This window comes from Microtus oregoni, unplaced genomic scaffold (genome assembly GCF_018167655.1).
Source record: "Microtus oregoni isolate MIOR12 unplaced genomic scaffold, Mior012 000056F_ref0000123, whole genome shotgun sequence".
NCBI classification, from domain to species: Eukaryota; Metazoa; Chordata; class Mammalia; order Rodentia; family Cricetidae; genus Microtus; species Microtus oregoni.
Genome location: NW_024543832.1, coordinates 2,891,403 through 2,963,491, shown reverse-complemented (window position 1 = coordinate 2,963,491; position 72,089 = coordinate 2,891,403). Strand labels below are relative to the sequence as shown.

The window sequence follows — 72,089 nt, the reverse complement described above, 5'->3', positions numbered from 1 at the left end:
TAAGTCTCCCATATTTGCTTTCTCTGTTTTCTTTAAGTGGGCACTTAGTGCTATGAACTTTTCCTTTAGCACTGCTTTCATTGTGTCCCATAGGTTTGAGTATGTTTCTCTTTATTTTCTTTAATTTCACGGAAGACTTTAATTTCTTTCTTAATTTTTTTCCTTGAACCAGTTCTTTATCAGTAGTTGACTGTTCGGTTTCCATGAGTTTGTCGGCTTTCTTGGGGTACCATTGTTTTTGCCTTCTAAATTTAATCCATGGTGATCTGATAAGACACAGGTGGACACTGATTTTTTTTTTTATCTGTGGAGGTTTCCTTTGATACAGAGTATGTGGTCAATTTTCGAGAAGGTTACATGAGCTGCAGAGAAGAAGGTATATTCTTTCCTATTTGGGTGGAGTATTCTATAGATGTCTGTTAGGTCCATTTGCTTAATTACCTCCAATAATTCTCTTAGTTCTCTGTTAGGTTTCTGTCTGATTGACCTGTCCATTGGTGAGAGAGGTGTGTTGAAGTCTCCTCCTACTAGTGTGTGTGTGGTTTGATATCTGCCTTGAATTCTAGTAATATTTCTTTTATATAAGTGGGTGCTTTTATATTAGGGGCATAGATATTCAGGATTGAGACTTCATCCTGATGAATTGTTCCTGTTATGAGTATAAAATGTCTTTCTCGATCTCTTCTGATTGATTTTAGTTTGAAGTTACTTTTGTTAGTAATTAGTATGGCCACATCTGATAGCACAGTGAAATAAAGAACTGCTGAGAATTCTGATGAGTGAAAGCGAGCCCAGCAGAGAAGTATGAAAAATCCCTACAGTAGAGTGTGAGTGAGAATGCCAGACATCAATGTGTGCATGTATTTTAAGGAAACCTTTGCCCAGCTCAACACACATTGCTGCAGCTCAGCCTGTATTGTGATCCTCACATTTGTTTAACTTAGGGAAAAAAAAAACTTATGTCATAGTTTTATGATGTCACTGTGTCTAGACTTTAGTGTATGAATCCAGTGATGAGAGGAAAATATCTTTGTAAATCCACATTCCCCAATCAGTCAAAATTCCGGTAAAATCACACTCCTGATAGCCACTAGCATCCCATGATACTGGACTATGAATCACACCATCTTGCACTTTACCCAGGAGAGCAGAGATGCTGAAATCCAAGGGGAGCACCACCACCTCTGGCACCCTGGATTGTAGGGATAACTGTTCCTCTATATGAAAAGAAAATCTTGTCCATGGGTGTTTCTCAGTGTTTTACAGTCCAGAGGGCATCATATAAATTCTGACTTGTGATTGAAAAGAAGTCATGTAATGGACTGGTCCCAGTTTCCTCTTTCCTGCAATACTAGGTCCATATTATTTCTGATCCTGAAATTAGAGCAAAACATATGTGAATAGCCTCACTTTTTATAGCAAATCTTTTGTTTTATTCTGCAAAACTCCATTTCTGACATTTCACCATACATGCACACAAAATCTTACATAATGCTGTTAGCTTCTCTCATTCCTGGGAACACAATCCAAAACAGTCTTCATCAGTGAAAACATTCAGCTTTTAAAAATCTTTACTAACACATTCTCTGCCAGATATTGTCCAACCAGATCTACTTCTTCATACCTGAAATACCAGGTCGAGATATTGGCCATATCTGGTATTTGAACTGCTGACCATAACTGAGTTAAGATAGAATGGAAGCATACTTATGAGCCCGGTCAAAAGTGCAGCATGTTAAACAGATTGAGTCATGGTATACAATCTGTGAGTGTCCTCTTATTCATCTTGGTTTGTTGTCTAACAGGCCTTGAGGACAAAGGGGAAGAAGTGTTGAAAGAAAGCTGTGTATGTGGCTTTTAACAGGAATGGAGACTGCCTTATGGAGGAATTTTTTGATGAAAAAACTCAACTTTATCCCAGAGTATGGGAATATGGAGAATTGGGTTGTCAGGGAAGATATCATAATTTGCATTAAGTTGCAAGTTTCTATCATACAGTTAAGTTAGTAGAAGCATGGCCCTATCAAAATTTCTAGAGCACTTGCCTAATTACTATGTGGGTCATCAAAGGAAGGAGACTTGCAGGAGATGTGTTAAGGGTAACCCTTGAGATAAGTCAGAAATCCTGTACCTTGAGACATCTCCCAGATAAGCTTAAGTAGAAAGCAGGAAACTTTTGCTGTGTGCAGGGAAACCTCCATGTTGCCCAACGTTGAGAATGCTCCCAGGCTATGGTAGACTGTAACATCTGATCAGCCAGCAATGTCTTTCAACACATTCACTAGATTTCTACTTCCTTCTTCCTTTATTTTTCTGAAGTTGTTAATGGATCTATAGGTACTACAGAGGTGCCTCCTGTTCTATTGGCTCCTGTGTCTGGAAACAGGTGGGAGCATGAACTAAGCTCAAGACTGTGTGGTTCTCTGACTTCAGGTGTTCTGCTCCAGGTATAGATACTGAAGGCAGCCAAGATTCTGCTCTTTCCTGTGGTCACCATGTTACAAGGGGGAATTGCTAGAGTTGGATACATAGACCTGTCACCAGGATGAAACCTAGTTTTGAGAGGGACATTGATAATTATATAGGCATAGCATAAAATCAATTTCTGAAATACCTATTCAGCATCTCCAGGTTAATCAAAATCCATTTAAATATGCAGCTGAACTCTGTATTTAATGCCTATTTACAAATTAAAATAGACTGCAATTTCAGTGCAAGCCATGACAAATCAACTTGCAAAGGAGCAAAGGACCAGCAGGGGGCACAATGAAGCTAAGGTTCCCCATTATAGAGATAGGGTGAATGTGGAGGGGATTCTGTATTCTTTGTGGTTTCCTTTCTTAAACTCTGTTAACTGACCTGCACCAGCTGTGATTGACATATGATGTTTCCATGGTCATACACAGTAAAGATACCTTGTCAAACTGCTCACCAGTTTGTATATTTTTTTAAAATATCATTCAGTCTTATTTACTTTATCCAGTTTTTTTAAAAAAATGTACAATACATTCTGATTACTGAATCTCCTCCCCAATTTCACGCCTTCTCCTTCTCTCTGTAGAAAGCAAACAGACTAAAAAGAAAAATTAAAATAAAATACATTTATGTAAGAATTAAAAACAGGAACTTTCACACACATACACACACATATGTATATATCCAATAACAACACTCAAAATGAAGTTATGTTATATTGGTAAAAGTTGAGTAAGACTTAAGAAATAATGCACAATGTGAAATCAGAGAAAATATCTGTAAAATATTGCATTTATTCTGTTTTAGCCATCTACTGCTGGAATTGTGTGCAGTCCTGAGTGAAGTAAGTATACCCAATAATCCCAATAATACTTCAACAGAGAAAACAAACATTTCCTTTGCAAGGAAGTATCAATTATAGAATTTCTTGGTTAAGGAATGAAAGCCTGTGTCCATGTTCTTCTCCCAACATTGAGATCCCATTAGGATCAAATCTGTGCAGACTCAGCACACTTTCCAGTCTCTGTGACTTCATATGTGCATCAGTCCTGTGGTGTCTGGAAGACTCTTTCTTTAGAGTTATGCACCACTCCTAGTTCTTAAGATTTATTCATATTTTAAATTCTTTCTCACAAACAAGGTCTAACTATTGAGGTAATGTAAACAAATAAGGACTTTGGCAATACCCCATACTGTTCTCAACACCTGTGGAACCTCCCTGATTATTAAATCATAGACAGCTGTCTTGTGCCCATACAGAGGTGTTCATTAATAACTCATGGTTTCTGGGAGCAGAACAGTTCACCCATGCAGCTATGTGTGTTCAAATACTCATTAGTTCATTAGAAACCAACTTTATACTAAACATAAAATTCTCCCTGCTGGGTAATTTTTCTTCTGTAGCATGGAGCTAGGCAGCCTGAATGGAGAGAAAAGACATCAAGAATCTTATACAGTAGCTACAAATCTCATTCATGAGCTGTCTAACCCATTTCTGGAAGCCTCTTATCTCTTATATCCATAGGACATGATCAGAAAAACTGAAGGGGCAATGCTAATAACTAAATGTAAAGTTTATTTAAATCTCACTAGTTTTCATGCAATTTTCTTTAAATATTATTTTTGATAATAATACTGTATCACTAGATCCATAAAACCACATCTAAATCTGAACACAAATTCATTCAGTCAACACATTGAAATTCTCAAATGTAAAATGAGGCTCCTAGGAAATCTTCCTCATTTCCCGAAATTTTGTTATAGAAATAACTTTATAATTTACATTTCTCTTATTCCACAGTCTACTTGTCTTTACTTTCATATTTTTGCTTTGTTATGTCATGCAAACGCGTTTTATATCCTTTACATTTATATGTTTACTTATGTTTCATGATCCTCATTGTAATATGTTTTCTTACAACTTAAATTGTGTTTCTCGTACACCAACACTTAATGTCTCCATTTTGCAAATGATTTCATGTTTCAAATTCTTTCTCCTGTGTTTTCCTGATCTCCTTTCATTTTATCTATATTTTAGTATATCCTTGACCTTAATTCCTCAAACCCCAATGGCCAATTTTAAGTCTCTTGGTTTATATAAATTAAACACAGAAACATAATATTCACATCTTTCAATCACATATAAGTGAGAATATGTAGTATTTGTCTTTATGGTCTAGTATGACCTCACTCAGCATATTTTTTTCAGTTCCATCCACTTATCTATAGATTTCTTAGCTCATATTTTACTTCTGCTGATTATTCCTTTGTTTATACAACCAACATTTTCATTATATATTTGTTCTTTGTTGGAAATATATGTTTGTTCCATCTTCCAGTCGCTGTTAATAGAACACTAATAAACTTAGACACAGAACTGACTATTTAATAAGATATAGAGTCATTGACCACATGCTTGGGATGGATATGGCTGGGATACAGCATAGTTTTATTGTTTAATATTTGTAAAATTCTAAAAACTGATTTCCCATGTAACTACACTAATTTATTCTTACATCAACCTGTAAAGTATCTTTCCCCAGCTTTTGCTTGCATTTACTGTACTTTTTTTTTGTTTATAATTATTCTCAGGTAAAAAGAGAACAACAAAGGTGATTCAATCTACATTTCACTATGAGTTGAGGACTTTAGTTGTAGGGCATAGAAAAACCAACCTTGAACTGAACAGGACATTCTTCCCACTTGTTAAGTTTTCTTTATTTTTTATTAAAAATTTCCACCACCCTTCACTCCCCCTCCCCCTCCTTCTCTAGTCCAAAGAGCAGTCAGGGTTCCCTACCTTATGGGAAGTCCAAGTTCCTCCCCTGCCCAGGACCAAGAAGGGGAGCATCCAAACAGATTAGGCTCCTACAAAGCCCGTCCATGCAGTAGAATCAAAACCAAGTGCCATTGTCCTTGGCTTCTCTGTCAGCCTCCACCATCAGCCACATTGAGAGAGTCCGGTTTGCTCACATGCTCCATCCGTCCCATTCCAACGGGCCTTGGTGATCTCCCATTAGATCAGTCCCACCGTCACAGTGGATGGACACACCCCTCCCGGTCCTGACTTCCTTGCTCATGTTATCCCTCCTTCTGCTCCTCATTTGGACCTTGGGAGCTCAGTCCAGTGCTCCATTGTGGGTCTCTGTCTCTATCTCCATCCATCATCAGATGATATACAAGATATTCATCAGTGTGGCTATAGGATAAGGCCAGTTCAGGCATCCTCTCCTATGCTGCCCAAGGAACAAGCTGGGGACATTTCCTTGGACACCTGGGAACCCCTCTAAAGTCAAGGTTCTTGCCAACCCTAAAATGGCTTCCTTAATTAAGATATATACTTTCCTGCACCCACATCCACCCTTCCTCCATCCCACCCATCCCATTCCCCAAGCTCTCCACATCCTCCCCTTCTCCCTTCTCTCTCCCCATCTCTGCTTACCCCCACACTTCCTCCACCCCCATGCTCCCAAACCCTGCCAAGCAATCTATTCTACTTCCAATACCCAGGAGGATAACGATATGTTTTTCTTTGGGTTCACATTCTTATTTACTTTAGCTAGGATCATGAATTATAGGCTCAATGTTTTTTTTTTATTTATGGCTAGAATCCACTTATGAGTGAGTACATACCATATTCATCTTATTGGGTCTGGGTTATCTCACTCAGTACAGTATTTTCTATTTCCATCCATTTGCATGCAAAATTCAAGATGTCATTGTTTTTTACCGCTGAGTAAAACTCTGAAGTGTATATGTGCCATACCTTCCTTATCCATTCTTCTATTGAGCGGCACCTAGGTTGTTTCCAGATTCTGGCTACTATAAATAGTGCTACTATGAACATAGTTGAACAAATGCTTTTGTAGTATGGTTGGGCATCTCTTGGGTATATTCCCCAGAGTGGAATTGCTACATCCTGAGGTAGGTTGACTCCTAGTTTCCTGAGAAACCACCACAATAATTTCCAAGGTGGTTGCACAAGTTTGCATTCCCACCAGCAATGGATGAGTGTACCCCTTTCTCCACACCCTCTCCAACAAAGGCTATCATTTTTGTTTTTGATTTTAGCCATTCTGACATGTGTAAGATGGTATCTTAAAGTTGTCTTGATTTGTATTTCCCTGATCGCTAAGGAAGTTGAGCATGATCTTAAGTGTCTTTTGTCCATTTGAACTTCTTCTGTTGAGAATTCTCTGTTCAGCTCAGTGCCCCATTTTATAATTGGATTGATTAGCCTTTTACGGTCTAGTTTCTTGAGTTCTTTATATATTTTGGAGATCAGACCTTTGTCAGTTGTGGGGTTGGTGAAGATCTTCTCCCAGTAAGTGGGTTGCCTTTTTGTCTTAGTGACAATGTCCTTTGCTTTACAGAAGCTTCTCAGTCTCAAGAGGTCCCATTTATTCAATGTTGCCCTTACTGTCTGTGCTGCTGGGGTTATTCGTAAGAAGTGAGGAGGAACGGGGAACACCGAGAATGTGGCTGGGCGTCGTCTGTCCCAGGCGGGGAGGAATGGTGAATACCAAGAAAGACACCCTGTCTGCCCTAGATAAGAGCCAAGGCAGCCCATATCTGAATTCTCGGGAACTAGGGGCCTTGTCCCGACCTGAACTCGGCCACATTCAAACTAACCAATAAAAACCCTGTAACTACGCTTCTCGCTTCTGTACCGCGCTTTTTGCTCCCCAAAACATATATAAACCCATTACCCCGACCTGGAGGCGCACAAGTCCTCTGAGAGACTTTGTCGCCCCAGGTACCTGTGTATCTGAATAAACCTCTTGCTGTTTGCATCCGTACAAGTGGTCTCGCTGTTCCTTGGGAAGGGTCTCCCCAGAGGAAAGACACTCTTGGAGGGTCTTTCATAATATGTATATATTCCACACTTTCTTCATCCATTCTTCCATTTAAGGGCATCTAGATTGTTTCCAGGTTCTGGCTATTACAAATAATGCTGCTATGAATATAGAAGAACAAATGCTTTTGTAATATGATAGGGCATCTCTTGGGTTTATTCCCAAGAGTGGTATTGCTGGGTTTTGGGGTAGGTTGATCCCGAATTTCCTGAGAAATCACCACATTGATTTCCAAAAGTGGTTGCCCAAGTTTGCATTCCCACCATCAATGGATGAGTCTACCCCTTTCTCCACAACTTCTCCAGCAAAGGCTATCATTGGTGTTTTTGATTTTAGCCATTCTGAGATGTATAAGATGATATCTCAAAGTTGTTTTGATTTGCATTTCCCTGATCAATAAGGAGGTTAATCATGACTTTAAGTGTCTTTTGGGCCTTTGAACTTCTTCTGTTGAGAATTATGTTCAGTTCAGTGCCCCATTTTTTAATTGGGTTAATTAGAGTTTTAATGTCTAGTTTCTTGAGTTCTCTATATATTTTGGAGACCAGACCTTTGTCTGATGCAGGGTTGGTGAAGATCTTTTCCCATTCAGTAAGTTGCCTTTTTGTCTTAATGACTACTAGTAACTGTTAATCTTTTGTCACAAGGGAAACAATTGTTTCTGACTGAAGTCTCTTTGTAAATTGAGAGTTTATGTGTTGATGTTACGTCCACACATCTGCACAAGGATTGGGGGTATAGTATGGGTTTCATTTCTTCAGACAAGCTTAGAACTGGACTTTAGCATCCTGCTGCCAACCCAAGGTCCCCTACCTCTTTCTTTAAAGCTGTATTAGTACCTTATTAAAGAGGTATACTGTTCATAAATATACAAATTACATGAGTCTATTGAGGTAAATATAGAGATGTCCACACCCCAGAACAAGATATGATCAGTGTCCTCTACACAGTCACTGAGCACACAGGTCTTTACCATGGAGTAGAGCTGGATCACTCTCTTCATCATGTCACTACCTACAGGTAAAAAGGCATTCCAGTTTCAAATCTGAAGAGGAAACAGGACAGTGGTGACAATGACTCCTAAACTGTCTTTTCTCTACAGGTGTCCACTCCCAGGTACAGCTGCAGCAGTCTGGGCCTGAGCTTGTGAGGCCTGGGACCTCAGTGAAATTGTCCTGCAGGGCCTCTGATGATATCACTTATCACTATATTCAATGGGTGAAGCAGAGTCCTAGACAGGGCCTGGAGTGGATTGCCAGGATTCATTCTGAAGGTGATAATACTAAATACAATCAGAAGTTCAAAGGCAAGGCCATACTGACTACAGACACATTTTCAAGCACAGCCTACATGGAGCTCAGAAGCCTGACTTCTGAAGACTCTGCAGTCTATTACTGTGCAATGCACAGTGTTGCACATACATCCTGACCGTATCAGACCCCAAAGGAGCTGGAAGCTGCCCTGGGACTGAAATGACAGTGAAGACTACTCTGAAGATTTACACAGAAATAATCTTTCTGAGTGTCTGTTTTTCTGCATCTTTCTCTATAAATAAAATGATGCTAATTCACCTCCATTTACATGTTTCTCTGTAATAAAACACTAAGGAAGGGAAAACTGTGTTAATGCATAGACAGAATTATCTCTGGATTCGAAGAGACTTGAACTGTTTGGGGTAGCTTTGAATAATGTATAATATGAATTTTACCAGTAAAGTTCATATAAACAGCATCTGACCAAACTAAAACTCCTTTCACAGTCTTAAGTAGCTTGAATGTGTGTTTTAAAATTCTACCTGTGTTGTGCAGCAGAATTTCAGTTTCTCAAAATGGAAGATATATCTACATCATAATGTACTACCACATAAGTGTAAATCTTACAAGTTAACAAAAATACAATTAAATTACTTTTCATAGAACTGATTTTTTTACCCAGTGTGTATGCATGTCAGTTAAGAATAGGTTTGAGGTCATTCATATTAATCTGATCTTATGTTTACTGTCTTTCCAGAACCAATACCCTACCTACATTCTCAGGCTTTTACAGACACTGACTTTCTCTGACATGCCATCATCCTTCATGTTCCTCTGGATATGATGAAGTCACTCTTGTTCTATAGAGTGATTGGGTTTGGATACCTGGGCCAATAACAAGCAACATGGAATCCCGTGGTACTTGATAATCTCAAGGGGTTGATTCAGTAAGAAATCTCTGTAGTGTAGAGGGATAGTTTGGCATGCTCCTATAACCAACATAAATCACCAACATATGAATGCTATGTACTGAATATCTGACATAATCTTCATATGTTGTGGTAGGCAGGAATCCCATTGTCCTATTCAATGGTAGAGACATTTAAACCTCTGTTGAATTTAAAATACTGTCTTCATAAAGCACTCTCTTGTCACCACCAACAGAAAAGCATTAATGATAAGCTGGCAAGGGAATCTCCCGATCCTGTCCTCTGAATTGAACAAAGCTCAACAATGTAAGGCATCAGTCAAGTGACTGTAAGACCTTGATTCTGGCAGTTGACTGTTGCATGCTGCAGAGCCATTTTGAAGTGTCCAAACCCTTTATACTGAAAACTTAAACACTTTATACTCCCCACTCTGTACAACCACTGTGGAATCAGTGTGACTACCCTAGCATCCAGCTATACCACTCTGGAGCATATACCCAAATGACTCTACATCCTACTAGAGACACTTACTCAATGTTCACTGCTACTCTACAGATAATAGCCAGAAACTGGAAAGAGCCTCTTTGCTCCTGTTATCATCCATTCCAGGATACTTGTTTTTCTACTCCCTGTATTTGATGAGGACATTTATTATGATCTTTGGCATTATCATAGAAATAATGTCAGGTACAATCTTATTTCAATATATATATATATATATATATATATATATATATATATATATATATATAATTTAATCATGAATGAAAAGTCATTGTGATATTGAAATGCCCTGAAATATGAACCAAGTGTAGGTGCAGGTTTTATTGCCCATCCTTCCATGAGGGTTCAGTGCCTCAGCTGCCTCTCAGCATTGAGGGTTTGGTTTCTTTATACAGTGTTACTATAACTTTGTGGTACGTGCAAACTCATGGTTTAGACACATCTTGATGTCTTTATATTTTAAACATTTAAATAAGAAGATAGTTTATTCCTAAAAATAAGTTGATCATTTTCGACATAGATTTATTTATAAGAAATAAGTTTACTCAATTTTTTTCCTACGTTTTCAGTCATATTCATATCACAAAGACACTGTGAATGGTGTTCAAAGTTAGGCAAATCATTGGCTCCCTTAACTCTAAAACATCCATTGTAGTAAGAAAGAGACTGCATTGTGTTTTAGCATCACAGTTCCAGTGAATAAAATCCTAGGCCCTGTGTGGTGACTTTCAGTGTCTTCTGTCCTTCTGGTCCTCTTTCAGTATGCTCGAGGTCTGAGAGAAGTGGGCTAACTAATCATGTCTTTGCCTATAGTTTATGTTTTCTGTTGGTGCTATTTTTAATCAGAGGGCAGTATAAAGATGAAGTTACTGATATTGAATAAATAGAAATCTCAAATACACGAGGCAGGAAATTATCAGATCAGTAATCAATGAAATATCACTTTCTTCTATGCAAATATAGACTGCATAGCTGCCAGCCTGCAAGGTCACCTACTCTTCCATGCTGCATTCAAACAGTACTCATCAGATGTGTTGTATACTGAAGGCCTGCTCTACCAGGTCGGCTACTTTCTTTGGGGTACAAGTGAACTCCTGTGAGGGCTTCTGTGCCTCCCCTCACAGACTGGCTTCTCCTGAGTTCTAAAACTTAAGTCCTTCATCAAAGACAGTGCCTGCATGGAATGCAAGTCTCTCCTGGCTCCACCCAACCCTGGGTTTAAAAGCCAAAGCTGGGTCTGGATACTCACTGGTGTGCAGCCATGGACAGACTTCTTTCTTCATTCCTTCTGCTGATTTGCCCTGCATGTGAGTGTCAAGGCTCACTAAGGGGCAGACTTGTATATTATCACCTATTCCAGTCTTATCCTCTGCTTTCCTTTGTCCACGTTGTCCTGCCCCAGGTTATGATGAAGGAAACTGGCCCTGGGCTGTTGCAGCTCTCCCAGGATCTCATACTGACCTGCTCTTTCTCTGGGATTTCACTGAGCACTTTGGTATAGGTGTGGGTTGAATCCATCAGCCCTCAGGAAAGGGTTTGGAGTGGGTTGCAATCATTTGGTGGGATGATACTAAGTTTTACAACACACCCCTGAAAAGCTGGCTCACAGTCTCCAAGGACACCAACAACCAGGTATTCCTCAAGATCACCAGTGTGTATTCTGCAGAAACTGCTACACACTAGTGTGAACAGAGAGCACATTGACACAGCCTCAGCTGACAGCAGTACAATAGTCCAGGCTGCTTCTCAGCTCTTTGCCTTCCTCCTACAATTTAGGGGTTTGGGAGTGGACACAGTTTTCCTGCTAGCACACCATCATACACATTACCCAGGAGAGCAGAAATCCAAGGGGAGCCCCACCACCTCCTGTAGTACCCTGGATTGTAGGGATAACTGCTCCTCTCCATAAAAAGAAAATCTTGTCCTCAGGGTGTTTCTCAGTGTTCTGACACCGAGAGGACATCAGATATATATTCTGACTTGTGATTGAAGACAAGCCATGCATTGGACTGGTCCCAGATTCCTCTATCCTGCAATATTATGTCCACATGATTTGTGATCCTGAAGTTAGAGCAAAACATATGTGAATAGCCTCACTTTATATAGCCACACATTTCTGTTAAAGTCCATTTCTGATATTTAATCATATATGCATGTAAAAACATATATATTGCTGTTTGCTTATCTCATTTTGGGGGCACATTCCAAAACATTTTTCATCAGTGAAAACATTCATCTCCTAAAAAGCTTTACTGACACATTCTCTGCCAGATATGGTCCAACCAGGTCTACTTTTTAGTACCTGAAATACCAGGTCTGAATATTATTCATATCTGGTATTTGAACTGTTGATTATAACTGAATCAAGGTAGAATGGAACCATACTTATGAGCCCTGTCAAAACTGCAGCTTGTTAAACAGACTGAGTCATGGTATACATTCTGTGAGTGTCCTCTTATCCATCTTGGTCTGTTATCTAACAGGCCTTGAGGACAAAGATGAAGAAGTGTAGAAAAGAAGCTGTGTAAGTGACCTTAAAGAAGAATGGAGACAGCCTTCTGGGAAACTGCTTTAGATGAAAAAGCTCAACGTTATTCCAGGGTATGGGAATATGTAGAATTGGGTTGTCTGGGAAGATATAATAATTTGCATTATGTTGCAAGCTTTTATCATACAGTTAAATTAGTAGAAGTATGACCTTATCAAAATGTCTAGAGCACTTGCCTAATTACTATATGGGTCATCAAGGGAATAATATTTGCAGATGTGTTAAGGGTAACCCTTGAGAGAACTACCAATACAATCACTATATTTTTACGTCCTTCTTAATATATTTTTCTGAAGTTGTTATCTGATCTATAGGTACCACATTGGTGCCTCCTGTTCTGTTGGCTCTTGTGTCTGTAAAGAGGTGGTAGCAATGAACTAAACCCAAAAGTGTGTGATTCTTTGACTTCAGGTGCTTTGCCTCAGGTATGGAATAATGAGGGCAGACAATATTCTGTTCTTTTCTGTGGTCACCATGTTACAAGGGGAAATTGCTAGAGTTGTATACATACAACTGTCACCAGGGTGAAACCTAGACTTGAGAGGGACATTGATAATTATATAGGCATAATCTAAAATCAATTTCTGAAACATCTATTCAGCATTTCCAGCTTAATCAAAAGCCATTTACATATGCAGCTGAACACTGTTTTTAATGCCTAGGTTCCAAATTAAACCAGACTGTGTAACTTCAGTATAAGCCATGACATATCAACATGCAATGCAGCAAAGGACCAGCAGGGGGCACAAAGAAGCTAAACATCCCCATTAGAGAGATGGGATGAAGTGTGGAGGGGTATCTTTATCCTCTGTGGTTTCCTTTCTTAAAGTTTGTTAACTGACCTGCACCAGCTGTGACTGACATATGATGTTTCCATGTTCATACATAATAGCTTCCTTGTCAAACTCCACACGGGTTTGTATATTCTTTTAAAATTTTATTCAGTTTTATTTACTTTATACAGTTTTTGGGAAAAAAATGTACAGTATATTCTGATTACTGAATCTCCTCCCCAAATTCACATTCTCTCCTTTTCTCTGTAGAAAGCAAACAGTGAAAGAAGAAAAACTAAAATAAAAAGCATTTATGTAAGAATAAAAACAGGAACTTAGATACATATAACCCATAGCAGCACTCAAAATGAAAAAATGTTATATAGGTAAAAGTTGAGTAAGACTGAAGAAATAATGTACAATCTGAAATCAGAGAAAATATTTGTAAAATATTGCATTTATTCTGTTTTAGCCATCTACTGAAAGACTTGTGTCCAGTCCTGAGTGAAGTAAGTACACCCAATAATACTTCAACAGAGAAAACAAACATTTTCTTTGCAAGGAAGTATCAATTATAGAACTTCTTGGTTAAGGAATGAAAGCCTGTATCCATGTTCTTCTCCCTACATTGGGACCCCATTAGGATCTACTCTGAAGACTCAGCATGCTTTCCAGTCTCTGTGACTTCATATGTGCATCAGTCCTGTAGTGTCTGGAAGACACTCTTTCCTTGGAGTTATGTACCACTTCTAGCTCTTAAGATTTATTCATTTTTTAAATTCTTTCTCACAAACAAAGTCTAACTATTGAGCTAATTTAAACAAATAAAGACATTGGCAATACCTCATACTGTTTTCAACACATGTGGGGCCTCGCTGATTATTAAATCATAGAGAGCTGTCTTGTGCCCATACTGAGGTGTTCATTAATATATCTTTGGTTCTTGGAGCAGAACAGTTCACTTATGCAGCTATGTGTGTTCAAATACTCATTATTTCATTAGAAACCAACTTTGTACTAAACAGGAAATTCTCCCTGCTGGGTAATTTTTCTTGTGTAGCAAGGAGCTAGGCAGCCTAAAGGGAGAGAAAAGACATCAAGGATCTTATTCAGTAGCAGACATCATGGTCTACAAATTTCATTCATGAGCTGTGTAACTCATATTTTTGGAAGCATCTTATCTCTTATATCCACAGAACATGATCAGGAAAACCACAGGAGCAATGCTAATAACTGAATGACAAGTTTATCTACATAGCACTAGATTTCATGCAATTTTCTTTACAATATAATTTTTGATAACAATACTGTATCAACAGGTCTTAAAACCACACCAAATCTGAACACAAATTCATTCATGTAACTACAATGATTTATTCTTACATCAACCTGTAAACAATCTTTCTTCAGCTCATGCCTGCTTTTGCTGTACTTTGTGTTATTATTTATAATCATTCTCAGGTAAAAAGAGAACAGCAAAATTGATTCAACCTATATTTTACTATGAGTTGAGGACTTTAGTTGTAGGGCATAGAGAAATCAACATTGAACTGAACAGGAAATTCTCCCTGCTTGGTAAGTTTTCTAGTGCAGAAATGTGCTAACAGCCTGAAGGGAGAGAAAAGGCATCAATAATCTTACACAGTAGCAAACCTCATAATCTACAATATCAGACTTCAGCTAAAATGTATCCACTAGTGCCTAGTAGTTATGTAATAATGAACTACTTTCTACTTGGATTTGTGGTCAGATTCATAGGAAAGTATTCATTCTTGGTAAACATGTTAAAAAATACTCATGACTGGAGATGACATACTACTTACCTAGTAGATCCTACTTGTATCGCTAATGGCTATATTGTCAAACTGTCTTAAAAATATCTATGTCTATTCCCAATGAGTTGATGCTTCTCTCAGCCTTGATCCCGAATTTCTTCTGTGCTGAGTTTCATGATTATGCAGACATTCATGACTACTCAGAGTGCTGAAAATGAATGTTTGAGTACACAATCTCAGATGAGTCATTTAACCTCCCACCTAAAGCACAAAGAGGTACTGGAAAGAATGTAAGATCCAGAATATAGGGCAGGAACTAATGGAATTAATATGTTAATACTTGACTTGACCATTGCACGTACGAACTAACACTCACTATAGTTTCCAGCATAAGACATGGACAAATCCAGCCATACACGAAGACAGACTGAGAGGCTGTGAAACTGCTGAGCATGTAAAGGTGTCTACTGGCTGTCTTGACTATACTATTTTGATTGCTTGCAACCACATTGTAGAATACAAAAATTTAATTTCTTAAATTGCCCCAGGGGCAAATGTATCAACCTGCATGCATGTGTGCACTGCTCTCATCATTAAATAAAACGCAATAATATTTTAAAATATTGCAACATGATGGAGAGGGACTCATGAAGGCCCACACAAACGTGTTTGCTTTTCAAGACTGATGAGGAAAATATAATCACTTTTCTTTGTACGGGTTGTGTAGGTTCTCTATGTACTTCTGAATGACCCCACCTCTATATGTTCATACAGCACTGATTGGACTCACTGTGTTAATGAAGAAAAGAGGTCAGAAATTTAGGAAAGAGATTAACTGGAAGGTCCCAAGTGGAGCCAGAGGGACATATTTGTGGTAGATTTGATCATAATATGGATCATATATCAATAAACTTAAAGAATAAGCAAATTCATCTTGAAAACCGAAACTATTTTAATATATTTTTAGAATTTTCACTCAAATTGATATTGTAGACTGTGTAAATTTCCTGAAAATCTCTACTCTTTTATTTCTTAACCCACCTCTTTTTCCACTAAAAGTTTCTTTTAACATTGTTATGTATTGGTATATATAATTGTTTTGTCACAAAATCTAAAAACTAATAATGAAATAATCTTATAATGTCTACATTTCTAAGGTGGTCTTTAACTAATATAGCTATCTATAGTTGCATTGAATTTCCTGAGAGGGATGCCATTTCCCTTTAGATAAAATATTTGTATTGTATTGCATATATAAACACATTTTCTTGCTGGAATCATCTGTTTACAATTATATTTGTTTCCATAATTCAGTTATTAGAGAAAATGATGTAATAAACTTTGATGTATAAATGTTTCTATGGTATGTTCCCTTATGGTCATTTATGTCAGTTTTTATGTAACAAGCTGCAAAGGCAAATATAAATTGCATGTTTCTGAAAGGAAGCTACAAATTCTGAAAAATTTATCAGGTTTTGGAAATACTAATGGTCATCATCTTCATAATCACAGTCAGCTCTTAAAAATCAATCTAAAGCCGGCGATGGTGGCGCACGCCTTTAATCCCAGCACTCGGGAGGCTGAGGCAGGTGGATCTCTGTGAGTTCGAGACCAGCCTGGTCTACAGAGCTAGTTCCAGGGTAGGCTCCAAAGCCACAGAGAAACCCTGTCTCGAAAAAGCAAAAAAAAAAAAAAAAAAAAAAATCAATCTAATAACCTTTTCTCAAGGCGAAGTAACTGTTTGAGGCCTGAAATCAATTGAGATCTTAAGCCCTGATGTTATTTACAGAGGGTCTGCACAGTGCTCAGGGAAGAAGTATGAGATCATTTCCCCAGAAAGAATACTATTTGAACCTCAACATCTTGCTACCTGACCAAGGTGCCCTCTACCTCCTTATTCTCCAACTGTACTAGGGCCTTATCTTAGAATTCCCTGCTCATGAATATGCAAATTATATGAGCATAAGGTAGTTAGTTAATACAGGGATGCGCACACCATAACATCATATGATTTGTGTCCTCTTCACAGTCACTGAGCACACAAAGTCCTCACCATGGGATGGAGCTATATTGTCCTCTTCCTATTGGCAGCAGTTACAGGTAACACTCTCCCTAAATACAGATTTTCACACTCTCAGGTGACAATGGCATCCACTCTGCCTTTCTCTCTGCAGGTGTGAACTCAGAGATCCAGCTGCTACAGTCTGAGGCTGAGCTGGTGAGGCCTGGGGCTTCAGTGAAGATGTCTTGCAAGGCTTCAGGATACACCTTCACTAGCTACTATATGCAATGGGTGAAGCAGAAGCCTGGGCAGGGACTGGAGTGGATTGGAAGGATTGATCCGTCAGATGGTGAAACTAAATATGCTCAGAAGTTCCAGGGCAAGGCCACACTGACTGCAGACAAATCCTCCAGCACAGCCTACTTGGAGCTCAGAAGCCTGACATCTGAGGATTCAGCAGTCTATTACTGTGCAAGACACAGTGTTGCAACCACATCCTGAGTGTGTCAGAAACCCTGGAGAAGCAGGAAACTGCCCTGAGTCTGAGATGACAGAGAGATTAGCCTGGAGACTTGCTGAGAAATAATCACTAGGAGAGTCCCTTTGTCTGTCAAATCAGGGTCTTTGTCATCTTTTCAAAAGAACTTCTGGAAAGGAAGTCATGCTGATTCAGGATGACTCAGAGCTGCCCATACTAGACCAGATTTTACCTGTGACCATTATAAACAAAATAGGACAAGCTGTAGCAATACATTCTGATATAAATATCTCTTAAATCTTTAGGACTGGAACTGTTGCTGGAGTAGATGGGAATAAGCTACAATCATGTCAGTAAAACACAAATCAACAGCATTTGGTCAAACTAAAGCACCTTTCATAGTTCAGTTTGATTTCCTACAAACAAGCAACGGCAGTTTGTTGGAAGGTGGTCCCTATAGATGTTGGGTTAAGTTCTTAAACCTCTCCTATGAAATCAAATAGTATGTCTTTAGTTATTGATACATTGTGGTCATGAATTGCCTTTGGCAGTAGCAATCAAACCTCTTACTCTTTTAGGATTAAGAATAGTTCTGAGTGTCAGGCTGTGGAATCCTGAGGGTATAGAATCTGCTATTTTGGCAACAAACTGGGCTTCTCCACAGATAGCATTGGAGGCAGAGCAGTGGGATCCAACCTGGGACTATAAGAGGCCTGGTCCTGTTCATCAGCAGCCCTGGTTGCTCATTTGCTTGCTTCCTGAAATTGGATTATCTTTGTCACTGCATCTAGATTGACACTGACTGGATCAGTGAAATTGCATTTCACATTTTGCAGGTATATTAGAGGAAGGTTTACTACCCTGGGCTGATTGTTTTCGTTTGTATTATTTTTGAGAATGTTTATTTCCCCCACATTTGAAACATAAGGAAGCCACAAGGAAACTGCAGGAACCTGACCTTTTCATTCTTCTGTGCCATCATTTTGGCATGCTTGTATAAAACCAAGATAGTAGGAGAGGTATTAGCAACTACACCATGAACCTTTGTTCAGAAAATTTGCATTTTAATAAACAGAATAAAAAGTGAGGTAGGAGAAGCTTCTTTATTATCAATGTGCTGCTCTATAGCTTGTTGTAGATGACCTACAAAGTAATAAAAGGATCTGTAGCTTTTGTCTATAGTGGGAAAGATGTTTTGGGAGTACTAATATCAAGAACTTTATTCCAAGTTCTTATAGCAGCTTGGCTACTTTGAGTGTTAACTGCATAAGGGCAGGCAAGCTGTTGAACAGCTGTTTAGAAATTACCTTGTCTGATAAACTGATGATAAGATTATTGTTTTAAAGGTAATAATGTTTTTGATATAAGAAGCAGTGGACAGGCAACCATCCATCTGTTACTAAAGTCATAGTCTAAACTGAGGGGTGATGAGAATTGTTTTCATATGGACTTGTCAGGCTAAGAGTATCCTTTCATACATATTTGCCATAATCTTTATTTCTACAGAGAAATGACTCTCAAACCATCTCACTATAACATTTTTTGATATTAAAAATGATTTACTTATTTTTTAAAAGCCATTTTTTCTCATTTTACATACCATTCCCAGTACCACTCCTTCCCCTCCACCGGCTCCTTCTAGCTACTTTCTCCTTTATTCCACTCCCATTTATTCCTCAGAGAGGGTAAGGCTTCACATGGGGAATCAATGAAGAATCAATGATTGGAGGCAGGACTAACTCCCTCCCCATAAAAACCCTTCTCCCCTCTACACACACTTCCAATTTTCTCAGAATATCAGGTCTACTTCCCCTTCTCAGGGTAGTCTATATATGTTTCTCTTAGTATTCCCTTTGTAACCTAACTTCTCTAGGGTCATGAATTACAGGCTCATTATTCTTCACTTTACAACTCCTATCCACTTATGAGTGAGTACCTTCCATGTTCATTTTTTGAATCTGGTTTACCTCACTCAGGATGTTTTCTTCCACTTCTGTCCATTTGTTCTATTCTGCCCTGCCATGGACTGAAGTAACCTCTTTATTAACAAATGGTAATGAAACACAGTCACAGCATACAGAGGGGAATCTTGCATCATCTCCCCTTTTCTGACTAAATAAAAAAGGTGTTATCTTTAACATAATAAAATTACATAGACAAAGAGATATCAAGCCAAGATTTACAGTTGAAATATTTCTTTGTGAGTCTCAAGTTTCATATCTAACTTATCTTCAATTCTATGAAAGATCATTACAGTAGAATACAATATTACCTAAGTAAACAGGAAGTACTTTGTAAGCAACTTCCAAAGCTCTAGAATTGACAGAGACAGCTTGATGCCTAATCAGTCACCTAATGTTCTTCTGTAACATTGGGGCATCCATTTTCAGCCTGCATACTTTCACTATTCATTGAGATTAATATTAATTCTCTTAAAACTATAAAATGTGCAATTTTCATTTTAAAACTTCATATGAATTTACTTGTAAGATATGTAGTAAATGGTGAACATGCAAAGAAAGTAAAATAAAATAAATTAGTGAAGTTTTATTACAAATGAAATATGAATAAAATTTTAATAAAATAATGCTCACTTTGCTACTGCATTTTCTTTCAGACATTTGCACAAGTAACCTGCCTCAAAGGCTCACAGGTCAGAGCACAAGATATGCAGGAAGATATGCAAATATGCCCTTCCTCTGCTTGTGAAAACCAGCTCTGCCCTGACCCTGCAGGTCACACACAGGACTCCAGCCCTGTCTTCCCATTGGAAGGTCAACACTGAAAACATTACAATCAACATGGGATTAGGGTTGAACTGGATTTTCTTGGTTGTCATTTTGAAAGGTAGATAACAAGGGATACCGAGTGCAAGAGTAGGTGTGAGTGATAGAGTCAGTAGATGTGTGACAGTTTCTTGATCATTGTTGTCTCTGTTTGTAGGTATACGTTGTGAGGTGCAGCTGGTTGAGTCTGGTGGAGGACTGGTCCAGCCCAAGGAGTCATTGAAGCTCTCCTGTGCAGCCTCTGGATTCACCTTCACTAGCTATGCCATGTTCTGGGTCCGCCAAGCTCCAGGGAAAGGTCTGGAATGGGTTGCTGCCATAGGAGTTAAAAGTAATAATTATGTAACCTATTATGCTGCTTCGGGGAAAGACAGATTCACCATCTCCAGAGATGATTCCCAAAGCAAGGTCTTCCTTCAAATGAACAACCTGAGAACTGAGGACACAGCCATGTATTACTGTACAAGGGACACAGTGAGGACCCTTGTGTGAGAGCCCAGCCAAAAACCTCTCTGCTATGACTTGTGACCAGCAGGGGGCGATCAGCACACATGAAGCATAGAAGTAGGCATAATTGAGAGTTTTTCGTGTTATCTGGGAGCCCTATCTATCTGATGGTTTTCTTGTGATCCTTTCTGCAATTAAATACTCTAAAAATTGTTCCTGTCTTTGAAAATAAGCAAGTCCTTCTTTGGTTGATTTTCTTAAAACAAATATGACATCTAATCCTAACTCAACTACATGCAGAAAAGTCTATGAGACCAAGAATGGTCCCCAGGATCAGCTGCAGGGAAGCTCAGGAAACTCTAATAGACTTTTCACTCAGACAGCGGGTAGTAAAGACTCTTGACTGGAGCAATGTTAGTAATTCAAGGGGAGCCAAGTGGAAGGAGGGGCCAGGCTCATTCACAGTTAAACATTATGTTGTCCAATCCCCGCTCCTCTTCTTAAGGACTGTATTATAAGGCTAAGACGTGATGGAAATGAAATTTTAATAAATGATTTTCCTAACTGCCTTTCTTCATTGTATCCTCTGTTTCTCTGCTGAATTGCAAAATTACAGTTCTGACTGTTGTGCACCTAATTCAGAGCTCAGTCCCTCATCTGGAGTTAAGTGATAGCTTAATGTGTCTTCTGGGAAGTATGCATCCTGTGTGTTTTTAATGTGGATTCCCAGCTCCTGATCTGGCTGACTTCAGTTATGAATTCTTTCTCACTGTATTCATAAATTTCCTGGTAAATCTGCCTCTAAGACTCAAAGAGTGAGCAGCTTTAAACTGACAACAAAGATCCAAATGTCCTCATGTTGGTGATAATGTGAACATATGCTTCTCCCAATACTGAATCAATATTTTGATGAAATATATTTCATCATTTATAAATTCTGATAGCCACTCACAAATGACAAATTAGTTTTCTCGGAGGGAATTTCACGGGGAAACAGACCACTCTCAATGATAGTCCCAGCAGTAGGTGCCAAACACGAGATCAACTTGTTACATCTTTTGTGGTTCTTTGTCTATCACAGGGCGTTGCATTTGTTTTTCTGCTTTATTTTACCACACAGACCCCTGTATATATTATGGCCTCATGGGATTCTTGAGTGTGTGAATGTGTGTGTGTGTGTGCACGTGTGCGTGCCCATATCTATATCTCTTTCTTGTGCTCCTTCATTACCACATTTTCACATTTGTTTGTTTTGTCTTCTTTCCATTTTACCCTTTGTCTTTATCTTAGACTCTTTTTCTATTAACCCATAGGAGCCTCTTTGTTTTTTGAGAGATAGGGTGATTGTGGCAGTGGATATGAGGAGAGGTGGGGAGAAACTAGGAGGAGTAGGGGAAAGAAACCTGTAATCAGAATATATTGTATGGGACAATTTATTATAACAAGAAGAAAATGAAAAAAATCTGAAAGAAATAATTTCTAAATATAATTTCTGTTGGACCACTGACTTTCTCTGCCATTTCCATGTCACCTAATTTATTTGAAGAACCAGTTCATGTTAGTGGCAGAATTAAAAGGAAGTTTGGAATTTTACAGTTAAAACTTGCCCCCATTTTCACAGCCTTCTCCTATCTTGATACCCTGTCTACAGTACAAGTCTGTCACAGAAAAGAGTCATGCACTGACACACCATCACCTTCCAAAGTACAGGTACTACAAAGTCAGCCTACTTCTGTAGAGCACTTGCTTTTGAATAAAGTGAGGCACCATAACCAGGATGGGACCTGACACTATGGAAATTTCCATGGATTAACATCATTAGGATGTCTCTTTACTAAACAGTTACTATTTAGGTCCTTCTAGGTGTCAGTCTCTCCATAGACAAATGTGATGCTCTGTGACTAATATGGAGAATACCATGCTAAGAATGGCTTTTGGTGAATGTAAGTGCCCTTGGTTAAGCATATATATGTTAGAAATTTTGCAATCCTAAGTAAAATAAAATTTCCTCCTTGAACTCATTTCACATTTGGTCTGCCTCCTCTTATATAGATGAATACTTCCATGCCATAGATGATTTGATATTACTGCCAATAAATTTCTTTTTTTCAATTTTGAAATATTTATTAGGAAGTTTTATAAATATATGTAAAGAACTTTAGTTACTTTCACTCTTTCTCATCTTTTCCCTTTCTTGCTTCACATCATTCTCTTAGTTCTTTGTCTTCCTTTATATGTGACCAATTGCATTTAAGTTGAATTTCTTCACTGAGTGGGGGAAGGAGTGCTGTCAAGTAGATATACTGGGAGTGTTACCAGAAGATGTATGACTGAAGAAATGGCAGTACATTTTGCAACATCCATTTTGTCAACAGACATTCAAATTAGGGAGAAGCCTTGGATTCTCTGCCACTGTCCACGATGAACCTGTGAGGTCCCAATCTTTTGCAGGAGTCATACGTAGGACCATAGCTACTTCTTGAATAAATAGCTATGGCATGTATAAGAAACATCTCTGATGCACATATATTCTCATTCATTTAATCTACTTGTTTTCTGCCCCCTATTCTCCAGTGCACTCTGAGACATAGACGAGTTGATAGAGCTGTTTCATTAGGGTCAAACACTCCAATATAACATATTCTCAGCATTTATAGATTTCTGTATTTTAATTATAGATTTCTTTATTAATTTAATGCTAGAAGAAACTTCTCTTTGAATGCTGAGCACAATGCTAGTGTCTGACAAACTCTCAACAAAGGTAGCCAATAGATATGTGAATATAGTTTTCAATATTTTGAAGTGTTTTTTATCTTGTTATTTTTGAATAGTATAATTAAACTCATGTTCTTATGCATGTGATGTTAATCAGGAATGAGCATAAAGAGTGTTTCTAATTATCTTTTAAAATAATTTTAAACATTAAATTATAGAAATAAAAGTAAATATGTTGAAATAAAATTGAGGTATGTAGACACAAATATACAGCCATAGAATTCATAACAGAGGTCATTTCTGTTACCACCCATGGCACTGCAGGACAATATTTATATGCAGAAAGAGAAAATCCCCTCTTATCATTTGATCACAAAATATCTACTCAAGAACAGCAGTTAGAGAATGAAAGAGAGAAGGAGGAGTCATTATAAGAAAACTGTGTTTTGAATTCTCAGTATTCCTCATTGTCCGCTATGTTCAGCTAGTCCGGATTTATCCCATGCTTTTTCAGATCAACCAAAAACTGAAGTAACACAATCTTGACTCCTAGGGCCAATAAAAACTTCATAAAAACTATAGAATTCATCTGCGTTGTATAAAATTATACAGAATGCATAAATTCTGATCTCTATAGATATATAGGCATTCCTAAGTCATGTGAAAATATACTGGAATAATTCTCTCATCCTGAAAAAATAAACTGCTTCTACTGAGAAACGAATAGTATTGCTACAAAGTCAAATGTTTTTCAGTACCAGAAAGAAAAATAATAATAATTTGCTTCCCAAAGGAAAAAAAAGAAAGAAAACTGTGTTTTACACTATAGACAAACTTACAGACGCAGGAACGGGTCAGTGTAGACCCACCAATCCATAAGGAGTAAATGGCAGCAAAAGTAGAACAGGAAGTTGTACATTGAGATTTCAATAGACCCTGGTTTCCATTGTCAATTTCATTACACTCAGAGCTTATGGTGTAGTTGACATGTGAGATATCCATGCTATAACACCAGAGAGGTTCTTTGTTAAATAGAACCCATATGTTAACCCAACAAAGGCCACATTACATTCCTATTGCCTCTGTATAAGCATGAATCACTTATTAGCATAGATTAAGGTTGTATGGGTCTCACAACTCTGAGAAACATTTTGGGAAAAAGTGTCCCAAGACTTCTCAGCTGATACCATAGGTATCCATAGTCCTGCTGATCACTGGTGTTGTCATGGACAGCAGTCTCCAATGTTATGTGCTAGTGTCTTATTAGACCATGATAATCTCAATGGACCTTCTCACATCACATTTAATTGCTGACCCTAAGGAGATTCAGGTGTCCCTTGAACCATTAAAGTGTATATCATCTTACACCTGTCATAATGGCTAAAGTAAAAAACACCAACGATAACCTTTGCTGGAGAGGTTGTGGAGGAAGTGGTACCCTCATCCATTGATGGTGGGAATGCAATCTTGTGCAACCACTATGCAAGTCAGTGTTTCGGTTTCTTAGGAAATTCGGGATCAACCTACCCCTGGACCCAGCAATACCACTCTTGGGAATATACCCAAGAGATGCCCTATGACAAAAGCATTTGTTCAAATATGTTCATAGCAGTATTATTTGTAATAGCCAGAACCTGGAAACAACCTAGATGCCCTTCAATGGAAGAATGGATGAAGAAAGTATGGAATATATACACGCTAGAGTACTACGCTGCGGTAAAAAACAATGACTTCTCGAATTTTGCATGCAAATGGATGGAAATAGAAAACACTATCCTGAGTGAGGTATCCCAGACCCAAAAAGATGAACATGGGATGTACTCACTCATAATTGGTTTCTAACCATAAATAAGGGTCACGGAGTCTACAATAGGTGAATCTAAAGAAGCTAAGTAAGAAGGGGAACCCAAGGAAAAACATATAGTTATCCTCTTGGCTAAGGGAAGTAGACAAAATTGCCGGGGAGAAAATTGGGATCTTGGGGTGGGGTGGGGTGGGGGTAAGGGGAGATGGGGAGAGAAAAGTTAGAAGGGAAGGAGGTCGGGCCTTGGGAAAGCAGGAGGATTGGGATAAAGGAAGGTTGGACAGGGGAGCACGGAACCACAATTCTTAGTTAAGGGAACCACTTTAGGGTTGGCAAGAGACCTGACCCTAGAGGGGCTCCCAGGTGCCCAAGCTGAGGTCCCCAGTTAATTCCTTGGGCAGTTGAGAATAGGGAACCTGAAATGACCCTATCCTTGAGCAATACTGACGAATATCTTGCGTATCATCATAGAACCTTCATCTGGTGATGGATGGAGATAGAGACAGAGACCCACACTGGAGCACTGGACTGAGCTCCCAAAGTCCCAATGAGGAGCAGAAGGAGGGAGAACATGAGCAAAGAAGTCGGGACCACGAGGGATGCACCCACCCACTGAGACAGTGGAGCTGATCTATTGAGAGCTCACCAAGACCAGCTGGACTGTGACTGAAAAAGCATGGGATAAAACTGGACTCTCTGAACATGGCGAACAATGAAGGCTGATGAGACGCCAAGGACAATGGCACGGGGTTTTGATCCTACGTAATGTGATGGCTTTGTGGGAGCCCAGCCAGTTTGGATGTTCACCTTCCTAGATATGGACGGAGGTGGGAGGTCCTAGGTCTTACCACATGGCAGAAAACCCTGACTGCTCTTTGGACTGGAGAGGGAGGGGGAAAGGAGTGGGGGGAGGGGGAGAAGGGTGGGAGGAGGGAGCGTAGGGGGAGAGGAGGGGGAGGGAAATGGGAGGCTGGGAAGAGGTAGAAACTTGTTTTTTTTTTCTCCTTTTAACAATAAAAAAAGAAAAAAAAAGGGTTATTCACATTAATGTATTGATGAACTGATTCTCAGTGGGATGGACGAGCTCTGTGTGCACAAGGACAAGGATGGAGCAAAGAATGTATTTCCTTAGACAGATTTGAGGCTGATATCTCACCACGTTGCTGCCTAAAACAGAATATTCTTTGGGCTTTGTATCAAACAGGATCAATTGTTGATCTAACAAATACCCTCCTTCATGAATCTATAAATTAGAGAGGTTCTGGTTGAAAATACTAGAGTTTCTGGGTGTATATAAAAGGATTTCCATAAGCTCTACAGCAGCACATTATTACACTTTTGTTCCTAGTCCCTGAGCACACATGGTTTCAACATGGATTGGCACTGGATCATGTTCAGCCTAGTGGCAGCAGCTACAGGTAAGTGTATCTTTAGTCTTAGGCCTGAGAGGGAAAATGAGGGTAAAGTGACTGTAATAGCCACTATTTCCTCTCCCCAAGAGTCAATTCTTAGGATCATCTGCAGAAGTCTGTGTCTGAATTGAGGGGTGCTGGAGCTTCAGAAATGGTGTCCTGCAAGGATTTTGACTCATGTCTTCCCCATTTCCAATATAACTAAGGTGAGTCAGAGGCTAGCATGTGGACTTGAATGGATTGGAAACATACTCCCAAAGACTGGTAAAATACACTATGGACAAAAAGTTTGAGGACAGAGCCACAGTGTACGTATACACCATGTTCAACACAGCATACAAGGTGTACAACGTCCTGACACTTGTGGACTCTGTTATCTATTACTGTGCAAGACACAGTCTCAGCACACATCTGAGGCATGTCAGAAACTCTGAAGGAGCAATAAGCTGCCTTGCTGCTGAGAGGACAGAGAAGAGTAACATGAAGACTTGCTCAAAATTGTGGTGAACTGTTGAGGAAAGTAATACAGGACTAAGAATGAATTCTATTGCATAGGAATTTTCCTAGTGACACTTCATAAAAGGTTCAGAGAGGAGGAAGCTTCATTTTACTAAAGTCGATACATATCCCCATGTTGATATTAATATCAGCACAGGTTACTACCATAAATGGGTCAATAGCTTGGAGCAGAAGTCTTTGATCACCTAGTAAACCAGAGTCTATTTCTCAGGAGATGTCCAAAATTATTTTTCAATTAGTATTAAAAATGATTTCATCATTCCAGTTTTTATTCATGAGATGTGAGAGGTAGGTTCAGAGATTAACCACTGATCACAGGTTCCACACTCATACTCTTCCCAAGTCCCAATATCTGCCTTCTACTTATAGCATATTGCATTGAACCACAGAGACACTATAAACTGTTCTACCATTTGGGGGATACATACTCAGTTAGAAGGAATATCTAAGCAAGGATAAACATGGAGACACATGACATCTGTGATCTCTGGGTCTTGTCATTGAGAAGTGACCTGTTCTGCTTGTTCTTCCACCACAGATTTCCTCTCCATGAAAAATCTGAATGCTGTGAAAATATGTTTTCATCCTAATAATACCTGTTAGCAAGTGTGAATATTCTTCTACAATTCTAAGTTAGAACTTTGCAACTGGGTGCTGAATTAAAATTATCCTACACTCATTGACTGTTGTCTAATTGTTCTGAGAGAGGCATCATCCATCACAATATGGAAACAGATGCACTGAGAATTCCCCAGAAGAGGTGGAGAAACAATAGTAGGAGCCAGGGGGTCAAGAACACAACAAGAAAACTCGGAGAATCAGATAACCTGGGATCATAGGGATTCACAGAACCTGAACTAGTAATGAGACAGCCTGCAGAGAATGGCTAGGTCCACTGCATGTATGTTAGAATTGGGTATCTTTGTCTTCTTCTGGTATTCCTAACAGTGGGGACAGGGAATATCTAAAACTCTTTTACTGACTTTGGGAACCTACTTGTCATACTATGTCTCCTTGCTCAGTCAAAATACATGGGAGGTGATTAATCTTACTGTAACTTGATAAGCTGCATTTTGTTGATACTCATGGGATACCTGTCCTCTACTCAACAGAAATAATGAGGAGTGGAACAGAGGAATGTGTGTGGGAAGGACTAGGAAGAGAGAAGGAAGCAGGAAACTGTCCAGGATGTAAAATAAGCAAATTTATATAAAACTTAAAATAAGAAATAATGCTTAAAATATCAGGGAGTTACCAAAGCACACTACTACTTTCCTCCAACTGTAACATGTGGATTGACTAATGTGTAGAAAAATTTTGATCATTCTAATTCAGAAGTGAATAGATTCTGCAAGCACAATGAGTATAGCATCTAAAATAGCTACAAGCCTTTAACTGAAGGTCCAATTACATTGCTGCTTTACAATTCTGCTAGAAAGGCCACAACATCTTATATTGCATGGAAGAGACCTCAGGCTTCTGAGATGATAATGATTGTTGGGTCCATAGCAATAAATTTGTGAGTAGCTGACACATGTCATTACTACTTAGGACTTCTCATAACACCTGTGTGTGTGTGTGTGTGTGTGTGTGTGTGTGTGTATCTTTTTGTGTTTCCCTTCTATGATGACAGTTGCTTTTCTAGAACACTTACTCTCTGGCATTTTAGAACAGAGTTCACTTTCAGTGAAGAAATGTATGGTTACTTCTTACTTGATGAATCTTTGAATTCTGTCATGTCCGTTTTGCAAATCTTATGCCTCACATGCTCAAAGCATATAATGTCTTCTCTGACTCAAGTTGCTTGTCAATACATAGGAAATATCCATATTCTATTAGTGACTCTATGTTTCCTTAGAACCCCAAAGATTCATATGCATTTCATTAAATTTTTCCAGATGCCAATCAATGTGTCACATCTTTCTCATGAGTATTCTCATATGATTACACACTGGAGGCCTGTAATTGCTTTATATGCTTTTCAGTGATCTAATTGTGTCATCAGGTGTCCCATCCATAAGAAGTATTGGGTCCACATTTAATAAACCTTCACAGACATTCTCCTTGTTTTGTACAGTCTAGGTGTTCTGTCAGTAGTAATTACAGATACTGATTCATGATGTTCCAGAGAAGGGGACTGTAGATGTTATCTCTAACCTCCTCCATAGGTAAATTATGTAGCAGACAGTCTAGACAGCTGCAGAAACACATCTAAGTTGGTTCTTGCTTCAGCTGAGATATCTGACCACCGAGGAAACCATGGAGATTCCATATGTGAGTGAAACAGAGTGAGAAGGTATTATCCAGGTTTCAGATGCAAAGCTATCTGCAAAGAGACTCAGGAATAGTGTAAGTAGTGCTCAGGCCTTTCAGTGGTGAAGATGCATCAAACATAGAAACAATAACACAAACAACTACTGTGCATTTATGGTTAATTAAACCAGGCCCCAGATAGATGTGAATTGGGAAATAAGCCACAAGTAAAAGGTGGATGAAAATGCTAGAATCCAATGTGTTCACATATTTTTGGAAAAGTCTTACATAGTTCCACAGACATTGCATCAGATCAGCATATGCTGCAATACTCACATTGTTTACCTTAGGGGCAGACTCTCACACCATCTCTCAACAATTTCAGGGCCCAGAATTGTGTGAATACATTTCATTCTATGAGGAGGATGTCTCTGTGAAGACATATGGATTAAGAAGGCAAAGACTCCTGTACATTGTCACACATGATAGAGGTCAGCATCCCACCAAACTAGACTATGAGGTGAAGACTTTTGGACACCACTCTGACAAGAACAGAACTAGAAATGTCAACTTAAGTCCACTCAGCATCCTAAACTGCACAGAGAACTGTTCCCTTATAATGAGATGTTGCCCTTAGGGTGCTGCCCTATGAACTGAATGACCCAATAACATGATACCAATTATGGTCAGCAATAGTAGAGAAACCATGCAACTGATTGGTTCAAGCTGCTTTTCTCCTTCAATATTAGGCACAGATGATTCATGGTCCTGAAGTTAGAACAAAAACATATGTGAGTAGCTTGGCTTTCTGTAGCATGAATTTTTGTGTTAATATTTGTAGTTACACTTCAGAAATTTAAACAAGCATATTGAAAAAATACGGTGTATTCTTGGATTCTCTCATTCCTGGAAGTACCTTTTAAACTCATCCTTCCTTGTGAAAATATTCAACTCCTGTAAATCTTTACTTAATACATTGTATGTCCAAGAATAATAGGATCCTGAATTCAGAGTTGTGGACAGAGAGAGAGATAAAACTTTCTAAAGATACGTACTCTGTACACATGAGCACCATCATCAAATGATCTTCTCTCCCATTTCATTCCCTTAAATACATGCAAATGCATTGTGGTAAATATATTGGGTTACATTTGAAATTCGCTTGACATATTTCTCCCCAATGTGAAAGTATTTTTATTGAATTTTACCTTGTCTGTGAGTGCCAAAGTTGTGCCTCCTCCTTCTTTTGACTCTTGTATCTGAGCGTTTCAGGAATTCATACATGAACACCTGGGGGAATACAGCTGCTCTCAAGATCCTCTGTGCTTCTCTGAGTTCAGTTGCTCATCCCCAGATGTAACAAGATGAAAGCTGCAAATACACAGGTCCATCCTTATTTTATGTATTAAAAGATGGAATTGCTAGAACTGGATCCATTCAAGAAGAGCCTGGCATTGAGAGAGACATTGACGATCATATAGGCATAATTTAAAACCCATATCTCAAATATCCAGTCATCGCCTAAGAAACAGAGTCATTTCTCCCAGCAGCTGAGCACTGTGAGCACTGAAGTTGCAGGGATCTGGGAGCTCATGGCAGACAATGCCACTTCTGTGTAAGCCTTGACAAACAAACCTGCAGGTAATCTCAGAACCAGGAGGGGGCACAATGGTACCAAGAATCCCTAGTAAAAAGATGAGTTCTGAATGGAGGTTACTCTGTATTCTCTGTGGTGTCCTTTTTAAAAACTACTAACTGATCTGTTCTTCTTGTGACTGACATGTGATGTTTCCATGCTCAAGAAGAGTAAATATTATTAATTAAAATTTTCATAGGTAGCCGGGCGGTGGTGGCGCACGTCTTTAGTCCCAGCACTTGGGAGGCAGAGGCAGGCGGATCTCTGTGAGTTCGAGACCAGCCTGGTCTACAAGAGCTAGTTCCAGGACAGGCTCCAAAACCACAGAGAAACCCTGTCTCGAAAAAAAAAAAAATTTCATAGGTTTAAATTTTCTTGTTTATTTTATTCAGTTTTCATTTGCCATTTATATATATATATATATATATATATATATATATATATATATATTATTGAGAAAAGGAGAAAAAAAAACAAGTTTCCACCTCCTCCCAGCCTCCCATTTCCCTCCCCCTCCTCCCACCCTTCTCCCCCTCCCCCCACTCATTTCGCCCTCCCTCTCCAGTTGAAAGAGCAGTCAGGGTTCCCTGCCCTATGGTAAGTCCTAGGTCCTAAACCCTCCGTCCATATCTAGGAAGGTGAACATCCAAACTGGCTAGGCTCCCACAAAGCCAGCACATTAAGTAGGATCAAAACCCCGTGCCATTGTCCTTGGCGTCTCATCAGCCCACATTGTTCGCCATGGTCAGAGAGTCCAGTTTTATCCCATGCTTTTTCAGTCACAGTCCAGTTGGCCTTGGTGAGCTCCCAGTAGATCAGCTCCACAGTCTCAGTGGGTAGGTGCACCCCTCGTGGTCCCGACTTCTTTGCTCATGCTCTCCCTCCTTCTGCTCCTCATTGGGACCTTGAGAGCTCAGTCCAGGGCTCCAGTGTGGGTCGCTGTCTCTATCTCCATCCATCACCAGATGAAGTTTCTATGGTGATATGCAAGATATTCGTCAGTATTGCTCTAGGATAGGGTCATTTCAGGTTCCCTATCTTCAGCTGCCCAAGGAACTAACTGGGGACCTCAGCTTGGGCACCTTGGAGCCCCTCTAGGGTCAAGTCTCTTGCCCACCCTAGAGTGGCTCCCTTAACTAAGAATTGTGGTTCCGTGCTCCCCTGTCCAACCTTCCTTTATCCCAATCCTCCTGTTTCCCCAAGTCCCCCCCTCCTTCCCTTCTACCTTTTCTCTCCCCATCTCCCCTTACCCCCATCCCACCCCACCCCAAGATCCCAATTTTCTCCCCGGCAATTTTGTCTACTTCCCTTAGCCAAGAGGATAACTATATGTTTTTCTTTGCGTTCACCTTCTTACTTAGCTTCTTTAGGTTCACCTATTGTAGACTCCGTGACCCTTATTTATGGCTAGAAACCAATTATGAGTGAGTACATCCCATGTTCATCTTTTTGGGTCTGGGATACCTCACTCAGGATTGTGTTTTCTATTTCCATCCATTTGCATGCAAAATTTGAGAAGTCATTGTTTTTTATCGCAGCATAGTACTCTAATGTGTATATATTCCATACTTTCTTCATCCATTCTTCCATTGAAGGGCATCTAGGTTGTTTCCAGGTTCTGGCTATTACAAATAATACTGCTATGAACATAGTTGAACAAATGCTTTTGTCAGCTGGATGTCAACCTGTAGAAGTATGAAAATAGACCCATATCTATCACTGTGCACAAAACTCAAGTCCAAATGTATTAAAGACCTCAATATCAGCCCGAACACACTGAACCTGATAGAAGAGAAAGTGGGAAGTACCCTACAACAGATGGGCACAGGAGATCGCTTCCTATGTATAACCCCAGCAGCACAGACATTAAGGGCAACATGGAATAAATGGGACCTACTAAAACTGAGAAGCTTCTGTAAAGCAAAGGACACTGTCACTAAGACACAACGGCAACCTACTGATTGGGAGAAGATCTTCATCAACCCCGCAACAGACAAAGGTCTCATCTCCAAAATATATAGAGAACTCAAGAAACTAGATTTAAAATGCTAATTAACCCAATTAAAAAATGGGGCACAGAACTGAACAGAGAATTCTCAACAGAAGAAGTTCAAATGGCCAAAAGACACTTAAGGTCGTTCTCAACTTCCTTAGCAATCAGGGAAATGCAAATCAAAACAACTTTGAGATATCTTACACCTGTCAGAATGGCTAAAGTCAAAAACACCAATGATAGCCTTTGCTGGAGAGGCTGTGGAGGAAGGGGTACCCTCATCCATTGCTGGTGGGAATGCAATCTTGTGCAACCACTGTGGAAGTCAGTGTTTCTGTTTCTCAGGAAATTCGGGACCATTTATATATTTTTAAAATAAATTTTAATGCAATTTATTATAATTACTGATTTCCATCTTGTAACTTTTTCTATATCTTTCCCACCTCCCAACCATCTAGCTCTTTGTGTTTGTAGAAAACAAACACATAAGCAAAAAAACAAATTTTAAAATAAGATTAAAAGAAGCCAAAATACACAGATCACAGAAACACACTCACACAAACACACACACACATATGCGCACACACAGTGAAAGAGAGAGAGAGAGAGAGATTGAGAGAGAGAGAGAGAGAGAGCAAAACTAAAGTAAACCAAACCAAACCAAACCAAAAAATGTTAAAACTATTCAAACCTGGAACCAGAGTACTGAGCAAGATATAATAGATGAAAAGAAATGCAGTAAAAAATGATATGATAGAAATCTCTACAAACATACAATTGAGACCATATTGTGTTGGCCATCTAATCCTGGGCATAGAACCAATGTTAATTGTCGTTAATATAACCAATAAGACTCAATAAGACGCCATTATAGCAAACTAATTCTTTTTTTGCAAGCATCAACTGCTGAAATTTCTTGCTTTGGCTTGAGAGCCTGTGCCTGTCTGTGTCTCTCTCATCACTGGAAACCCATCTGTATCGAATCTTTGCAGGCATTGTGCATGCTTTCATAATCTCTGTAGGCTCATGTGTACATCAGTCCTGTTGGAAACGGTATTTTCCTTAAGACACCTATTTCTCTTGCTCCTGCAATCTCTTGAGCTTTTAGTGGTTCCCAGTAATAAAGTATAAATAACTATTGACTTATTCTTGTCAAGTAAATACAATTGCCATACTTCATAATGCTTTTAGACCTGTCAGGCCTCTCTGACTATTAACTCATAGAGAGTTATTCTAACTTGGTATTCAGATGTTCAATTGATAACTCATGTCTTTGGAAAACTGCACGGTTCACCCAGGTAGGTACCTCTGTTGAAGGCTCACAGGTTAAAATAAAATTGAAAGCTCATACCATTGCTTTCTACTTACCTTTCTACAATAACCAAGATAACCATCGATCATGATGAGAACAGACCACTGAAATAGCACTTACAGCTAAACTACAAGTCTCATCTACATATAACTGTAGGCTTGCCTACAGTTTTCTTTAATTCATTAATGTTGATGTAAATGCTCTCTCATCACATTATTACCTAAACACAAAATCATTGTCAACCAGAGAAAACTGCAAATTTAGAACAAGGCAACTCTATACTGTTTATTTTCCCCATGTTTTGTTAGATGAACAACAAAGGTAAGCTATGTTTCTCTTTATTCCTTAGTACACTTAACTGTACTATAAGCAATCTCATTTCATTTTGTTTTGCAACACACACTCCATGTTATCTAAATCTTTACTTTTTACTTATGCTGCAAGAATGTATATTTATACATAGTTTTCTTATCACCCCTAATTTTGGATTTCCTTATACCAATTTCTGTTTTCTCAATTCCCACGTGCCTCTTTATGCTTGAGACTTTCTTTCTCCAGGGTTCCCCTCTGGTTTTCTTTCATCCCTGATTTATTATACTTTCTCTCTTAGTTCCTCAGGCCCTAATGACCCATTTCTAGTCACTTGACTTCTACAAATTAAACCCAAAAAGCAAATATTCAAACAGTGGAATCACATATAAGTGAGAACATAAAGCATTAATCTTCATGGACATGGGTGACCTCACTCAGCATATTTTTTCCAGTTTCAACCACTTACTTATAAAGTTCTTGATTTTTGTTTTACTACTGAGTAATAGCCCATTGTTTATGTGACCAGCTTTCGTTATCTACTTGTCCTTTGTTGGAAATCTAGGTTGATTCCATTTCCTATCTGCTGTGAATAGAGTAACAATAAATATTGATGTGCAAGTATCTTTGCTGTAAGATGTAGAGTCTCAGGTATAAACTTGGAGAGATAAAGTTAGAGCACAAAATAGTTTTCTTGATTACTTATGATGGAATTTCTAAAGTCAGGACACTAATGTACACTGTCATCAACAGTGCATGAGGATCATCCTTTCTCCAAAACCAAGCATGCATTTGTTATCCTTTATTTTCTTATTCATAGTTGTTCTGAGGTAAAAATAGAACATTAAAGTTGTTATGAACTGCATTTCACTGTGAGATAAGGACTGTATTATTGTACACCATAGAAAAACCAACCAGAAATGGATTGGGAAATTCTCCCTTTGGCTTCCTTTCCTAATGTAGGAAGGTCTGCATTGGGAGAAAGGTCATCAATGAGCATATAAAGTTACAGATCTTGTAGTCTTCAACAACAGCCTTCTAGTTAGATATACCCACTAGTGCCTGAGAGTTATGTGGTGATCAACTTTTTTTCTAATTATATTTATTGATTGATTTATTGTAAGTATATATCCCAGGTAAACATGTCAAAAAGCTTGCAATGACATAGACCCTAGTAGAACCTACCGAAGTTTTATTGCTAATAGTCATGTTGTCAAATTGCAAGATAAATATTTATTTTACAACCAATAGATTAGTCCTGCTCCTAGCCATGATCACAAGAACTTCTGTGTACAGTGGGTAATAACTAATGTAAACATTCATACCTGGTCAAAGTGCTAAGAATGGAAGACTAAGTGTTCATCCACAGATGAGTCATCTGTATCTACTTTGCACCCAAAACTCAGGGACCTTCACAAAAAAGATGGGATCAAATTTAAGAACCACAATATGGGGTAGTAGCCATAAAATGTTGTCCTCAGAACAGATGAAGTTCAAATGCTCAACCTCCTTAGCGATCAGGAAAATGCAAATCAAAACAACTTTGAGATATCATCTTACACCTGTCAGATTGGCTAAAATCAAAAACACCAATGATAGCCTCTGCTGGAGAGGTTGTGGTGGAAGGGGTTCCCTCATCCATTGCTGGTGGGAATGCAAACTTGTGCAACCACTTTGGAAAGCAGTGTTTCGGTTTCTCAGGAAATTTGGGATCAACCTACCCCTGGACCCAGCAATACCACTCTTGGGAATATACCCAAGAGATGCCCGATCATCTGACAAGGGCATTTGTTCAACTATGTTCATATCAGCATTATTTGTAATAGCCAGAACCTGGAAACAACCTAGATGTCTTTCAATGGAAGAATGGATGAAGAAAGTATGGAATATATACACATTAGAGTACTACTCAGCGGTAAAAAACAATGACTTCTCAAATTTTGCATGCAAACGGATGGAAATAGAAAATACTATCCTGAGTGAGGTAACCCAGACCCAAAAAGATGAACATGGGATGTACTCACTCATAATTGGTTTCTAGACTTAAATAAAGGTCAGTGACTCTATAATTGGATATCCTAAAGAAGCTAAATAAGAAGGTGAACCCAAAGAAAAACATATAGCTATCCTCTTGGGTAGGGGAAGTAGACAAGATTGCCAGGCAAAAATCGGGATCTTAAGGGGGGGGGGGAGGGGGTAAGGGGAGATGGGGAGAGAAAAGTGAGAAGGGTAGGATGGGGAGAACTTGGGGCAAAGGGATGATTGGGATAAAGGAAGGTTGGATAGGGGAGCAGGGAAGCACATATCTTAATTAAGGGAGCCATCTTAGGGTTGGGAAGAGAATTGGACCTAGAGGGGCTTCCAGGTGCCCAGGCGAGGTCCCCAGTTAGTTTCTGGGGCAGCTGAAGATAGGGAACCTGAAATGATCCTATCCTATAGCCATACTGATCAATATTTTGCATATCATTATAGAACCTTCATCTGGCGATGGATGGAGATAGAGACAGAGACCCACACTGGAGTACTGGACTGAGCTCCCAAAGTCCCAATGAGGAACAGAAGGAGGGAGAAGACGAGCAAGGAAGTCAGCACCAAGAGGGGTGCACCCACCCATGGAGACAGTGGGGCTGATCTATTGGGAGCTCACAAAGGCCAGCTGGACTGTGACTGAAAAAGCAGGGAATAAAACCGGACTCTCTGAATATGGCGGACAATGAGGGCTGCTGAGAAGCCAAGGACAATGGCACTGGGTTTTGATCCTACTTCATGTTCTGGCTGTGTGGGAGCCTAGCCAGTTTGGATGTTCACCTTCCTAGACCAGGATGGGGGGGGGGAGGACTTTGGACTTTCCACAGGGCAAGGAACCCTGACTGCTCTTCAGACTTGAGAGGAAGGGGGAGAGGAGTGGGGGGAGAGGGAGAGGAGTGGGGGGAGAGGGAGAGGAGTGTGAGGGGGGAGGAGTGTGAGGCGGGGAGGAGGCAGAAATTGTTTTTTTCTCAATAAAACTAAAAGAAAGTAAAAAAAAAATGTTGTCCTCAGGACCTGGCATAGTTACTATACATATGAACTCTCAGAATCTACAGTTACCAGCACAACGTTTCAACAAATCAAGCAAGTCAACATTACAGCATGAGAGTCTGTTAAGTAACTGAGTGAGCAAAGATGTCTACTTGTAAGGTTGTCAATATTGTTTGAATTGTTTTGTATCTACTTGGTAGAAATAAGAACTAAATTTTATAAACTGCCCTCCAAGGTTCTCATATGCATCTTGGATTGTTTGTGCCTTGCTGTCACCAATGAATACAATGTAACAATTTCTTTAAAAAATATTAAAAAATGGCCAGCTCAGGCTCTGTGTCTCCCATTACTAGGAGTCTTTGACAGGATTAACACCATAGATTGCATAGATTTTCCATTGTACCAGTTTTCCTGAATAGAATACCGTATGTGACCATGCAAGGTCTAAAGTGGAGGTGTTAGGACACCAAACCAGCAGCAAAACCTACAGTTAGCTTGTACTGCCTGGAGAGTGTGTTGTGACTCTAGCAGAGTCTTCATCATTGAGACCAAGGAGACTACATCCAGGCAACTGATAGGAGCAGATTCATAGTCCTAGAGCCAAATAGTATGTGGAATTCATGGAGTCCTACTAAGGAGTAGGAGGAAAAATTGTAAAATCCAGAGGTCCCATAGACACCATGAGATCACTGTCCACATAATCAACTAATGAGGACTCATGGGGGTTTGTGGAAATCAAGGATTGTGTAGGGGTGTCTTAGGTCCTCAGCATACCTGTTATGGCTGAATATCTTTGCATGGTTTGGGGATTACTAACACTGGAAATGTGGTCTGTCTGATTCTTTGCCCTACTTGTTGGACACTTGTCTTCCTATTGGGTTGATTCTTCCAGGATGATGATATGGTATTTGCCTGGTTTTACTTTAGCTTGCTATGCCATATTTTATGGATGTTCCTGGAACGTATACTTTTTTTCTGAGGGAAGACAGAGCAGGATGCATCTGCTGGAGAGCAGAAGTATGAGCGAGAGAGAAGAGTATGGAGAAACTTTGATTTTGTTGCACTTTATAAGAAAAGGATTAAAAATTAAAGAAATATTGCAACATGATGAGCAGGGACTCCTTGTGGGCCAACGCCAAGTTTTGGGTCTATTGGTAATGGATAACTGATTAGAAAAGTATAATAACTTTTGGGAAGGTCTCTAGGGGGGCCTTCTTCACCTTCTTTACTTTGGGATAACACACCTATATGTGTATAGATAGCACAGTTTGGACTTACTCTGCTATTATGAAACAAAAAAGAGATTTTCTTGGAAGGTTACCAAAGAAGTCAGGGGAACATAGTTGGGGATAGACATGATGACAATATATTTTATACATGAATAAAAAAATTTATACAATAAGCACAATTATTTTGAAAAATTAAGATAACAATTATATATATACATATATATGTTTATACTTGTCCATTTTCACTGTGCATATTTCCCCCACAACTCCTACACTTCATTTTATAGATATTCCTGTTTTTGCAATATTCTGCTAGACATTTTCATTTCTAAGTTGTTAGATATTTGTACAAATAGTTCTGTGTACTTATTCAATATATAAAAACTACTTAGAGTTTCATATAGTATCTGTATTTCAGACATTATTTTCATTAATCCAGTTATCTCCAGTTACATTGATTTCCTAAAGGTGATATAAGTTCCTTATTCTTCAGATGATCTAGTCCTGTTGTGTCACACATACAGCCATGTCTTCTTAATGCAATCTTCTGCTGACAGACATGAAGTTTATCTCCTTAAGTTATGGTATATAGTGCTGCATTAAACATCAATGTGCAAATATTTCTGAGGTATGTTTATTTAGGTCATTTCAGTGAGATTTTGTATGAAACCTTCTGATATATATATATATATATATATATATATATATATATATATATACAAAATTATGCTATAATTTCTCAAAATTTAGAAAGTTTTGAAATTTCCAGTCTCCACCAATATCATCAAAACCTCTCCATAAATCTGTCAGACAACCTTGTCACAAAGTAGAGCAAATGCCTGAGGCCAGAAATCTATTGACAGCTTAGGTCCTGTTGTTACAGCCACAGCATCTGCAGAGCTGAGGGAATGGTGTGAGATGCATTTCCTTAGACAGGATTAGGGCTTGACCTTCATCATACTGTTGTTTGAGTAAAGTGTCCTCCACCACCTTTTCAAACAGGACTAGTTGCTTATTTAAGAAGTCCCCTGTTCTTGAATATGCAAATTGCCTTTGTCTATTATGGTAAATATAGGAATGTCCACACCCGACAACAACATATGATCAGTGTCTTCTCCATATTCACTGAGCACACAAGGCCCACACCATGGGATGGAGCTGTACCATTCTTGTCCTTGTGTTAGTAACGAGAGGTAAATGATTTCTAATTCCAAACCTGAAAAGAAGACAGGGACTGAGGTGATGATGTCTCTGACAATCTACTCTGTGTTTTTCTTCACAGGTGTCCACTCCCAAGTACAGCTGCATCAGTCAGGGCCTGAACTGGGGAAACCTGGGACCTCAGTGAAATTGTCCTGCAAGGCTTCAGGCTATACTTTCACTAACTATGAAATGAACTGGGTGAAGCAGAGTCCTGCACAGGTCCTGGAGTGGATTGGAGCTATTCATCCTGGAAGTGGTGGTACTGGCTACAATCAGAAGTTCCAGAGCAAGGCCAAACTGACTGCAGACACATCTTCCAGCACAGCCTACATGGAGCTCAGCAGCCTGACATCTGAGGACTCTGCGGTCTACTACTGTACAAGACACAGTGTTATAACCACATCCTGAGTGTGTCAGAAACCCTATACGAGCAGGAAGCTGCCCTGGGATTGACATGACAGAGAAGACAAGCTTTAAAACATTCACAAAAACAATTATTCTGAATGTTGTTTTGTCTCTCACTTTTTTTGCAACAAATTTTCAAAATTATATCATGAAGGAAGAGATGCTGATTTAGTGTACACCATACCTTCACAATCTCTTCACCAATGACCACATTCATTGAAATGTTTCTTCATTAATAAAATAATAAAAAGTAAAAACTATGATTATGAAGTATGATAAAAAATCCATCTCTGGATTCTAAGAGAATGGGGCATTTTGAAGGGAGTTTTTAATAAACTGAAATATGATTTTTAACAGTAAAGTCCAAATAATAACTGCTGGGAAAACAAAAGTCCTTCAGAGACTTAAATGTTACATGACTTCAGTTTTATAGTTAACTCTGGCTGTGTAGTCCTGCATAAGTTCCAGTCTCTTAGAGTGCTAGATATGTGTCAAAATGCACTATGCAGGAATATAATTCCTGTAAATTAGTCAAGTATGATTACATTACTTTTCACTAAAACCATTAATCAAATCAATATATGTATATGTTAATTGAGGTAGGTTCTGAGATCATACATTATTCCCTGGTCCCATATTTACTTCCCTCCCAGTCTCAGAAACCTGCCCCACAGTTTCAAACCTTTATAGAACATAGAACTATCATGATACATCATTACCTCTCACAGGCCATTTGATAGAAACCTGGTGGTCATCTTTGTTCTACAGTGTGTTTGGAGTTTTGGATGGTTGAATACTTGTGAATATCATCAATCAGTTGTGCTTGTCTATCACCTCACTTTATCTTCAGTGTTCACTGCTACAGCTTTATCAAACAACACAAAAGAAAATAATGGTTTTCATGGAAATCTGGAAATCAACTAAGGTGCAGCTTACTATTCATTCTTTAAATATATACTCAATATCACCTTAGATAATGAAGGAGGCAGTGACAAGCATATTTTGTACATGGAGTGAGCATGTCAGAGATTTTTCTGGTGAAGGGAGGAATCTATGTCCATAGATAAAGCAGAATTATTTCAACTGTCCTATAAATATGCCTGAATTTGATCCCAATCATATTCTGTGTTATTATATGGAAGAACAGTCATATATATCCATTTAAAGGTAGAATGAAACTGAACACTAAGTTGTTGCCTGAAGTTTTCTGTCCTGCCCAGTTCCCACAATCATTCAGTCCCAAAGAAAATCACACAGAGGTTACAAAAAAAAAAAACTGGCCCAATTAGCTCATGTTTCTTATTAACTCTTATAACGTATATTAGCCTATTATTATTGTCTAGGCTAACCACATGGTTCATTACATTTTTCAGTGGGGCAGTCACATCTTGCTTCCTCTGTGGCAGGCTCACAACTGTGTCCTCTTCCCAGAATTTTCCTGTTGTCCTTGACCCGCCTCTACTTCCTGTTTGGTTGTCCTGCCTATACTTCCTGCTGGGCTACTGGCTAATCAATGTTTATTTACAATGTAATTAACAGAATACAGACCATGGTCCCACAGCACTCCCCTGTTGTCAGGGTTTTCTGTCTTGCCCAGTTGCTGCAATCATTAAATCCCAAAGAAATCACACAGAGGTCTACATTAAGTTATAAAAACTGATTGGCCCACTAGCTTACACTTTTTATTAACTCTTATAACTTACATTGTCCCACTATTATAGTATATGTTAGCCACATGGCCCAGTACCTTTTTCAGCAGGACAGGTTACATCTAACTTCTTCAGTGTCTGGGCAGGACTGCAGAGGGACTTCCCTCTTCCCCAAATCCTTTTCTTCTCATTATCCTTCCTCTACTTCCTGACTGGTTGTCCTGCCTATACTTTCTGGCTGAATACTGGTCAATCAGCATTTGTTTAAAATATGATTGACAGAATACAGACCATTCTCCTGGACCAATTCCCCCTCTTTTTTTTTAAGCAAAAACATCCATAGTTTATTATTTGGGAATGTGGCCATAGTATTCCAGATACTTCCTGCTGGTTAGGGGCACTGGTAATCTTATGGGGACCTAAAGAAAATGTAGTGTTATGATCAAATACTGACTGGAGTATCCTGTGAGACTTGATCATCTCAGACAGCATCTTGATTCTGTTCTGGATATAAAACTCAGACATCTGGGCCATCGTTACTATCAAAGTTTTCTTACAGGGTCTTCCTTGATCAAACCTGATTTTTCTTAACTCATAATGGATCCACAGCCTCTCATTTTCTATGAAAACAAAGGCAAATCTTTTTCTCCAAATAACATACCTTTGAATTCAATTTTGAAGTCATGGAACTTCAAAATATCTATCTTGGATTAATTTAGCAGCATTTAAAAGTAAATATCTTTTAGCAGCTGTTCCTCTTTCCTCAGTATTCAAACAATTCAAAGAGAACATAATAACATACAGTATTCAGACTCTCTGTGTATTATTCATCTTTACATGGCTTATTTTAACCTTTATTTCTTTTATTTTTACTTATAATTTTTTGCATTTTGAGACAGCTTCTCTGTGTATCTTTGGCTGTCCTGGAACTCCCTCTGTAGATCAGTCTGTCCTTGAATTCACAGAGATCCTCCTGCCTATGCCTCCCAAGTGCTGGGATTAAAGTTGTGTGCCACCACACCTTGAATTAACAGAGGTGGGCCTGCCCCTGTCTCCCAAGTTTTGTGATTAAAGGTGTGTACCACCACACCCAACTACTCTCTTTTTTTCCATTTTTCTTTTTTTCTCCCAAGCCTACAAATATTTTTAAACACACAGTAAACCATTTAGAGGGTTTTTTCTTTGAATCTATCTTTACTGTATCTCTCTCTTTTTTTCTAACCACATGAGTCTTTAATTTGCAAAGCAATATGGGTAAGATTAAAGCCATGGCTTTGATGGCTGGATCCAGCACATTCCTTAGCTTTCTGAGATTCCAGCCTCATGGCTCAGGTTCCAGCTGTATTTATGTTTATTTCCACAACTTTATGGCATTTCAAGGTCCTTGCCAGCAAGCAAGCTGCAGCAATCTGCTCCAAAACCACACTCAAAAGCTCTGTAGCAGAACCTCCTGCCTGAAACAATCAGAGTTTGTGCTGGCAGGATGGCCCAGAAAGTTGGCATTTTAAAATGGTGCTGCTTTTTTCCTGCTAAGGCTGAAAACCCAAAAAGCATGTGGTCAGCTTTCCATCAACATCATTTAAGTGTTTTATGACAGGACCTCTTAAAAGAGCTGAAATATTATGCAGCTAAAGCTGAGTCAGTAAGCCTCTCTTAAATGAGATCACTTGAATCTAGCAAGGAGAACCCATTTGATAAAATGCTATCAATAAACTGTGCTGAACTCTATTCTTTTTTGTCTCTAATTACTTCCCAAGCTCTGTCAGGCTTTATGTGGATGCAGTCATCCACACGTTGGTCACCATTTGTGTTCGGAGTTTCTGTCCTGCCTGGTTTCCACAGTTGTTAAGTCTCAAACAAATCAAACAGAGGCCTACATTAAGTATAAACTGATAGGCCCATTAGCTCAGGCTTTAATTTAACTCTTATAACTTATATTAATCCATTATTCTTAATTGTGTTTGACACATGGCTCAGTACCTTTTTCATCAAGGCAGTCACATCTTGCTTCTTCTCTGATCAAGAGAGGACTGCTGAGAAATGGCTTCCTTCTTCCCAGAATTCTCCTGTTCTCATTGACCCACTGTTACTTCCTGTCTGGTTGTCCTTCCTATACTTACTGCCTGGATACTTGCCAGTAAGCATTTATTTAAAATATAATTGGCCTAATACATGGTCCCACACCATTAAGTCTAAGATTAATATTGTTCAACTGATTTTCTGTAAAAGAACAGCTTCCTTCAAAGCATTGAAATGACCCTGAAGGCCCCTGTCTTCTAGATTTTTCACAATTTTTAGGTAACATATTTCGATAGCCAATTAACATGCTCCAAAGTATGAACCTGTTGTACTAAGGCAGCTGTATATACAACAGTTCTTATAGTAGTAATGAGTATCTATAATGAGTCTTTTTATTTAGACTCATTATGACCCAGTTTTAAAAAGTTTTATATCTATAGAGAATCTTCCTTTAACTCTTTGTGGCCTATGACTTATGTATATTTCTTAATTTTTAATCCCACTCTAGTTCTTGGTCTATTCCTTATCCAGGGACCCTCTAAAACACTTTGGATGAAGTCCCACCTTACAGCCAGTAGATTATTTCTGCAGTTACATGATCTGGGTACCAGTTGCTAGGAACCATCCCCGACGGTGGACAAGCCCCAGCAGAGGATGTAAGGAGTTGGAGAGGAAGGAAGTGAGTCAGGCCGTTATAGTTGAGAGAATCTTGTATTCTGACAGACTGGATACCAGAGTACTTCATTATTGATACAGCATTTAGTAAGTAGGGATATATTCGTGTTGTTTCAAAGCATAGATCACATCATTTCTTTTGTTTTTTAACATGTGTTTCAGTTCCTTTTGCTCATCTTTTAGTCATCATTAATAAACTCTGACAGAATAGAGTTATCATTTCCAGTTTTTTCCCTTCAAGTTTGACATCGTTTTATTAGATAACTCTGTTATCATTTTTACTCATTAACACCATAACCAAAATTTTTAGAACCTAGAGACATATGGCAAGTTGTTCTCAGGCTGGTTACTTCTGTTACTACAAGGGCATTTGACCAAAACAATCTTCAAGCCATCCCAAGAAGTCTTCCATGTACCAATCAGTGTGTTATTAACTCCTAATGGTCAGAGTGCCCAAGAAAAATCCTCAGGCAAAAACTGCTATAGTTATTCAAATTCTGGCATGATACAATGTCTATATTTTATGTCTTTATAGAATATATTCATAATCTTTCTATATCATTTTTTTACCCATCTAAGTCTCTGTGTAGGACAGAGGTAACTTCAGCTAATCTAACTTTGTTGTAGTGTATGCCATGCAATTGCCTGTGTGTATAGTGGGAAAAAGCTTGTGATCTGAAATGTGGCCAACTCCTATAGCCATCCAAATCTTTTTTTTTTTAATTTATTTATTTATTAAAGATTTCTGCCTCCTCCCCGCCACCGCCTCCCATTTCCCTCCCCCTCCCCCGATCAAGTCCCCCTACCTCATCAGCTCGAAGAGCAATCAGGGTTCCCTGACCTGTGGGAAGTCCAAGGACCACCCACCTCCATCCAGGTCTAGTAAGGTGAGCATCCAAACTGCCTAGGCTCCCCCAAAGCCAGTAAGTGCAGTAGTACTGCGATTGTTCTTGAGTTCTCAGTATTCCTCATTGTCCGCTATGTTCAGCTAGTCCGGATTTATCCCATGGTTTTTCAGAACTAGGCCAGCTGGTAAAAGTATATACTCAACTATGTTCATGGCAGCATTGTTTGTAATAGCCAGAACCTGCAAACAACCTAGATGCCCTTCAACGGAAGATTGGATGAAGAAAGTATGGAATATATACATATCAGAGTATTACTCAGCAGTAAAAAACAAGAACTTCTTGAATTTTGTATATAAATGGATGGAAATAGAAAACACTATCCTGAGTGAGGTAAGCCATAAGTGGTTTTTAAACACAAAGCAAAGAAAACCAGCCCACAAATCACAATCCCAGAGAACTTAGGCAACAAGGAGGACCCTAAGAGAGAAAGACATAGATCTGATTTACATGGGAATTAGAAAAAAAAACAAGATCTCCAATTAGAAAAAAACAAGATCTCCTGAGTAAATTGGGAGCATGGGGATCTTGAAAGAGGGCTGAAAGGGAGGGGAGAGGCAGGGAAAGAGAACAGAGAAAAATGTAGAGCTCAATAAAAATAAGTGAAAAAGTGGACTCGGGAACAGTGAAATGGTGCTCAGGCACTTAAATTATGTTCAGAAACATCAACTATAGCACAGTTATAGAAAATAGTTGGTTTCTTGTTATCAATGAAAACAAGCCCCAGACAGAGGATAAAGACAAAATGAAACCTAGAGTTAAGAGTGAATGAAAAATGCTAGAAACCAATGTCTGCATGTATTCAAGAAAATTTCCTTCTCATGTTCACAGATATTACACTGTCTCACATGTATTATGACCCTCATATTTGTTTAACATAGGAGAAGAAGCTCAGATCATCTCATCAAAATCTTACAGCGTCCAGCCATTTGTGAGTGGATTTCATGATAAGAGGAATTTGTCTGTGTAATTCCATACTGCCTTGGCTGGGAATGGCTCTTTTCCACTGCCACCCATGAGAGCCATTAGTGTGACCTCATACTGGGGAAGCAAGTGTTCCATTGTACACATTACCAAGAAGAACAAATATGGTGAAATGCTGAGATAAGCACATATAGAACTCTAAATTTTAGAGAGATCTGACCCTCTATAATGGGTAGCAGGTGTTGCCTCAGGGGTGTTTTGCTCTGAACTGACAATCCACAAGACTTATCAATCCTGACAAGTGATAGAAGAGAATCCATGCATCTGGTGTTTTTCCCTTGCAATATTAAGTGCTTACAAAAAATCCCAAAATTGTACTAAAAGGTAATAGAATATCATCTGTGGCTCATATTTTTGTTTGGATATAGTTAACTACACTTCATATTATCAAACACATGCATACAAAATCCGGCATAGTGCTATTGACTTCTCACATTTGTGGGAGTATTTTCCAAAGGTATCCATCATTGGTGGAAATGTTTAACTCCTTGAAAGCTTTATTAACATGTGTTTTGTCTAGGAACAAAAGGTTGCTGGGCTTGAAATGGCAGACAGATAGAAAAAGCTGTTTAAGAATCCTCTACACATGAGGGTACTTTGCAAAGAGATTCCATTTCTCCACTCCTTACTTAAATGCATGCAAATGTGGTTTGTGAAACAAATTAAGTCACAGCAATTGTTGCCCTGAATTTTTTTCTGTCTTTAAGTCCATTTATTTGGCTGAATGGATTTGTTGACACACACATATCAAACATCCCTCCACTACCAAGATAAGGCATACTTGGCTATGATGGTTCATATTTTGATGTATGTATTTGATTTGCAAGTACCTTGTTTAAAAATTATGAATATTTTGCAATTATTTTACATTAAGACTACAGTTTCCCTTCCCTCACTTCCTCTTGTTGCCTCTCCCATTTGCCCACTCGACCTCTATTCACTCCTCTTCTCTTTCAGTTCAGAAAGCTTTCCCTTGGTTTCTATCTCCTTCTCAATGTGAATATATTTTTCTAATGTGATCATCACAGTGGTCCCTCACCTTTCAGCTGATTCCTGTATTTGAGTATGCCAGGAATTCATACATGGATGCACGAGGGGCTGCATTTGATATCAAGACACATTGTGCTTCTGACTTCTGACAACTCAAATAAAATACCAAATATAAAACTAGACATCTATGAACTGTTTGCTATTTCCAAACATTTTGTTATAGAAAAACATTGTAATTTAGTGTGTCTACACAGTCCTTTGCTCCCAATAACCTGGGTGTTTTGTCATCCCACATTCATTCTATAATATCTACAGTTTTACTTTTTATTTACACTTCAAAATCCTAGAGTTAAAATTAGCTTTTTTATAATACTTAATTTCAGTTTACCCTACAGAAACTCCTTAATTTACTATTCAGGACCAGTACACATTTCAAAATTCCTGTCTCTTGTTTTCTCCATCTGCTTTCATTAATCTGTATTTTTACTATATCCTTCACATTAATTCCTCAGATCATATGGACCCATTTCTACTCTCTTGGCTTTTGCAAAATAAACCCACAAAACATAATATTCAAGTGTAGGAACCAGTTATGAGAAAGAATATGAACCATTTGTCTTCTTAGATCTGGGTGTCCGCACTCATCATATTTATTCTTGCTTCATCCATTTACCCACAGGTTTGGTCATTCATGCTTTAGCAGTGATTAATATTTCATTGCCTTAGTAATCCACAGTTTTTGTTATATATTCCCCCTTTGTTTGAAATATAGGTTGATTCTATAACCCAGCTGCTGTGAATTGAGAAGCAATGAACATGGGTGTGTTAGTGTCTTTATAAGATGTAGCATTATTTAAAGCATGCTTAAAGAGCTTATGCCTTGGGCTCCATCTAGTTTTATTTATCAGTTTTTAGTAGAAATAGAAAACTTATTTTCAAAATCACTACTCTAGTTTATACTCCCATTCTGGGTGAGTAAGAATTACCCTCTTCCTGCATCCACAACTGCATTTGTTGCAATTATTTCTTGCTTATGATCATTTTTATTGAGGTAAAAATATAGCACTGAAGTTGTTTTAATGTACATTTCACTGTTAAGAGGTTGGTTGCAGAACATAGAGAAACCAACCTTGAACTGAGCAGGCAACTCTCCCTGCTGACTAGGTTTCCTAGTGCAGGACAATGTCATGCAGCCTGCAGTGAGATAAAATATTTCATTGATGATACACAGTACTAGACCATCTAGTCCACAATATCAGCCTTCCAGGGAGATATACCCACTATTTCCTGTATTTTATGTACTGACCATATGCTTTCTAATTGTATTTGTGACTTGTGACATAGGCAATATCTATCCCAGTAAGCATGTTCAAAAATCCACAGCTAGGGATGACATAGCCCTAGTAACTGTAGTTGTATTGCTAATGGTCATATTGTGAAACTGCCTCATAAATACTTATATTTTTAGCCAATAAAGTAATTTTGCTCTTAGCCTTGATCACAGAAGCTTCTGTGTGCTGTGTTAATGCAGAAGTTCATGGTTGGTCAAAATGATGAGCATGAATGACTGTGTACTCAACCAAAGAAGAAACATTTGTATCAACCTCCCATTCAAAGCTCAAGGACCATCACAAAAGAGGGACTGGGAAGAATGTAATACTCAGAAAATGAGGTGGATAGACAAGAAAAAGTACCTTAAGAGCTTGAAATGGTGATTGTACACATGAAGTCACAGCAGCTATAGTTACCAACAAACATTGAAAAATCTAGCCATTCGTAATACAGGATGAGAGCCCATGAAATATCAACACTGTCAAGCTTAGCAATATCAGTTCAATCCTTTGGGCCCACATGGTAGAATTCAAGAATTGAATTTCAGAAGTTGTCCTGTGATGAGAACAAATACCACTGTGGTCATGTATACCCTGTTATGAGTACTAAAGATTGGATAATATTTAATAAAACATTACAACACAGATGGGGAAGGACTCCTGAGGATACAAACCAAGGTTTGCATTTATTGCCATTTGGTACCTGATGATATAATCATTTTCTTTGTAATATTTCTGGAGTTCCCTATGTACTAGGAAATAGCACACTTATGAGTATATAGATAATACGAACTGTATTCACTGTGTGCGAGTCATAATATCTGTGTTTCAGAGATATTTTTTAATTAATATGGTTATCCCCAGTTTCATCCATTTTCCTAATAGTGTCCTTATTCTTTCCATATGAAAAGCTTCTACTGTGTTGTTTATATAGCAATATCTTCTTGATAGAGTCATGTTGACAGACATGTTTATTTTCATAATTTAGTTATTGTATATTGCTGCAATGAACATTAATTTCTGAATATTTTAACAATAATATTTAAAATAATATAAAATAATAAAAATAACAGTATTTCTGAGGTATATTTATTTTTGGTCATTTCAGTCAGTTTTAAGTGTAAGACCTGCTGTGAAGGAAACTGTTATTAGTATTGAAGGAGGTTGTAAATTCTCATAATTAGCAGAATTTGAAATTTTCAGTCACTACCATCATGATCACAAGCACCTGCTGTAAATCCATCTGAATACCTGTTGCAAAGTGGAACAAATGCCGCAGGACAGAAATCAATTGAAAAGTTAAGCCTTGATGTTACACCCGCAGGGGCTGCCCATGACTCAGAGGAATTATTTCTTGGAGCTCTACATACTGCTGTCTGATCCACATCTCCTCTCCCTCCTTCTTTTATAACTGGACTAGGTTCTTCTCTAAACATTTCCCTGCTCATGAATATGCAAATTACTAGAGTCTACTCTGGTAAATACACTGATGTTTACAGGCCAGGACAATATATGGTTAGTATCATCTGCACAGTCACTGAATACACAAAGTCTTCACCATGAATTGGAGCTGGATCATTCTCTTTCTTATGTCAGTAACTACAGGTAACAGCCTTTCAAAGTTCAAAATCCTAATAAGGAATAGTACTGAGGTAACAATGATACCTACTCTGTCTTTGTCTCTGCAGGTGTCAAATCCCAGGTCCAGCTGCTGCTGTCTGAAGCTGAGCTAGGAAAATCAGGGTTTTCAGTGAAGCTGTCCTGCAAGGCTTCAGGTTACACCTTCACTGACTATATGATGAACTGGGTGAAGCAGAGGCCTGGACAGGGACTGGAGTGGATTGGAAGGATTTATCCTGTAAGTGGTAGTACTGACTATGCTCAGAAAATCCATGGCAAGGCCACACTCTCTGTAGACAAATTCTCCAGAACAACCTACATGGAACTCAGCAGACTGACATGTGAGGACTCAGCAGTCTATTACTGTACAAGACACAGTTTTGCAACAACATCCTGAGTGTGTCAGAAACCCTGGAGAAGCAGGAAGATGCACTGGGACTGAAATGAGAGAGAAGTTGGGCTTGAAGATTTTCACAAAAATAATTATCCTGAGTATCTTTTTTTGTCTATCACTTCAGATAGTCTCACAGGGTCTTTACAAACATTTCAAAATTGCAACTATAATTAAAGTGATGCTGATTTAGGATGCCCTAGTGTTCACCATGCCTTGGCAGTATGTTTACCACTAACCACCACCTATATTGTTATATTTCTTCCTTAATGATATACTAAAAATTGAAAGCTGATTATGCATTATGACACAAATCTCTGGATTCTAAGGGGGTGGGAATTTTTGAAGTAGCTTTTAATAAAATAAAATATTAACATGACCAGTAAAGTCCAAATATTAACAACTGGGTAAACAAAAATCTTTTCATAGTCTTAAACGTCACACATCCTCTCCAGTGTTGAGGTAACTCTGACTTTATGGTCCAGCGTAAGTTCCAGTCTTTTAGAATATGAGATACATATCAATATGCACTGCCACACAAGTGTAATTCCTCTAAGAAGGTCAAGAGTATTATTGAATTACTTTTCACAAAAATCATTAATAAATGAATGCATGTACATGTTAATTGATGTAGATTCTGACACAAATTATTCTTTTGTCCCATATTTACTTCCTTCCCAGTCTCTGAAAGCTGCCCCATACTCATAAGCCTTTTTAGAACATGGATCTAGAATGCTACATTATTAGCATTCACAGGCTATTGGATACTTGGTGGATACCTTTATTCTATAGAGTGTTTGGCTTTTTGCCTGTTAGCATACTTTTAGTCACCATCCATCAAGTTAACAATACTAAAGAATGGGTTTTTTGCAGATGTTGAAATTATATAATGCAGAGTTCACCATTCATCATTGAAACATTTACTCAATATCACCTTAGACAACAAAGACAGATGTGAGAGCCATAGTTGCAGCACTGTGAACCAATAGGCAAACTTATATTAGTGGGTTCTTCAAATTTGTAGGTGACACTGGAGATCCACCAGTTCCTAAGAAGAAACTGACAACATAAGCTGATATGAAAGACATAACTTGCTTAGCCTAGATATGGGGGGAAGACCTTGGTCCTGACTCAAAATGATGTATCAGACTTTGTTGATTACCTATAGGAAGCCTTACACTCTCTGAGGAGTGGATGGGGATTGGGACAAATGTAACGTGGGGGAAACAGGAGTAGGGAACAAGAAGGAACTGGGGTTGGTACACAAAATTAGAAAAGATTTTTTTTAAAAAAATAAATCAATAAGTTGTGCACAGAGAAAATTAGTGTCCCAGTGTCTGATGGGAGCAGGATATTCAATGCACCTTCTCACCATCACCTTTATGGTTAACTCTGATGAGGATTGGATGGCCCATGAACTATTGACATGTGAGTGTCACATTAACAAGCCCGGCTGTATTGACATTGTTCTCAGTGATATGAAAGAGCTCTTTCTTTATGTATCTATCTATCTTTTGCTTTCATTGGTTAATTAATAAAGAAAACTGCTTGGCCTCATAGGTCAGAACATAGGTAGGCCGGAAAGACAGAACAGAATTCTGGGAGGAAGAAAGCAGAGTCAGGCAGACACCACGAAGCCAGCTGCCAGGTCAGACATGCTGAATCTTTCCTGGTAAGCCACCACTTTGTGGTGCTATACAGATTATTAGAAATAGGTTAATCAAGATGTGAGAGTTACCCAATAAGAGGCTAGAACTAATGGGCCATGCAGTGTTTAAATGAATACAATTTGTGTGTTGTTATTTCGGGTGTAAGGCTAACCATGCCAGACGGGACAAAAAGCAGGTCTGCTCACCTCATCATTATACTTTCTGCACTGGTGCCTGCCTGCATGGAACTGAGAATTAATTTCCCTAGACAGATTTAGAACATGGAACTCACCACCCTCTGACTAACAGAGACACATTTTTCCTGGTCTGTCTCAATCAGATTACTGTTTTGATCTAAAGAATGCCCTTCCTTATTCATGTGCAAATTGCAGAGATTATGTTTTTACTTATACTGATGTTCACCACAGCACCACGTTTGAACTCTTTTGTTCACTGTCCCTGGGAATGCAGGTTCTCAGCATGAACTGCACTTAGATCATTATCTGGTAGCAGCAGTTCTAGGCAAGTGAATTCCTAGAACCAGACTTGACACAGAAGTCAGAGCTGAAATGACAGTAGCATACTTTCCAAAAGTGTCTATTCCCAGGTTCAGTTCCAGCAATTTGGTGTTGAACCGAGGAGTCTCGGAAGTGCAGGGAAAGTGCTCTATAAGGATTTTTTACTCATTCAGTTTCTTCACATATAGTGACAATATCTGTTATATGGTTACAGAACTGTAACTCAAAGATGGTTGCTAGAGCATTCTACTGAAAAGAGTCTTGACATTTTCTACTGGATGTAAGAGAACTTAGACCAACCATTTGATGTTAATCATGGAGTGAATATAAATAAAGAGGTGAATATTGAAGAGATGTGTCATCACCCATGGGGACTTCTCATGACACCAGAGATCATATCTACTCCATTCTGGTCTTTTTTTCTGTGATGACACTGGTATTCCCAAGGATACTTTCCTCTGTGATTTCAGAACAGACTTTATTTTTATAAGAGTAGCATAGGGTATTCCTTCACTTGTTGAATTTTAGTATTAGAACAAGTCATTTTTTTGCAGTTCTTACTTATAAGCAAACATATCTTCTTGTTTGAGCTAAGACTTTGAACAAAGTACAGTATCTCTATACTCTACTCCATGTTTTCTTGGAACCACAACATTTCTGAACAACTCACTCACTTTTTGCAGATCAATGTAACATCTCTTTTTCATGTATTTTTATATACAATTGCACAATGAAGTCTTAGATTAGGTTTTGATACTAGTCAGTAATCTAATTTTCTCACCAGGCATTTCATCCTTATGAGAAGAATAATATGGGCCCAAGCATAAAGCATCACAAAAATTCTCTTTGTCTTTCCAGTCTGGCTGTTCCGAGAGTATTAATTCTAGATGCTGATGAATCATATTTTCCCAGAGAAATGGGGTGCAGAGTTTGTCTGTAACTTTTCCTGGAGCTGATATACAGGATGAGTATTGCAAAGATATCCTGAAACACATTTTAACAGGCTATACATGTACACTAAGGAAACCAACGTGTATGAATATGTGAGTCAATCAGAGTGAGGTGATAGAAGCCGGATTCCAGACTTACTCATCACTGCAGGAGGAATTCAGGACAGCAAAAAAAAAAATGGTGCTGAGACCCTTAAGTGATGTTGAGAAAAGTCAAGTATAGAAAGAATTGCTGGACACTTGTGATAAATGAAAACAAGCCCATGGCAGAGGAGAAGTGTTAAGTAAATCTCAGAATAAAGTGTGAATCAATAATGCCAGAAACCAATGTCTGTATGTATTCCAAGAAATCTTCTGCTCACATTAATAGACATTGTACTTGCTTAGCAATATTGTGATCCTTGCATTGCCTTAACATGGGAGAAAAAGCTCATATCATCTCTTCATAATCTTACAGAACCCAGATTTTGTAAATTAATTATTTGAGACAGGAGGATGTTTTTTTATTTCCATTCTGCTTTGGCATTAAAGGACTCTTCTATAGGAAGAGCCTGCTTGTTGGTTCCCAGCTGCATGTCTATCTTAGGCCCGAAATAGTCACCCAGAAACTGTATCCGTTAAATCACTGCTTGGCCCATTAGCTCTAGATTCTCATTGGCTAACTCTTGCATCTAGGTTAACCCATCTCTATTAATCTGTGCATCACCATGAGGTCATGACCTACCAGCAAAGTTTCAGCCCCTCTATCTCTAGCGGTGGCTTCATGGAGTCTCCCTGACTCTGCCCTTCTTTTTCCCAGCGTTCAGCCTAGCTTTTTTTGCCTACCTAAGTTCTGTCCTGCTATAGGTCCAATGCAATTCTTTATTCATTAACCAACTAAAGAAACACATAGATAGAAGGACCTTCTGCACCAATCATTGCCACCAATGATAATCATCTGCATCTTATCACACTGAAGGATAAAATATTCCTTATACACGTTACGCAGAAGAATAGATATTAGAAATGTCAAAATAAGCCCATTCTGAAATCTGAACTTAAAGGAGATCTGTTCCTTTATAATGGTAAGTGGTTGTTTTTTAGATCTGAGTAGTTTTTCGATCTGAGCTGACAACCCGCAAAACATTGTATCAGTTCTGATCAGTGAAAGATGAGAAACCATGCATCTAATAGGTCTCAGCTACTTCTTTCTTGCAAAATTATATGATTCAATACATGACCCCAAATTTCAGGTAAAAAAAATGCAAGAATAGCCTTACTTCCTGTAGCATATATTTTTTGTTTTAGTATGTATAACTACATTTTGGACATTGAAACACATGCATGCTAAATACTATGTAATGGCAATGACTTCTCACATTTGTTGAAGGATATTTCATACTCATCCTTTATTAGTGGAAACCTGTAACTCCTTAAAAGCTTTCCTAACACATGCTCTGTCCAGGAATTAAAGATTCCTGGACTTGGAAAGGTAGAGAGGAAGAGACAAATCTGTATAGAGAGAAATATTCTCTACCAACAAGGATTCTTGTTAAAGAGATTTCCTCTCTCACCAGATTCCTTAAAAGGCATGCAAATACAGTATGAGAAAAGACTAAGCAACAGCATATATTCCCTTGATTACTTTTTCTGTCTTTAAGAACATTAATTGATTTATTAAATTTGTTGACAAGCACATTTTACATGTCCTTGCACCTCTCTGATAAAGAAAGGTTGCTTCAAAAGTATAATATTTTGTTGTATGTATGCTTTTGGTTTGCATGTAATTTTTATAAATTTTTTCAGTTATTTTATATTGAGATTTCAGTTTCTTCAACCTCTTCTCCTCCTGGTTCCTCTTCTATCTCCCCAGTGCCACTTCTACTCCTCCACTGTTTTTGTTGAGAAAATATTCCTTTGATTTCTATCTCCTTCCCAATGTGAACATATTTTTTAAATTATTAATTTTTCTGTGAGTACCACAGTGGTTCCTCTTCTTTCTGTTGACACCTGTATCTGACGATCCCAGAAATTCATTCATGGATACATGGGGGCTGCATCTGAGATGAAGACACATTTCAGTTCTGACATCAGGTGCTCTGCCCCAGGTGTATCATGAAAAAGGCAACATCCACCCTGTCATCTCCATGTGACACCAACTTTCAGTTGCATACAGTTAGAGTTGAATCCAGCTCTCAATAATGAAGAGACTGTATCTGAGAGAGATATTGATGATAATATAGAAACAACAACATCCAATCAGCATCTCCTGGTAAGCAAAATTCGTTTCTCTCTGTGCCTGATATTTGTGAACACTGAAGTTCCAGGGATATGCAATGTTCCATCTAGACTGTGCAACTTCAGTGTAAGCCATGACAAATGAACCTGCAGGGTATTCAGGATCAGCAGGGGCACAATAGAGCCAAGAATGCATAGCACAAAGATGAGGTTGGTGTGGAAGCTACTCTGCGTCTTCTGTGGTTTCCTTTCTTGAGCCCACTATATGACATGTACCTGTTATGATTGTCATCTGCTGTTTCCATGATTAAACACAGTAAAGAATCTTTGTTAAACGTTTCTCAGGTTTATATTTTCTTGTTTCTATTTACTGTTTATCATTGATGAGCTGAACTTATCTTTTTCTGCCAATCAATTTTCATTTTCCTTCAATTTTTCTAATATTTATTGGGAAATTTAATAAATATGTGTATAGGATTTTAGTTACTTTCACTCTCGTTCCTTTTCCTCAGTCCTTCTTGCTAAGTCCTTCTTTTCAACATCTTCCACACGTAGTGCTCATTCTTTTATTTGTGACACATTTTATTAAACTCAAATTTCACGGCTAAACATGGATGGGAGAGTTGGCATGTAGATATACCAGAAATAATACCCAAAGATATGTTACTAAAGGAAATGGTGCTCCATTCCCAAAAGCCATTACTGGCCAATAATCTTTCAGAGAGGGGCAAAGCCTTGGTTTGCATTATGAACCTGAGAGGTTCCCAATTTTCTGCAGGAGTCATACAGAAGATCATAGATACTTCATGAGTACATAGCTATGGTACATATAGTAAGCTTCTCTTATGCACATATTTTCATCCTTTTACCTTTAAAGGTTTGCCATCCTTTATTCATCAGTGTTTTCTGAAAAATAGAAGAGTTGATATATCTGTCACATTTAGGGTCAACAACTTTACTATAATAAATACTCATAAGTTATAGATTTTGTTTTATAATTATAGATTTCTGGAGTAATCCAGTACAATAAGGAACTTCTCTTTGGGTGCTGGGCTCAGAAGTTTCTGTACACAATTTAAAATCAGTCGCTGACATATCCAGTCACTAGCTGTAGAAAAAGAAGTCATTTCTCCTGCAACTGAACTCTTTGAATACTGAGGTTTCAGCTCCAGAGAGACAGGGAAACTTCTGTGTAAGATAATAAAAATGTAACTTCAAAAGGCTCAATGGAGAGAAATGAGATGAGGAGAGAAGACTGCAGCCTCTGTGGATTCCATTTAGAAGACCATTAGCTGAGCTACAGCTGCTGTTGTTTACAAGTATAGTTTTCATGTTCAAACACAGAAAAGATTATTAACTTTTCATAGACTTATATTTACTTTTTATTCGGTTCTATTTATTTATCTTTACTTTTGGGGAAAAAAACACTCAGTATATTCTGATCATTATTTACCCTGAAAAAAATTTTCTTCCTGTCCTTCCCATCTCCCCACACACTCAACTCCATACCCATCTTTTTCTTTTACTATGTATTATTTTTCATTTTCTGGGTTTTATTTTTACTTCCTTTTTTCATTTTTGTTATTTTTATTTAGGTATAAATTGTTGTCTGTTCCCTTATTTTTCTCCCCTCTCCCCTTCTATACACTCCTGTGACCCCCATGACCCTAATTTAGTCAGAGGCACTGTATTTTACTTCTTTCTATGTAGTTTCATGTATGTCTCTTCTAAGGTCCTCTTTGTTGTCTAGGTTCCCTAGGGATGTGGACTGTAGTCTATTCTTTCTTTGCTTTATGACCTAATGCTCAGCATCCTTAATCATCAAAAATGTAAATCAAAACAACTCTGAGACTTCTCCTTATTCCTGTCAGAAAGACCAAGATCAGAAATACTGTTCACAGCTTATGATGGAGAGAATATGGTATTAAGAGAATACTCCTTCATTGCTGGTGGAAGTGCAAACTTCTACAACCACTTTGAAAACCAGTGTAATTACTTCTGAGAAAATTCTGAGTAAAAATCTACCACAAGACCCAGAAATACCACTTTTGGGTATATATTCAATGGATGCTTAATCATACCACAAGGGTATGTGCTCATATATGTTCATAGCAGCATTATTTGTAATAGCCAGAACCTGAAAACAACCTAAAAGCCTCTGACTTTTCTTTCTATATATAGCAAATAGACAAAAAAGAGAGTATTTTTCTTTGCATCACAAGAAACACACCCACACACAAGTCAAAAGAAAGCAAACATAGAAATACAGAGTTAGAAAGCATGGCATATAAACAAAAGTACATTAAGCCCAGGACTTTACCCTGTGCAGGCCTTGTCTTTGATGTCACAGCCTCTCTGTATTTTTATGTCCTTCATTCCTGTTGTGTCTAGAAGACACTGTTTTCCTAGAGTCACCTATACATCTGATTCTCACAACTTGTTCAAAATTTAAATTCTTCTCACAAATAAGGCCTAAAGACTTTTTGTGTGTTCAACCAAGAACAATGTCAACAACACATACTGTTTATAGCATGCATGGGACCTCTCTCACCATCAACTCATAGAAAGATATCATGTACCCAGTAGTGAGATGTTCAATAATTTGTGTCTTTGAAAAGAAAAACTGTTCAACCACTCCAGTCCCTCTGCTCAGGGATTCATTAGTGAAAATAAGATGTAAAAAGCATCCCCTTACTTTCTTCTCAGCTTTCAGTGTGCATATATCTCACAGAATAATAGAACTTAATCAGAACCAGACCACTGATACAGTACTTATAAGTAAACGACAAGTCTTATCTGCACGTCTTCAATTTTTCCTGAACTTTTGTTAGATTACCAAGTTTTGATAAAAATAGAGTAGCAGCAGATCCATAAAATCACCTCAGAATCCATAAAATTATTCCATCAATATGAAGAATATCCCAAATGTGAAACTAGTTGACTGTGAACTATGCATTATTTCCAGACTTTTTATTATAGAAATAACATCACAATTTATATGTCTTATCATTCAATACATTGCTTTTTTGCTTCCAGTATGCTGACCATTTATTTTTGTCATGGCACATACATTCTAAATTCTTTATAGTTATTTTTTACTTACATTGCAAGATGCTAGATTTTAATGCTCATTTTTTATAATTCTTAAATTGTGTTAGCCCTACCTTAAACTATCACTTCTCTATTTTCCAATACCACTTAATGTTTGGATCCCTTTGTCTCTAGTTGCTGTTTCCACCACTTTCACTTTACATGTATTTAATTGAATCCAATCCCCTAATATCTAAAACCCCAATAGAGCTTTTAAATGAAACACATAAAATAATATATTCCAATGTTGGAACCATGTATGAGATAGAATATGAAGCATTTGTCTCTTTTTATTTGGGTGATCTCATTTAATGTATTTTTAAAATTTTGCATTTTTTCGAATTCCACCCTCTTACCTATGGATTCCATTATTAATGCTTTGTCATTGAGTAGAATTCCATTTTATATATGTCTCAAATTTTTATTATTTATTTGTCTGTTGTTGAGCATCTATGTTGATTTCATTTTTTCAACTCTCATCAATACAACATTGATGTGCAAGTTTCTCTGTAATAATATGTAGAGCCAATTGAGTATACGTGTGGGAGAAACATAGATGTCCATATCACAGCTCTATTTCTTACTTTTTGAAAACATCTCCAAAACTTTTTCCAAAGTAACTACACAGGTTATACTCCCATCAACAACGAATAAGGATGACCCTTCCCCATATCCATGGCTGTATTTGTGTTCTTGATTGTGGTTATTCTAACTGAAGTAAAATAAAAACTTAAAATTATTTTAATCTTGATTTTCTTGATAGATAAGTATTTTAATGGAGGACATGGAGAAACTATCCTTGAACTTAAGAGAAAATTCTTACTCCTGGCATGATTTCCTTGTACAGAAGGTGCTATGTAGTCTTCAGTAAGAGAAAAGGCACTGATGATCTTATAAAATACCAGCCCTTGTGGCCACCAATATTTCCTTCCAGGCATGGTGAACCCACAAACGCCTGAATTTTACATGGTGAGCAACTACTTTCTAAGTGTTCCTGTGCCCTGTTTCAAAGTAAATACTACCTCCCATGTAAGCTTGCCTAAAATAACTTTGATAGGACTGACATAGCCCTAGTAGATCCTAGTTGTACTGCTAATGATCATATTGTCAAACTACCTAATAAATACTAATGTTTATACTCAATCTGTATAAACTGTATAAACTTATGTTTCTACAAATTAGTGTTGCTCTCAGCCTTGATCACAGAAGTTTCTGTATGATGTGTGATGATCAATGCAGACATTCACAACTGGTCAAATTGCTAAAAATGGGTGACTGGGTACTGAGACAAAGAAAAGTCATTGATAGAAGCCTTGTTTTCACAGTCTGTCCAGAAATGAAAGACCATGATTAAGCTGAGAAATGCAAGAATTCAAGGTTCAGAGGATGAGGCTGAGAGACTTGAAATTCTATCTATAGGGATTAACATATTCTCATCACATAAATGAACTCTTAGCTACTGTGGTTACCAGCACAAGACTTTCACAAAATCAAGCCAGTCAGAATTACAGTATGAAAATCTCTGAAATGGCAAAGCAGGTAAAGGTGCCTCTTGACCAACCTGACAATATGAGACTGATTTCTTATAGTCACATTTTAGAAGAAGAGAACTGAACTACATAAGTTGCCTGATAAGTTTTTCACATAGGCCTTGGCATATGTGTTCCTGCCACCACTACTAAATAAAGTGTATTTAATTTAATTTAATTTAATTTAATTTTGGTTTTTTGAGACAGGGTTTCTCTGTGGTTTTGGAGCCTGTCCTGGAACTAGCTCTTGTAGACCAGGTTGGTATTTTAAAAGATTGAAACAGTGGACTCCTTATGAATTACTCCAAGGTGGAGATTTGTTGGGATAGCAATACTTCTTAGGAAGTTAGAATCACTTTTCTTAGGAGTGTGCCCACTTGGAAGCTACTTATGAGCTAGTGGATGGACCCCCAACATATCCATATGTATAGCAGTAATTAATTAACCTATTAACTAATTAGAATTAGTGAGCTATTCATTAATAAAACAAAAGAGATCAGTATGTCTGGAGAGAGGTCATAAACAGAGCAAGAAAGATACTGGGGTATGATATGATTAAAATATATTTCATTTGTGAATATACATTGCAAAGAATGAACAAAAACATTATTCTCTATGTTTAGAATTTTCATACAGGTGTATAATGTGTGGTGTACATATTTACCCATGAGTTCCATCTTGTCTATCCTTTTATAGCACTTCCAATTTCAATTTTTCACATGTATTCTATTAGACACATTCAGTTCTATGTCATTACATATGTGCAGACATAATTGCTTATCACTATGCTAAATCTAAAGGCTACGAATGAGAATCTTATACAATATCTCTTCCTCAGACAGTTTTAATTTACTTAATAATATTATCACCAATTGAATTTATTTTCTTAAAAGTGATATAAGTTCCTTATACTTTTTTTAACATTATATATAGCATTATAGTATACAAAAAATTCTGTTATATTGTATATAAATGCCATGTTTTCTTGATGTTGTCATTAGTAGAAAGACATGTAATTTGTTTTTATAATTCATGTATTATAGATAATACTGTAACAACATTTTTGTACAAATATTTCTAGACATTTTCAGTTTTGGTCATTTGAGTAAGCTTTTTTAGCATGTAACCTGCCTGAAATTCATTTAATCACTTCATGTAAATGAAAGAAGAATGAAAATTCCTGTAGTTTAGGAATTTTTTAATTCTGAGCATCACACCCGTCTGTAAATCAGTTTTTTAACCAAGAGGAGGAACTGTCTCTGGCTTAAGTATCTTTGGGAATCGAGAGCATAGGTCATAATGTTTTATCCCCAAGTTATGCACAGGACTTGGGGTTTTGTATGGGATGGATATTCTCAGACAGGATTAGGACTTTGGACTTCAGCATTCTGATACCTAACTCAATGTACTCTAACTCTTTCCTCTCAAGTTGGATGAGGTCTTTACCTAAAAAGGTTCCTCCCTCTTAAATATGCAAAACATGAAAATCTATGGTGGTAAATACAGAGCTGTCCTCACTCTAAAACAATACATGGTCAGTGTCCTCTCCACTGTCACTGAGCACACAGGTCCTCACGATGGAATGGAGCTGGATTATCCTCTTGCTAGTGGCAACAACTACAGGTAAGGGGATCTCCAGTTCCAGATTTGAGGAGGTACCATGCACTCGGGACAGGGACATTCACTTTGCCTTTCTCTCCACAGGTGTCCACTCCCAGGTACAGCTGCAGCAGTCTGGGGCTGAGGTGGTAAAGCCTGGATCCTCACTGAAATTGTCATGCAAGGCTTCAGGCTACAACTTTGCCAGCAACTATATTAACTGGGTGAAACAGAGGCCTGGACAGGGCCTGGAGTGGATTGCAAATATTTATCCTGGAAATGGTGTTACTAATTACAATCAGAAGTTCCAGGGCAAGGCCAAACTGACTGCAGACACATCCTCCAGCACAGCCTACATGGAGCTCAGCAGTCTGACATCTGAAGACTCTGCCATCTATTACTGTGCAAGACACAGTGTTGCCAACCACATCCTGAGTGTGTCAGAAACCATGGAAGAGAAGGAAACTGGGTCTGGTTGAAATAACAGAGAAGATTAGCCTGGGGACTTGCTCAGAAATAGTCATTCTGAGTGTCGATGTTTCTGTCTCTTCCTCACAGTAATATGGATATTTGTCAAGTTTTCCAAATCACAACTATAAATAAAATAATGATGATTGAGATCCAGTGACCATCTGCATTTACATGTTTCTTTTGTATTTAAACACTAAAATGGGAAAGCTGTGGTGATGAATATTGACAGAAGTATCTCTGGACTCCAAGAGACTGGAATTGTTTATGAGCAGTTTTGAATAAACTTTATTAGTAAAGTCAACATAAACAGGGTCTCACCAAACCAAAAAGCCGCTCATATTCTTAAGTTAACCTGAATGTGACATATTATTTTTTACTTAATTTTTATTATTTTATTTTATTTTAAAAACTATCGAGACCAGTCTGGTCTACAGAGCTAGTTCCAGGACAGGCTCCAAAGCCACAGAAACCCTGCCTCGAAAAACCAAAAAAAAAAAAAAAAAAAAAAAAAAACTATCTTTTCTTATTTTACTTAAGAATCTCAGTTTCCACTCCCTCTCCTCCTCCCATTTGCTCTACCTTTCCCAGTACTTCATCCCCCATTCACTCCTCAGAGAGAGTATGGCTTCCCAAGGGGAGTAAACAAAATCTAGCACATTCCTTTGAGGTGGGACCAAGGCCCTCTCCATTAAATCTAGACTAAGCAAGGTATCCTTCTAAAGAGAATGGGTTCCACCAAGTCAGTACAAGCAGTAGAGATAAATCCTGGTCTCACTGCCAGTGGCTCCACAGTCTGCCCCAGTCACATTTATAGGGCCAAGTTTCATCCTATGCTGGTTCCCTCACTGTTAGGTTGGTGTTGGTGGGCTCCCATTAGTTTAAGTATTCTGTTTAAGTGGGTGTCCCATCATGGTCTTGCCCTCTCTGCTCATATTCTCACTACTCCAAATCTTACCGGATTTGGGTGCTTAGTTCAGTTATCTGCTGTGGAACTCTGCACCTGCTCCCATCAGTTGTTGAATGAAGGTTCTATGATGACATTTAAGAAAACCATCAATCTGACCACAGGGTAAAGCCAGTTTAGGCACCCACTCCACTATTGCTTAGGGCCTTAGCTGGGTTCCTCCTTGTGGATTTCTCATAATTTCTCTAGTTTCTTGGTAGCCCCATAATGGCTCCCTCAATCAAATGTCTCTTTCCTTGCTTTCTGTCTCCATCTTTACCCCATCTCAACCATTTGTTCCTCCCCATTCCTTTCTCCTTTTCTCCTCCCATTTCAGCTTTCCTTTCCCTGATTCCCATACTCCCAATTTTCTGAGCAGATCGTGTCTATTTCTCTTTCTCAATGGGATCTATGTATGTTTCTCTTAGGGTTCTCCTTGTTACCTAACTTCTCAAGGGTCAGGGACTACAGGCTCATTATCCTTTGCTTTACAGCTAGTATCTATTCATAAGTGAGCACATACCATGCTTATCTTTCTATGTCTGAGTTACCTCAATCATGATTTTTTTCTAGTTCTATCCACTTACATGTATATTTTAAGATACATTTCTTTCCCACTGAGTAGTACTCCATTGTGCACATGACTCACATTTTCATTATCCAATTTTTGCTTGAGGAGTATCTAGGTTCTTTCCAGGTTCTGGCCATTATGAATAATGCTGCTATGAACATAACTGAGTAAATGTCCTTATAGCATAATTGAACATCCTTTGGGTATATGCCCATGAGTGATCTTGCTGGGTCTTGAGGAAGGCTTATTTCTACTCTTCTAAGAAACTACCATACTAATTTCAAAAGTGGTTGAGCACATTTGCATTCCCACCAGCAATGGAGAGGTGTTCTTATTCTCCTTCTGCTCCAGCATAAACTATTATTGGTGTTTTTGCTCTTTTTCATTGTTTCTGGTGTAAGATGCTGTCTCAGAATTGTTTTGATTTGCATTTCTCTGATGGCTAAGGATGTTAAATGCTTCCTTAAGTGACTTCTTGCCATTTGAGATTCTTCTGTTGAGAATTCTCTGTTTACATCTGTACCCCATTTTTAAATTAGATTATGCTGTGGTAGCAGATTCTGCTCCTCCAACCAATAGCCTCTAAGATACCAGCCCACTTGGGTGTTGTCTCTGATACTCTAAAAGCAGCTGTAAAGGGTACACCTGATCTCTTGCTTCCTCCCACTTCTCGCCGAACCCTGTTTCTAGAGACGAATGGCTCTCTGCATTGGTAACTCTAGAAGATGATGCCCCCAATCACCAAAAAGGTCTTCATGGTGGGGGGTTGTTGAGTATTACTTGTGCTATATAGAAGATTGGAGTGAAAACTATGTTTATTCAAAAAGGGGGAATAATAATAGTGGGTAATAGAGTGAATACTTGTGAGATGTTATTATGGATATATTGTACATATATTATGGATATTACATTGGTATAGTATTTGTATATTGATACAAGTTCAAATTATATTTGTTATTTTTGTTTATATTATTTGTATATCTATGCAAAGTTATTCTGTGAGATTGTATACATGGGTGTTTCTACCTCTGTTTAGGATATTTTGTATATTGATAAACCTTTTGGGATATATTTTCATATTGCATTATATATTACTCCTACCTCTGATCAAGATACTAACAGATTGTTTGTATTTTAAGCTCATTGTCCTCTTTTGTTCCACATTTGTTTATAGTTTATTTAATGTTCTTACATGAAGTTTAGTCTCTAAGTTGTGCTGGTATTGAATAATATAGGTCAATAGTTGTTCATGTTTGTTTTATATACAATCAGATCAATTAGATATTTTAGACAAATAGAGATTGTATTCTGTCTAGATAGGTAATCTGCAACCACATCAAGGGGCTGTAGTACATGGCATTTAAATAACTTAGGGTTCTGTTGACATGAGACATGATTGCTTCTAAAAAGCATCAATCTATTCCCAAGAGAATGATGAGCACCAAAGACACTCCACTCAGAGTTTGTTTTCTTCTTGGCTTTTGGTCAAGGAACTGCGTATACCTCAACCACTGACAAAGCACAAGGTATCCAAAATGGATGAGTAGGACACAAGGAAAAAGATTGTTAAATCTTGCCAAGACAGGGTAAGAAGGTTCTAAAAAAAATTTTGCCTCTAAAAATGGTCTGCCGGCTACACTAGGCTTTAGCAAAAGTTGGTTGTTTCAACGTTCCAAATGAGACTTTGGGTGACTCCTCAGGTAGCCAGTTGTCTCCATCATTTATTGCTCACTTGGAAGCTGCTTGATTGTACTTCCTGCCTGCTCAAGTAATATCATCTCTGTTCTCAGGCCTTCAATGGGGTTAAAGATTAGATAGTATAGTTGTAGTTACTGTACTTTTATTATCTAGCCAAGCCATTTCCTATGCAAGACTTTGACTCCTTAAGAAAGGATGTTTATTAAAATATTTAGCATACATTCCTTGCTTAATATTGTTTATGCTGGTTGTAATTCTAATTATACTTGATATCTACTCCTAGCGTATATAGTTTATATTGGATTTGAAACCCTCTTATTTAAACAAATGAGGTAGGTGCTGGGGGGCACATTTTGCTTCTCCAACCAATAGCTTTTAAGATACCAGCCCACTTGGGTGTGGTTTCTGATACTCTAAAAGCAGCTGTAAATTGTGCACCTGCTCTCTTACTTCAAGCTCCTTCATCAAGCTGCTAGACTCTCTTCCTGCTTGCTCAGAGGACTGTTATCTAGTACAGTGATCTGTAAGTTTTTCCCTAAAATAAATAACACTTTTATTATTAATAATTCTGAACTGGTGTGGAATTATTTTGTGACTTCCATCATCAGGATTATTTGTTATTCTGATGTCTAATTTCTTTATATATATATGGGATCAGTTTTCTGTCCTGATGTGCTGTTGGTAAAGATCTTTTTTTTTCATTCAGTAGCTGCATTTTTGTCTTATTGACTGTGTCCCTTGTTTTATTGAGGCTTCTCAGTTTCAAGAGGTCCCATTTATGTATTGTTGCTCTCAGTGTCTATGCTACTGGTGTTTTATTTAGGAAGTGTTATCCTGTGCCCATGCACTAAATGCAACTTCTCATTCTTTCTTCTATCAGGTTCAGTGTGGTCAGATTTATATTGATGTCTTTAGTCCAGTTGGACTTGAGTTTTGTGTATGAGGATGAATATGGATCCATTTTCATTCTTCTACATGTTAGCATCCAGTTGTGATAGGACCATTTGTTATAGATGCTTTCTTTATTCTATTTTATAATATTAGCTTCATTGTCAAAAGTCATGTATTCATACATGTGTGAATTACTATCTGGGTCTTTGATTCAATTCATTGGCCAACCTATTTATATGCCAATATACAAATGATAAGTATCTAGTTAACACCACCATTCACAATACCACAAATAATAAAAAATATCTTGGGGTAACACTTACCAATGAAATGAAAGATCTGTGCAACAAAAACTTTAAACCTTTGAAGAAAAAAAATGAAAGAAGGTATGGGGAAATGGAAAGATTTCCCAAGTTCTTGGATAGGCAGGATCAGCATAATAAAAATGGCAATCCTACCCAAAGCAATATATAGATTTAATGCAATCCCTATCAAAATCTCAGCATAATTGATGTAGATTTTTCATCTATAAACTGTGAATGCCTTTGGTTAATAAAGTAGCTAATGGGTCTATGACAGGCCAGAATAGTGCTAGTTAGGAAAACTAAACTGAATGTTGGAAGAAAGAAGATGGAGTTAGTGAAACACCATATAGCTGCCAAAGGAGAAAGATGCTGGAAATTTGCTTGGTAAACCACAACCATGTGATAAAATACAGTTTAATAGTTTAAATTGGTTAATTTAAGATATAAGAGCTAGACATTAAAAAGTATGGGGTAATGGGCCATGCAGTGTTGTAATAATAAAGTTTCTGTGTGATTGTTTTAGGTCTGACCATCTGGGAAACAAATAAGCAGCCTCTACAAACAGAATGGCACATGAATGACAAAGACTAATCATCCTGACAAGCCACAGTTCAGGTTTGGCTGCTTATGTGCCTGGTTAGGATTAGCAGGAAAGTATCTGAGAGCAAGCCTGCCACTCAGCACTCTGGCCTGGGAAAAAAGCCAAATTGAGTCTGGTAGGTAGGAGAGCATGGCAGTTTCATGCCACCATACACAGAGATATTTATAGGCTGTGAAGTGTGCTGCATGGCAGATTTAGCTTTTACATAGATAAAAAGAGTTCATATGCTGTATGGTGCTTCCCAGAGTTGAGGTGGTAAGGCTGGCTCCCACCCAGCATTCTCAGAGGCGGTGAACAGGCCTCCTCAATTTTAAACTGGGTGGAGCAAGCAGACAGGGAAAACTGATTTTGTCCTAACCATGATCAAATATTATAAATTTAAAAAAATATAAAAGCACTCCTGGTTAAAAAAATATTTATAAATATGCAATAAAGACAGATTCAGATTAAAAAAGACTTCCAAAGGAGTCACAGTGTTGGATAATTATACATAGGTTTGAGAGAGAGAGAGAGAGAGAGAGAGAGAGAGGAAAGAGTATAGACAGTTATAATGTAAGAGTACGGATAGTCATAGATTTAGAGAACAACAATCAACTTTATATGGAAAAACAAAAAACCCAGAATAGCCAAACAATCTTATACAATAAAATTACCTCCAGAGGCATTACCATCCTTGATTTTAAACTCTATTACAGAGCTACAATAATGAAAACAGCTTGGTATTGGCACAAAAACAGAGATGTTGACCAATGGAATCAAATCGAAGACCCAGATATTAATCCACAAACCTATAAACACCTGATTTTCGACAAAAAAATCTAAAATTATACAATGGAAGAAAGAAAGCATCTTTAACAAATGGTGCTGGTATAACTGGATGTCAACCTGTAGAAGAATGAAAATAGATCCATATCTATCACCACACACAGAACTCAAGTCCAAATGGATTAAAGACCTCAATATTAATCTGACCACACTGAATCTGATAGAAGAGAAAGGTGCAGTTAGTCTACAGTGCATGGGCACAGGAGACAACTTTCTATACAGAACCCCAATAGCACAGACAATAAGGGCAACATTGAATAAATGGGACCTCCTGAAACTGAGAAGCTTCTGTAGGGCAAAGAAAACTATCATTAAGACAAAAGGCATCCTACTGATTGGGAGAAGATCTTCACCAACCCCACATCAGACAAAGGTCTGATCTCCAAAATATATAGAGAACTCAAGAAACTAGACATTAAAACTCTAATTAACCCAATTAAAAATGGGGTACTGAACTGAACAGAATTCTCAACAGAAGAAGTTCAAATGGCCAAAAGACACTTAAGGTTATGCTCAACCTCCTTAGCAATCAGGGAAATGCAAATCAAAACAACTCTGAGATACCATCTTACATATGTCAGAATAGTTAAAATAAAAAACATCAATGATAGCCTATGCTGGAGAGAATGTGGAGTAAGGGGAACACTCATCCATTGTTGGTGGGAATGCAAACTTGTGCATTTGGAAATCAGTGTGCTGGTTTCTCAGGAAACTGGGAGTCAACCTACCTCAGGACCCAGCAATTCCACTCTTGGGAATATACCCAAGAGATTCCCAATCATACTACAAAAGCATTTGTTCAACTATGTTCATAGCAGCACTATTTGTAATAGCCAGAACCTGGAAACAACCTAGATGCCCCTCAATAGAAGAATGGATGAAGAAGGTGGGGCACATATACACTTTAGAGTTCTACTCAGCGGTAAAAAACAATGACATCCTGAATTTTGCATGCAAATGGATGGAAATAGAAAACACTATCCTGAGTGAGGTATCCCAGACCCAAAAAGATGAACATGGGATGTACTCACTCATAAGTGGATTCTAGCCATAAATAAAGGACATTGAGCCTATAATTCGTGATTCTAGAGAAGCTATATAAGAAGGTGAACCCAAAGAATAGCATCTGGTTATCCTCCTGGATATTGGAAAAGGACAAGATTGCCAGACAGCGGTTGGGAGCACGGGGGTGGGGGTGTGGTGTGGATAGGTGGAAATGGGGAAAAAGAAGGCAGAAGGAGAGGATGGGGAGTGCTTGAAGGAATGGGATAGTTGGGATGGAAGAAGGTTGGATGAGGGAGCAGGGAAGTAGATATCTTAATTAAGGGAGCCATTTTAATGTTGGCAAGAGACTTGACTCTAGAGGGATTCCCAGGTGTCCAAGGAGATGTTCCCAACTTTTTCCTTGGGCAGAAGAGGAGAGGGTGCCTGAACTGGCCTTATCCTATAGCCACACTGATGAATAATTTGCAAATCACCATAGAACCTTCATCTGGCGATGGATGGAGATAGAGACAGAGACCCACATTGGAGCACTGGACTGAGCTCCTAAGGTCCTGATGAAGAGCAGAAGGATGGAGAACATGAGCAAGGAAGTCAGGACCACAAGGAGTGCGTCCACCCACTGAGACAGCGGGACTGATCTAATGGGAGATCACCAAGGCCAGCTGGACTGGAACTGATGGAGCATGTGATCAAACCAGGCTCTCTGAATGTGGCTGACTGTGGAGGCTAATGGAGAAGCCAAAGACAATGGCGTTAGGTTTTGATTCTACTTCATGGAAAGACTTTGTGGGAGCCTAGTCTGTTTGGATGCTCACCTTCCTGGACCTGGGAGAAACAGGGAGGACCTTGGGCTTCCTATAGGGTAGGGAACCCTGACTGCTCCTTGGACTGGAGAGGGAGGGGGAATGGGTGGGGAGGAAAGGAGGAGGAGGGAAGGAGGTGGAAATAACTAAATTTAAAAAAGATAATAAGATAAATACTAAATATGTAGACAAAGTAATAGAGTAAGAGAAATAAGCCAGGTAAAGGTGCAATATACACAGAGAGCCTAGATTAGGTATATTATTTTATTTTCTTTGATTTTCTTAAACTGTGAGTATATATAGAGAAATTTCATTGTATAGGCTGTAAAGCTAAAACAACCTATAGACTTAAAAGATATCTTGACTTTAAAATTTGAGTATGTTGCTTAGGAAAAGAGGTTAGGCTTTTGTTTCCACAGAGGATGAGAACCTGTGGATTCCTTCCAGTCTAATGTGGTTTGATGGAACAAGGCTCCCATGAAAGGTCTCCATAAACCCCTAAAATTACATCACCCAACAAAAAGCAGGAATCAGTTTGGAGAGAACTATGCCCAAATTTTACAAATATTGTTTAAAAATGCTTGTTTTCATTTAAAGGGGGATATGCTATTGAGATGAATACTTTGCATTGGTATGAATCTTGGTCTATGTATACAAATTTCAAGTCAGTATATGGATTATGTTTGTGCGGCTCATTTAAAAATGTAATGTATAATTAAAAATACAGGTTAATAGATAATAATCTATAATACTCAAACTTGTAGTCATGTTAGTTAGGTATTCTAGATTTATAAAGATATATTTCAGATGTATAGTTATTTTTCAAACCTTCCAAAGTCTACATTATATGATATTTAAAACGTGGTAAGAACTTAGCATTTTTTATTATGACATACATCTGTTCCTGGCAGCATTAATCTAATTCAAGGGGAAGATAGGCAATGAAGAGGCTTCTTATTGATCTTGTTAGCCATTTGGGAAAGAAACTGTTCTTGCTTGTACTGCTTGATGTTGTGCTGTATGAGCTACACATGCAGGACCTGAAGAAATATCACTACTGAAGTTGCCAAAAATATGACTACTGAAATTGCCAAAAGAAGGTGAGACAGTCCATAAGGTTTCTGCTTCATGAAAGAGTCTGCCAGATATTCTGTAGGATACAAAAGAAAGTAACTGACATACTGCCAATACAGGTAAAATGGTCTTTCAAAATTCCTGATTCTTGG

General features: G+C 38.2%; 4 gene segments (V, D, J or C); all 4 read left to right on the top strand.

Annotated features, from left to right (window-relative positions):
• Nucleotides 1–17,131: 17,131 nt before the first annotated feature.
• Nucleotides 17,132–17,616, top strand: LOC121438452. The segment is given in 2 exon segments: nt 17,132–17,213; nt 17,288–17,616. Coding segments are annotated over 2 exon segments (375 nt in total).
• A 22,519-nt stretch (nt 17,617–40,135) lies between these two features.
• On the top strand, nt 40,136–40,637 carry LOC121438577. The segment is given in 2 exon segments: nt 40,136–40,219; nt 40,309–40,637. Coding segments are annotated over 2 exon segments (375 nt in total).
• A 10,109-nt stretch (nt 40,638–50,746) lies between these two features.
• On the top strand, nt 50,747–51,204 carry LOC121438624. The segment is given in 2 exon segments: nt 50,747–50,792; nt 50,876–51,204. Coding segments are annotated over 2 exon segments (375 nt in total).
• An 11,524-nt stretch (nt 51,205–62,728) lies between these two features.
• Nucleotides 62,729–68,220, top strand: LOC121438534. The segment is given in 4 exon segments: nt 62,729–62,774; nt 62,856–63,224; nt 66,196–66,261; nt 68,153–68,220. Coding segments are annotated over 4 exon segments (549 nt in total).
• Nucleotides 68,221–72,089: the final 3,869 nt, after the last annotated feature.